Source organism: Daphnia carinata, chromosome 9, assembly GCF_022539665.2.
Source record: "Daphnia carinata strain CSIRO-1 chromosome 9, CSIRO_AGI_Dcar_HiC_V3, whole genome shotgun sequence".
NCBI lineage: Eukaryota > Metazoa > Arthropoda > Branchiopoda > Diplostraca > Daphniidae > Daphnia > Daphnia carinata.
Window position 1 is genome coordinate 709,961 of NC_081339.1, and position 72,089 is coordinate 782,049.

The 72,089-nt window shown below is 40.4% G+C and overlaps 3 protein-coding genes across 5 annotated transcripts in view; all 3 read right to left on the minus strand.

The window, feature by feature from the left end:
* LOC130697287 (uncharacterized) overlaps positions 1-1,837 on the minus strand; it is a 5,412-nt gene extending 3,575 nt beyond the window's left edge. The window contains exon 1 of the mRNA XM_057520216.1: positions 1-1,837. This exon is cut by the window's left edge and continues 2,007 nt beyond it. Within this exon, the coding sequence (XP_057376199.1) occupies positions 1-1,837 (1,837 nt within the window).
* Positions 1,838-41,270: 39,433 nt separating this feature from the next.
* Positions 41,271-55,942, minus strand: LOC130697306 (phospholipid-transporting ATPase ABCA3-like). 2 transcript variants are annotated; one of them, XM_057520229.1, is made up of 23 exons: positions 55,715-55,942; positions 51,242-51,527; positions 49,882-50,263; positions 49,007-49,366; positions 48,518-48,916; positions 48,328-48,438; positions 48,057-48,189; positions 47,818-47,991; positions 47,571-47,752; positions 47,130-47,457; positions 46,813-47,057; positions 46,547-46,727; positions 45,347-46,462; positions 44,929-45,231; positions 44,641-44,862; positions 44,376-44,582; positions 44,191-44,314; positions 43,795-43,996; positions 43,468-43,655; positions 43,215-43,385; positions 42,650-42,990; positions 42,393-42,544; positions 41,271-42,325 (listed from the first exon to the last, which is right to left on the minus strand). In XM_057520229.1, the coding sequence occupies exons 2-23, from the start codon at positions 51,445-51,447 to the stop codon at positions 42,179-42,181; spliced, it is 5,874 nt and encodes a 1,957-aa protein (XP_057376212.1). In that variant the 5' UTR covers positions 51,448-51,527; positions 55,715-55,942; the 3' UTR covers positions 41,271-42,178. The 2 variants fall into 2 exon arrangements, with proteins under 2 accessions (XP_057376212.1, XP_059352965.1); XM_059496982.1 differs by having other exon boundaries at positions 51,242-51,530.
* A 2,590-nt stretch (positions 55,943-58,532) lies between these two features.
* On the minus strand, positions 58,533-59,806 carry LOC130697305 (DNA excision repair protein ERCC-1-like). 2 transcript variants are annotated; one of them, XM_057520228.1, is made up of 6 exons: positions 59,680-59,806; positions 59,459-59,592; positions 59,266-59,397; positions 59,101-59,163; positions 58,834-59,022; positions 58,533-58,763 (listed from the first exon to the last, which is right to left on the minus strand). In XM_057520228.1, the coding sequence occupies exons 1-6, from the start codon at positions 59,696-59,698 to the stop codon at positions 58,578-58,580; spliced, it is 723 nt and encodes a 240-aa protein (XP_057376211.1). In that variant the 5' UTR covers positions 59,699-59,806; the 3' UTR covers positions 58,533-58,577. The 2 variants fall into 2 exon arrangements, with proteins under 2 accessions (XP_057376211.1, XP_057376210.1); XM_057520227.1 differs by having other exon boundaries at positions 59,083-59,163.
* Between the last annotated feature and the right edge of the window lie 12,283 nt (positions 59,807-72,089).

Genomic DNA, 72,089 nt, shown 5'->3' on the forward strand with positions numbered 1-72,089 from the left:
GATTTTCATTGTTGAAAAGTTGATCTGATACGGCTGGATTCTGGATGTCTGCTGATGCTGTGGAGGCATCGTGCTGGTTGACTAATAGAGTTGTAACTGATAGGACCTCTGTTGGGTTACTTGCAGGAAGGGTTCCATGTAAGGCCCAGCCGAATACAGTGTTAACGGCGGTCAGTCCTATGTTGCTGGTAATTACTTCGTTTAGTACGATAGAGCGATAGTAATCGGTTCCGATTAACACGTCGATCTCATTTGGGATTTTCCTATTTGGGAGAATTCGCTCATCGGCTAGCCATTTTCCAGATTGTTTGATTGTTCTGGCGAATTCGGATGCGTGGTATGGTGGTGTCATGCAGATTGTATCTGTTCCTAATAATGATAGTTGAATTGCTTCAGCGCCAGGCTGTGATGACCGTACATTGAGATTGAATCGATATACACTTTTAGTAGGTTCCACTTGGTTTCCAAAAGACTGGAATTGATGAGTTTCTACTCCATTTGTTGCCAGATTTAATTCAGTTGTGAGTCTGTTACTCACGAATGAGCGTTGAGCTCCACTATCGTAAAGTAATGCAACCTTTTTTGTGCCTCTCGGGCCTTCTACCCAAACAGTGGCAATCATTAAAATTGACCGTTTACCTTCGTGAGTAGGAAGATGTATGAGACTGGTTAGTGTTGTTGGTGCGATGGTATTTTTACTTGGACATAGCGTGATGTGGTGGTTGTTGTTGCAGTGAGGGCATCGGCGGTCGCATTTTGCGTGTGTTTTTGCTAGACAGTGATAACATCTTCTTTCCTTGGTAACAATTTCTCGTTTTTCTTGTAATGTTTTGTTGCAAGGCTCCTTGTCATGAGAAATTTTGCAGTATGCACAAAATGGGATTTTAGATTTTATTCCCCTTCTTGATGATCCATCATTTATAGTAAGCTGAGTTGTTGTTCCTAGATGCTGTTGTTTGTTGGTTGGATTGTTGTTGTTCTGATGGTTGACTGTGGGCTTATTTCTTGTTGGTTGGTAGATGTTTTCTCGGGCAATTAACTCTTGTTGAATAAAATCAATGAACGTTGCTACGTCCGCATCCCGGTGATTTGGTTGTCTATTCCACATGATTTGTAATTCGTTAGGTATTCGTTCTAAGAGAATTGTCTTGATCATTATAGAATACTGGTCTAACGAAATGTCTAGATCTTCCAAAGCACGAATATGTACCAATGCTGAATCGACAAGTGTTGTTAAATTTCGGGTATGCTCGAGTTTTTCGACGTTGGGCAGATTAAACAGACTTTTAATATGTGATTGTGCAATGAGGTGGTTTTGTCCATAGCGTCGTTCAAGCAGTTGAATAGCTCTTGAATAGTTGGTTCCAGTAGTTGGAAGACCTGCGATGATTCTTGCAGCAGTTCCCTCAAGATATTTTTCTAAGTAGGCAAAACGTTCTACATCTTTTAGTGCAGAATTTTCGTGGATAGAAACTCGAAATGCTTCCCACCAGGGTCTCCATTGTTGAATATCGCCGTTGAATTTTTTGAGTTCAAGCGCTGTTAGTTTTCGGGTCTGTAAGGGTATTGATTCTTGGGGTAGCACGGCAGGTAGAGGAGTTGGTCTCATGATTCGATTTGATCGAATTTCTAGCTCTATCATTTCATCATTTACTTCATCGTAGTTTTCTTCGTTGAGGTAATCATCTGATCCGTCTTCAGATTTAAGTTGTCTGTTAACTTCAATGATTTGTTCCCATTTATTTTTTAGTAATGCCCAGTTGACTTCGGTTTGGTCTTGGTCACGGGCTTGGATTGTTTTTTCAAGTTCAAAAGCTATTTTTTTCCAGGCTGTCATTAATGTTGACCGACGTTTCACAAGTTTTATTACTACCCCTGAAGGCTCAATAATATCCTCGGTTGATTTGGATGCTGAGTCAGTTTTATTTTGAGACATAATTTTATTTTTTTTTTACAGGATGGTTTTTAGTAGAATAAACGTTTAATAAGTTGTTGTTTTTTGGTTGAAGCGAAAAGTAATCGTGCTGATGGCAGTGGTTCTTCAGGCTCGGTTGTTAATGTTGGTGGAATTTGTATTGGTGAAGGTGAATCTTCCCCCAGTCTGATATCAGGAGTTGGCGGGAAGTCTAGTTCTTCATTGGTTTTTAATGGCGTCAGTGGTTGGTATCGGATGATTTTCAGTTCTAGTGGATATGGTGATTTTCCCGCTGGAGTCGGTCGAGGATCCCTTGGCTGGTTGGACACCTTTCTGAGTGGTATCGGTTTTGGTGGGATGATGTTCCTCGATGGTAGCCGCTCGTTGGAGATAGTAATCTGGATGGGTTGCCTCGTTGGATGCTGTAGTTGTGACCGTAGTTGGTTCAGCTCTTCCTGGAGGGCTTTATTCTTGGCTCTGATTCTATTTTCCTTCCCCTTTCGGTGGCGTTTAGTAACCTTTTGGCGGTCCTGAGGTGATGGATAAATGGTTAAGACCCGTAGGTAAAATGAAATACCCGGTTCTATTTAACCCGGTAACCCGTACACAAATTTGTGTTGATCGGATTCACCGATGTGCACCGTGGCCGTGTATAACGGTCGGTTCACAGGTACGAACCGTTGGCAATAATTGCCCGGTTCTTGGTTGCTCAAAAAATTGAATTCGCTACCGGCTCCGGCTCGAAGGACCAAAATGTGTAGCTGGATGGCAATGCTTCACTGTGAATTTCGGTACCCGATAGCGTTTCAATTAATTGAGGCTTTGGCGAACCGTGGGTCGATAAAAATCAACTCGGTTCAAAATAAAGAAAGGTACACAAAAGGAAATACAGGAGAAGGTTCTTTATTTACCATAGAAAAATACAGAAGAAACTTAGCTCCGATGATCTTGATAACCTGTAGAATACTGACTTATTTAATCTTAAAGACGGTCGGTTTTTATACTGGCGCGTCCTTGCAGTTGCGTTACAACGTTTCTTAGTTATACAATAAATTCTTAGTATTTGGAGGGGTGAGCGCATGACTCATAGTTGTTTGGAATTGTGTTTTGAGTTCAGCGCCCCCTCCTGGTAATAATTCGAATCTACATTTGCCATTGGTTGTGTGGACATCATGTGCTTTTTTTCTAACTGGGAAAGGGTTCGACTACCTGAAAAGAGGTTCGACTACCTGAAAAAGGTTCAACCTGCCATCGAATCCACTTTTCCCTTTAATTAGTCATTCCAATCCTTCGCATTCCGCAATTTAGAAATCCGTTTCCGCTATCATTGACACATTGACGTCAGACGAAAAACAGCTACCGTGAATTACACAATAAACAACAAACAACACAAAACTTTCTGCTGCGATATCTTAATTGGGATAAGCGATTTAATATAATACACTTATAAAACTCTACATACCTGATTTGCAACCTAAGTTTTACTTTACGATGAACAGGTGATAATTTATTGGACAGTAGTAGTATGGTTTAGTGTCAGCTGGTTAATCTCAGCTCGCTCAAAAAACAGCCATTTGGTGAAATTTCTTTCGCTTACATCTGAGCGACTGAAAGCAATGTCAACTCATTGGTATACAACACTGAATAACTAATGTTTAACATAAAGCTTAGCAAGACGTGTATAACTTTAACCTTTCAATATAACAACTCAATCAGTAATAATACAACAAGTAATATTAAATCAGTATTGCAATTAGGGAGCAGTTTCTCAGCATCTGGGAACACATAATTTTGACTGATATTTCTAATAGAAAGATTGATTGCGTTCCAAGGTTTTGTGCAGCCAGTCTATATTTCAATTTCCCAAGAATGAATTCAATTTTCGTACGAGGAATGCTTCATCCACTCATTGCAAAATAAATTGCATCTGGATAACGTGTATTACAATGAAATGTGTTTTCCAACATTTCAAAGAATTTTCCTTTCTGTTTTTGACTTTGGTAACAGCAAGTTACTGTGTTCCAAAATTTTCAGGGAACGTTCCAAGTCTTACCTTCGCAGCAATGTATTTAGTTTTTCAAAAGTGAATTGTTCAAAAAGATGTTGGAACGCAGACTATTTTTTTGAGGACATGTGTAGCATAAAGATTGACTGCGTATAGTATTTCTTAAAGTGTAATGGTTTGTTTTTAGGCCTGACTGCATTCCAAGTTTTAGAGAAGAGGCAGCAATATTACAACTTTGATTACCACAATTTCTGTATTCTAATTAGTGAGTAGTTTTCCAACATTTGTGAACATTTATTTTGTGATTTGTTTTTCTAATAGAAAGATTGACTGTGTCTCAAGGTTTTTTGTGACCGTTCCATGTTCCACCTTCCAAATAATCAATTAAGGTTTTCTAAAGGGAGTGCTTTATTTAAAAAATGCCCAGTTAACTCTTTTATGGCTAACACTACATAATGTTTTGCATGATTGTGCAATCCAAGATTTTTATTAATTTTCCCATTTCTGACTGATTTTTCTAAGACATTGATTGCGCTCTACGATTTAGAGGGCATTCTACATGTTTCACTATCCAAATAAGAAATTTAGGTTTTTTAATTGGAATTGCCCATTAAAATGGTGGAACACCGACTATTTTTGGGTGAATTTAGTGAGAAAAATGCTGATTGCGTTGAATATGTCTGTAGATGGTGTTGTCTTTCTGAATCTTTGTATTTCTTATTTTATATCAGTTGTATTCTCAAAGGCGAAAATGGCCTTCTTTCCAAGTTTGAAAACTTCACTATAAATAGTTATTGTTTAAACACGGAGCTTATTGTTATTTTACATAATTATATTTTTATTCTTATTTTTTCCTTTGACCAGAAATACGCCGAGTTCATCTAGACTGCAACAACGAAATTCTTCCGTGACGCATACTACCGACCAACTGCAATTACAGCTGCACTTCAATATTCAAGTAAGTAAGCATTCCCGAAACTCATCGTCCTCGTACCAGAGGGTTGTTGAATTAAACCCAGCACAGAAGAAACTAAGTTCCTTTGAGAGTCCCTTCTATGTTACTGTGGAACATAGTTTCTATGCACAGAAGGTTCGTAGTGAGCTACGCTCTGAGGCCAAAGATTAAGTAAAGCAGGGAGAAAGAAGAACTTGTGACTTAACAACAGTCCGTCAGTACCGGAGACATAGCGTTAGATATTTCAAGCAGCAACTTAATAAAGTTTAAGCACTCGGATACGACATTGAGCAACTATCTGGAACAGTGGTGTGTCGTAGAACGGTTGGATTTATTAATGATTGTTTCTATTATTTTGTGCTATTGTTTGTGTGGACCTCTTAAATCCCTCTGTGATCAACTATTAAGAAACCACGAAGTATGTGGTAATAGAGATGCCACCACGCCGTCAACTGAACGACGCCGAAAAGGAGGAGAAAAATAGAAAGCAAAGAGAAAAAAGAGCTCAAGAAGCTGCAGAGCCCAACGGAAAGTGTTTAGAAGACAAAAGAGTCAGGGCTAAATACCTCCGTGATGATAAAAAACGGAATCTGAATCAAGAAGATCTGGACTGCAGAAATGTTGAAGAGGAAAAGAAAAGAGACTAAGAACCAAAAACGAAACAGTTAGGCAAGCACGGCTAAACGTTGAGGCCGAAAGACTTGGAGAGGGGAGATCTAATGAACACGAAAAAGTGAAACAAAATAGGCTACGAGAGCAAGCATTGCGACAGCAAGCTCTGCGTGAAGAAGAAAACGAAGAAGAAAAACCTGCAAGGCTACGTGAGCAAGCCAAACGGCGTGTCTTGATGACACGGCTTCGCAGTGTCAGATACAACAGGGACACAACCATGCAACTTGGCCCCTTGTTTCGGCAGCTCAAGTCGCAAACTTAAATATGGTACATCACATTGGCAACTATGATTCTCGCTCAATTCGATCTGTGCCGTATAGAGTGTCGTCCTTTGAACGACAAATTATTGTAGATAAGCGGAGGAAATGCTTGAAGATGGCAGTATAGAAGAATCGTTTAGTCCGTTGAGCTCGCCTGTAATTCTTATTCGCAAGGCCAAGACAGGAGATTATCGTTTCTGGTGTCGATTTTTGTCGTCTAAACGCTGTTACGAAACACGACGTCTATCCTTTGCCAAAGATTAATGATGTTTTAGGCCGACTAGTGAATGCACATTTCTTCTCTTGTCTATATTTAAAAAGTGGTTACTGGCAAATACCAGTTGCGAAAGAGGACCAAGAGATGATGCGCTTCGTTACTCCCGACGGTCTTTGCCTATTTCCCCCTTATTGTTTGGTCTAAATGAAGCTGCAGAAACGTTCTGCCGTCCTATGGATATAGCATTGGCTGGATTAAAATGGCACATGCGTTTGGTAAAACGTTCTGTGAACACTTCGTACGTTTAGAATTAATTATGATAGCCTTAGAGCGTGCTAATTTGACAGAGAATGCGGAAAAACGTACTTTTGGGACAACCGTACAGTAACAGGAAATATCCAGTCGTTGACTTTGGGACTTGTGACAAATTTAAAATCTTTGCGAGGATTTCTCGGTTTTGCGTCTCACTACCGTAGTTTTATCGGTGTTTTTTCACAGTTGACTCAACCTATAGATGTTCTTCTTTTAACAAACGCAGAATGAAGATGGACAGAGCGTTAAAAAGAAGCAAAGAATTTAATGACTGTGTGCCTTACCTCAGCTTCTGTCCTTGCACACTGCAACGGCACCCTGGACGTCACCATCCAGACAGATGCCAGTCAAACTAGGCTCGGAGTGGTTTTGTCACAAGATTCAGGGAAGTTATTGTAAACCCCTCAATTTAACCTTGTAATTTCCTGTATGTGATAATACGTACGTAAAAGTATAAATAATAAACACTTCATGATTGTAACATGTATTTTAGAGTTGTTTCAGGATTCTGAGAGTTATTCAACTATATACGGGAAAACAAAAACTTTGACAATTGGAGGTCCCAACGAGAATAACACTTGTTACCAACAAAAGCTTCTTACCCGCACTATTTCAGTTTTGTGCTCATCACACACTTAACGAGTTATCAAACTCCACCCGACCAAGGAACACGATCGAATTAAGCAAATGGGCTAGATCGTCCTATACAAGAGACTACTCTCAAAGAGAACACCTTATACCCAAACATTGTCGACGAACAATTACCATGGTGTACTAGGAAGGTGAGACAACTTTCCTTTTTACGGCCTGTCTCGACTGAAGCCTGTTAATAGCCTAACTAAGTTAACAATAAATTTTTTTGTTTAAAAGAAACCCATTATAGTGAGTTAAATTTAATAGCATACCGTAACAATCATACTGAAATTTTATAATAAATAAAAATCGACTTGTAGTATTACTATGTAATTAAATCTTTGAAATTAGCAGTTTTGGCCAGTTTGAAGCTCGCATGTACCTTCGTTTGGTCTTTGGGCAATAATATCTTTTATATTAATCAATAATCAATCTTTTAAACGTTTAGACTCGAAATAATATCTGACTTTTCCATATTCCATTATTAAAGTTCCCATATTAGAATGCCGAGGGGGTTCACAGAACAGAGGCAGGACATTGCTTAGTTTCACCTTCGCGACACACTCTTTGGAGGTATCAACGATAAAAATGTGATTAGGTGAATTAAAGTGTTTCGAGACAACTTTTTCAACAGCGTGCGAAGTTCGGTACAGTGGTAGCCTACTGTGACAAACACTAGTCCTCCTTTAGTTCGAGCACCTGTGTATTCACTTGGTTAATTTTTTTCTTTAGTAACTACGTCGGCCGGCAGGTTGCGCATTCAGAAAAAAATTGTCGCATTTTGATCATATAGCCGAAAACATCATATATGAGAAAGTTACCGACTCTTTCTTTTTTGGGCTAGGGCAACTCTCTTACGTAACGCTTCGCCAGGTGTTCTATTGAATAATCTTTCATTGCTTCCCGTAAGTCGGCAGCATCCTTATTACCCACATTATCTCTGAAATTTTTTAGGAGACAATCCTTGAAGTTGACGCGCATCCGCAGCTCCTCATCCTTTTCCACATTTGCGTTTCTCAATATGATCTTCGCCGGTGTGTAAAGGGACATCATCCGGATTATATGAAGAAATCTTGTCCTGGTAATCACCACAAAATCGTATTTTCGTGAGGAGTGCAATACTAACTGCCGGCGATGGCCTTCCCTCCGTCATCTCGATCACTTTTAACATGTTTGCGCGTTCATTCATTATGTCGAATATGTCGTTCATGAGCTTTATAAGCTTTTCAGTAGCTTCTGAACCTAGTAAAATAATGAAAGATATATCGAAATATTAAAGTTTAAAGAAGGTATATCTTTGAATAGATGCGATGTTTTATTGTCTTCCCGGAGAAGTTTTGAACTGCCATAGGTTAGAATAAAGTTGTGTGGCCAGGCTCACCGTCATCTTCTGCCAGGTTAAGGGCAAAATGTGAGCATATTTTAGCTTGGGAATCAATTTCAAACCAAACAACCTTTGATTCTCGTATATCCTCTGGTAGAACAGATGGTAGACAGTTTGTCCTGGAAACTGAAGGACACAAAAGTAAATTATTAATATCTATTTATTTTTAGTTTAATCGAAGCACACTTACTACCTGAAGAATTTTGTGATTGAGGAAATAATGTATGGTGCATTCGATGAGGTGAGGGACATCTATGAAAGCGTAAATCTTGATGTTGTCGTTAAGCGAGTGTAGGAAATGGTTGATGGCCCCTTTGTCCCCACTCATGTTCATGTTTTTTGGGCTGCCTTATTGCAGGAATGTCCGTCGCAAACGCCATTCTTCAATATCGCACCGCAGCGGTAAAGCACTATAATCGCTTTTAAGATGATTTCGCTGAGGATCTTGTAGTTGGCAGCTCCCTTTGATGCAAACCACGCAAAAGGTTGCACCCAGGAATCGCGAAACGGGCGAAATAATAGCACCAGGACGTGGTCACAAAGTTCTTATTGTGCAACTTCAGCATTTTTTTTACCTGGAGTTGATCATCCCGTTCCACTTGGACATTTTTGCATCCCACGTAAGGTCTTTTCTTATTGACATCTCATCCCACATGAGGGTTCCGTATAAGATAAGGTTTTTTTTCTAATTGGTTTAACACCTTGCCTATGTTTTCCGATGCGAGCTTGTTCAACCCGAAGTAACAATCCAAAGAACTCATCAGCCGGCGAAGTGTAGGCCTACCAGAATCGGAAAGTGGAAGAATCTTGTCCTCTCGAAGGTGATGGTAAGCTTTTTCTGCCTTTCATTCTCAGTAGAAGACATTCAATTAGAAAACTGAATCATACCTTATTCCACACTTGAATGCGTTCTTTCCTGGTTCAGCAGCTCCATGTTTTACGTACGTAATTACTACTTGACGCGCCTTAACGAAATAATAATCAATAGAATTATAAAGCGTCATAGTCATTTCAGACATATATGTATTGTAAGTGACGTTTTTAAATAATATAATTAATAATATTATAATAATCAAAATAATAATACAGAAATGTAAAAAAAGATCATACAAGGAAAAAATATTTGTCTTGTTTATTGCCCGTTTAATTATCTTAATTTTTTATTTGTTAATTTTTGGCAATAGTAGGCAAGGCTAAATATGCTAAAACACAGAGATATGGCGTTAACTAAACGATATCTTTATAGGGAGACTGGGGTGTGTTGGGACGTTTTGTTTTCCGGCCATATCTTCGACATAAGTTACTCGGTCTTCTTTTTGATTGTGTCAGTATATTGCCTGCTTCTTCCTTTACCTCCATGATTTGTTCCAGATTTTTAAAAGAAATTATGTACCGTCTACAGATTTTTAAAGTTTTGAAAAATTTGTGGGAGGAGCCTGTGGTGTTGGGTGATTGGGACACCAGGGTGAGTGATGTGGGACAGCCTCAGCTTATTATTGTAAAATACATTTTAAAAATTGTAATAAATCAGCAAGTTACTGCTAAATAAACTTTTTATTTTAGAAAAATTTTATTTGCTATTCAGACGCCAATGAATAATTTTCCTTATATCATAAGAAATTCCTTATAAACTGATAGGGAAAAAATGAAGGGGCCGGGCTTAGGAAATCGATTACTAAAATCGATTATTGGTTGCTAATATTCTGTGAAAAAAAATCTTAGGTGACGTGGGTAACGTTAAAAACTTTACGCAAATGTTGTTTAAAACAATAAATTTAATAACAGGTAATTTTTTTGCTAATTAGTGTAGGACTATTTTTGTAGCTCCGCCTTCAACCCCGCCTACTACTGTCCCATTTCAAGCACATCTGCTGGTCCAACCAACCCCAAAAAAGTCTTTTGGTAAAAATACCATTTCGCTCACAAATAATGGTCCTAAATAATTTTTTTTCTGCAAACGTTAAAGAAATCGATAAACAACACGTTTTTATGTGTAAAATATTAACTACTTGTAGTATTGTGAAGAAAAACGCTAAATGGCGGCGAAAAATTTAAGGAAAAATTTAGTTCTTTTTATTTTCTAAATAACTTTTGTATTATTTTAAATATTCGCTTAAAACTTTTGCTTTAAACAGGAAACATATATAGCAATAATATATAATTTTTTTGGAATTTTAAATCAATATTTACTACTTTTCCTCCAGCTGCTTCACTTCACCCACTGTCCCGGCTCACCCCAGTCTCCCCTATAACATTTAGCAAAGCAGGCATCCATATTCCCCTTATCCAGGATAGAGAGAAAATCCTGATCTTACTGAGCCCAATTATAGAAATCTAAAATCCTTCACCAGGTTATGCCTAACAAGAAATTCTAACGGACTAAGGAAACACCGAAGAACAAGTGATTAACTTCCCAGAAGAGATACTGGTGAAAACAGATATACTAAACAAAACACGAAAACCAATTTGCAGTGAAAGAATCAGACTTAGGTCTGGCAACTGATGTAAAACATTAATATAGGATGTCACGCCGAAATTAAGCAAAAAGATTATATAGCACACCAAAAGCGTTAAAATTTATTGTTAAAACCAACATAGAGGTGATGTTAAGTAATAAAACCAAACCAGAAAGTCACAGCCATTTTGAAGCAGCAACTGTAATGGTGTCCAAAAAGATGGAGAAAGGCGTCTGTGTTTGATTATAGGGTTTTTAAAAAATTACTGTCAAAGATAACTACCAGTTACCTAGAATAGATGATATAATTAACACATTTTGAGGGTCAGTTTACTTTTCAACATTGGACTTACTAAGTGGTTACTGGCAAACCGAGAAAGAGAAAAAGCGACAAACACAAAACAGACTTCATTTGCGAATTTGGCCAATACGAGTTTAATCGAATGCCGTTTGATTTAATAAATGTATCAAGCACTTGTCAACGTGCAATTATTAACATCTTAAAATCGGTATTGTACAAATTCGCATTTGTCTATGTAGAGGATATCATAGTGTTCGGCACGGAGTTACAGAACACTATGATAGTGTTTCAGGAACTCCGTTACAGAACACTATGATAGTGTTTCAGTAACTCCGTTACAGAACATTTAAGCAGTGTTTAGGCTTCTAAAAAACGCAGGGCTAAATTTGAAGAGAAAGAAACGTGAATCTTTTAAAGAGTAATTAGATTATTTAGCTCATATTGTATAAAAAAAAACCTAAACACCGAGTATGAAAAAGCTAGAAGCAATTATCAAATACCCCGCTTTCAAAAATGTGAAGGAATTAAGCTCTTTTTTAGGTCTAGTTAGCTACAGAAGAAAATTTATACGGGCTTTTGCTCATAAAGCCCACCAACTAACGAGCGGTCAGTCAATCGTCAGCTAACGAGAAAATCAGCCGAGCGGAAATGGTAGGAGGAACAAACTGACGCCTTTGACTGTATCAAGCACTGTCTCAGAGCTAGGCCTGATCTAAGTTATCCAGATTTCGCGCGTGAATTTATATCTACACCGATGCTTCAGGATATGGCATAGGATCTGTCTTGGCCCAGATACAGACTTTGCAACAATCGGCGGATTCAGCGGAGTCCGGCGAACAGGAACCTCGTGAATCAGACGAAGTAGAAGTCATCATAGCGCATAGCTCTAAACATCTGAACGACAACGAGGCCAAGTGGTCAACCACAGAGAAAGAAGCTTACACAATCCCCACCGCGATGAACGTGTTTAGGACACATTTATATGGAAGTATGCTTATGTTATTCACTGACAATAGACGTTTAAAATGGCTAATGAGTAAGACAGAGCCAGCAGGAAGATTGGCTATATAGGCACTCAAAATACAAGGATTTGAAATCGTTATTGGAGATCAACCTGGAAAGTCACGCAAAAATGGTGAAACTCTAAGTCGTATCCCCATAGTGCCAATAGCCAGAGTGGAAACCCGAGCAAGAGAAGGAAAAGAGAAAGCAAGAGAAAATGAAAACAAAAAGTGAGGGGTCTATAGAAAAAATCGAATGGGTGGAATTGAAGCATGCAGATAATTATTTTCAAGGACTAATCAAGAAAGTAATCGAGGATAGACAAACGGGTAAAAAGAGTAAAATTACAAGCGAATTCAGAATTAATGGAACAGGCCTATTGACAGATTTACAATAAAGATTAGTGTTATCATGAGAAAAAATAAGGGAAATTAGAAAAAAATCAGAATTACATGTTAGCAAGACATTTGGGAATAGAAAGAACAATAGCCTTAGGAAGTAAAGCATTATTACAACCTTTGCCACCAGCCGAAGGGTCCGGGAAAGACTTGTTGGCAAAATTCGTGAAAGCGTAAGGCATACAGGTATATCTATTAGTTCTGTCACAGTATGCCAGTAGTGTTGTTTTTGCAGTAGCAATGAAAGATCAAACTGCGCAAGCAATAGCTAGAATTTTTGTAAATAAGATTACTAAATACGGATCCCCCAAAGTAGTTATAACAAACCAAGGAACTAACTTCCTATCAAGTTTAATCGAAATTTTCGAACTATTCAAAATTATACAAATAGGAACCACAGTAGGGGAGACTGGGGTTAGCCGGGGCAGTGGGTGAAGCGGGACGGCTGGAGGAAAAATAGTAAACATTGATTAAAAATTTTTAAAAAATTATATAGTATTGGTATAGATGTTTCCTATTTAGGGTAAAAGTTTTAAACGAATAAGTAAATAAATACAAAAGTTATTAAGAAAATAAAAATAACGGTATTTTTTTCCTTAAATTTTTCGCCACCATTTAGCGTTTTTCTTCGCAATACTACAAATAGTTAATATTTTATACAAACAGACATGTTGTTTATCCATTTCTCTATCGTTTGCAAAAAAAAAATTATTTTAGGACCATTATTTTGGGGCGAAATTGTATTTTTACCAAAAGACCTTTTTGGGGGTTGGTTGGGACAGCAGATGTGCCTGAAATGGGACAGTAGTGGGTGGGGTTAAGGGCGGAGCTACAAAAATAGTACTGTACTAATTAGTAAAAAATTACCTATTATTAAATTTATTGTTTTAAACAAAATTTCCTTAATGTTTTTAACGTCACCTAAGAGGTTTCTGCACTGAATATTAGCAACCAAATATCGATTTTAGTAATCGATTTCCTAAGCCCGGCCCCTTCATTTTTTCCCCTATCATTTTATCAGGAATTTCTTATGCTATAAGGAAAATTATTCATTTACATCTTAATAGCAAATAAAACCTTTCTAAAATAGAGAGTTCATCTAGTAGTATCCTGCTGATTTATTACAATTTTTAAAATGTATTTTATAAGTATAAATTGAGGCTGTCCCACATTACCCACCCTGGTGTCCCATTTCACCCAACACCACAGGCTCCTCCCTCAAATTTTTCAGAACTTTAAAATTCTGTAGATGGTACATAATTTCTTCTAAAATTCTGAAAAAATTCATGGAGGTTAGGGAAGAGGAGGGCAATATATTGAGCCAATCAAAAAGAAAATTGAGTAATTTGTGTCGAAGATATGAACGAAAAACAAAACGTGTCCAAACACACCCCAGTCTCCCCTATATCATTCCCAAACAGGCGGATAAGTAGCTTAATACTAATAGCATAAATTCATAAGCCGTTGGAAAAACCATTTATAATCACCCAAAGTTTCTCAGCCATTACTAACTTGATCCAGCACAGTACCAATAAGAAAATAAAATACGTAGTGCACGCCAATCGCTTAAGCTTTATACTCATAGAAACATAAAAAAAGAAGGAAGATGCAACAAAGTAACCCGAAAATGAAACAGTATGCAGAGGACCAGGAAGGCCAAGAAAACAATTTGATGCCAACCAGAGAAAATTTACCGCCGGAATCCGTGATATAAAAACAGACGAGGAAGAGACAGCAGTAGAATTCTCAGCAGAATCACTCTTCACATATCCGACAAGAGAATCTCCAGATAATAGAATGACGAACCACCGATAAAACTTACGGCAACGCCACGCTGTAGCGTAAAAAGTAGAGAAATCCTAGACATAGAATCACCCTGCTACTGCAAGAATGACAAAACAGAAAACCACACTTTCCCATAATTCCCACCTAATATACCTGAATGACGAAGCAGAAACTAGCAACCTCTTGGAAAGGTTGGACATGTAGACAACGGACAACAACCAAGAAAATAAGGGATCGTTCTGGATTGGATCATTCGACACGGTGTATTTTCAAGAAACTAAACTAATTACCCCATTAAACTGCTGGAAGATGATAAGCGAATAAAAATGCAGTGATACCAACATACAGACCGGACCCTCAGGAATCCGTTTCATAGCTACTCCGACGGACGAAAGGAAATGGTACGTGTAGTGGAACTAATTACAATACCACAAGAGAGACGACCAACTTGAAAGCCTTTTCGAACAGTTGAATGGCACGCAACAAGAAGGACAATTCAACCAGAACGAGAACGCAATAGTGTGGGGAAACGGATACCTAGAAAATTCGAAGAATGCTAGAACGAAACAACACCAACTGTCTCTACGACATCAAAAGCCGAATTAAGATAGCATTCCTCAACAAACCAGATAAAGACATCACACCACCAGGTTACAAAGTAGTGGGAATTCCACTCACTTTCTTCACTTTTCCACCAGAACCCACCAAAATATTGTACGAGATGTTCAAAAATATCGTGCAGCATGCCTACATAATACCAACCTGGTTACATCAGTGTGCGACTACAGAGAACTAGGCAATCCAAGCCACAAAGACCGATTCTACAAAAAGTCCAGTAGACCTTTTGAAGACTTGGACTCCGGTAAACGGCTATACATAACCTCATATACCTGGGGACCAATAAAACTTGGATACCGACAACCAATAACAATCGAAGAACAATTGTAAAAAAGACCCAGGCAACACGCTTGTTTCTCTCGGATAAAAACCGTCCTCGCAAAAACATCATATACGACCAGAAAAAAAACAGCTCTTATCAGGCCCAAGTAAGATCTTCTTTACCAAAACGGCCCGAAGCGAAATAAAAGAAACCGTTTTTATCGGGCCCAAACTAGGCATATTTCACGGCCTTGTGCTCACAACACAGAAATCCACAACAACAAAGGCAAACACTACAACGAGTACGAAATTAACAATAAAAACGACATTGGGAACAACGTCAAAAACAACGGCAAAAACTACGACAACAATTAGACCAACTACAAATACAGCTGTTACTAAACCTACGACGACCACTAAAGCCACTACTCAGCCCACTATAGCGTCAACAACTATTAGAGCCCCTGCAACTACAAAACCAGCAGCAGCATCAACAAGCAGTAAACCACTACAAATACTAAAACATTAGCGACATCAGCAACCACCAAAACCAATAAACCAACAACAGCATCCGCAACCAATAAGACTACGTCAACGACGACGATATCCAACACGACAAGAAGAAAACAGCATCCAGAACAAAAACAACAACAAAAAGCCAACCAGCTTCAATGACGCAGAGTACTACGACAGAGAAAAAAGATCCAAAAACCAAATATGCCACATCATCGTCAACACAGACAACCCAAACCACCACATGAGCTACAACGGAAACAACGTCAACAACAAAGACAAGTCCGAAAAAGAAATTTAAGCAAAACGCAGCATCATTCTGTTCCAGTAAATCCAACCATAGAGAATCCAAATGTTACGGAACTCCAAAATAACGACATCATCAACACCAAAAGTCAAACTTACCCATAGGCGGAACCATGAAACGAATACTAGATTAAAGCCATGAAGAATCCATGAATGATGAAAATTTGGACATCGGGCTACCCAAAAATATTGAAGAATTCAACGAGAAAATTCAATTCGGAATACCAAATTGCGCGAGCAATACAACATAAGCATTGAAACGGAACACAAAAACAAACTCGCAGAAGAAACCAAGACGTGTATTGCCAACTGTTCACCATGAAAAGGACACAATCAGTTATCTTAGCCCAAACCACCGCAATTTTAGTCACCGCGGTCGTCGGACAATCGATGACGCTTCAGCACGGTGAGCCGAAAAGGATTTGCATTTCGGCCAAGAAAACCAAGTATGGATTCCAACTATTCTTCACCTACGGAAGAAAGAACTGTACAATAGGAATAGATGGTTGGTCAATTAATCCGTATTCCGATTGCTTTTGGAAAACTCCCTAAGTAAATTTACTAGGGAATCCACAGGCACAGGAACACAACTCAACAGCAGGGGATTGGATGAAACAAAATTCCCACATCCATATGCCAACCCAAACCTCACAGGAAGTTGAGAAGCTGCATCTCAACGAATGCGACTTTTCGCGTGCCTACGTATCTTCATTGCGTGTTATCCTTCCCCAAGGATTCTAGAACGTTTTAACAAAAGACAAAATGCGGGATGATACGCACACAACTTGAAGAAGAACACGAATTTACTTTGATTACCAGAGTCATAGAAGCAGTATATCACCCGCACATGGCAATCGAACAGCCATTCACAAAAAGATCGGCATCAATTCCATTGACGGCGGAAAGACATGGGCAAATGCGCCGGTGGCGCCCAAGTGCATCAAGAGCTCAAGATGTCTATCTTACCGTGGAAAGCAGTTGGGAAGTTAAAACAAATACCAAAATCAAAAACAAAAACCTAAGTTGGTAAAGGAAAGTAGTAAAGAGATAGGAATAAACAAAATAACAATACAAAAAACAATTGGGGTCATTAAAAAAAAGACATCAGGAGAAAGCTCCATACTTAACAGTATGAAAACCGATCGTAACACCGATACTTTTCCCACTGCTTGAAACGCCTAACTATCACAAAGTGTTGAAAAAGAAATTCGAAAACGGAAAAAGCTACTTCATACCAGCGTCAAGAAAAATCGGTAGAACATAACAGACATGCTGTTATCCTTCTGGGAACGAACACGCCGGATATAAAACAAAGGGAAGAACGATCGCTCATATCGCAGCAGCTGAAAACGACATGCTGCTGGTAAAAAATTTAAAGCACCATAATTGTGAATTTACGGAGTTAAACAACTTCGATGAAACGTCATTAATGTTGGACACCGCACAACAACACGAAGATTGTCCGAACGCAATATGAACACCAATGAATGTAAACGTCTCAGCTAGAAATGGTGAAACCATCCTACACTATGTCACGTGGTATGGAATAGACGATCTCGCTTACAGAGTCTGGGTACGGCATACTCGAATAAATATCAGCAATCAGAACCGGAAGGCTACACCGCTCTGGACTTCTGGATTCTGGACTCTCTGGAGCAGCATTCTATGAAAATACGGCAATTTTAGACTTGCTTCTGAGGCACGGAGCTGATGAAAACCTACGAGATTCCAGAGGTAACTTGGCTAAGGAAAACGCCATCGACAGCCAAACACAAGCTGTATTCAAAGAATGGGAACAAAGATGTAGCAGAAAAATGAGATACCCTAGCAGTGACGCCTGGTACCCCAACAATTTCATCGTCGAGACAAAAAAAAATGTCGAAGGAAAATGCAAAGAACTGAGGCAGAACAAAACGAGAATAACGCCACAGGGACAACGTGAAGAAAATAACGGGACGAAAGGTAAAACATCCTACATTTCTTTTATTTTTACTCCCCTAAAAAATGTTAATCCCCTATAAAATGCTTTCGTTAAACATACCTGTTTTTAACCATTTCGCCATTAGCAAAAACAGTAGCCGATGATGGAAATTAGTGGAAAAGTCACGTGTAAATTAGAGGACCAATTCTACTTGCAGAAGGGGGGGAAGGAATGTAACGAGCCAGAAGTTCAACCATAGAAAGTCGGACCTTTAACATCCCTTTGAGCGGTTCAACACTCAACAAGGTGAAAGTTATTGTAAGCCCTTCTATTTAACGCTTTAACTTCCCCGATGGTGATAATTATAAGTACACCATGATTGTAGAATGTATTTTAGATTTGTTTCAGTAAGCTGAAAGTTAGCCAACTCATTGTAATACACGGACATGGAAACTTTTACAGTTAGGAAGAAGGAATGAAAAGAAAAATTTCAAAAATGCATCTTAGAGTTGCAGGAATATGAAAAACGCGTTTGCATTGTCTCGTAATCCAGCTGTTACAATTGCAAATGCTGACGATTTATACACATGGGACTGTGCCTACCATATTAAAAACGTTCCAGAATGGTCCGATAGGCGACCAGTTCTGGTTTTTATGACCGCCAAACCAGGGATAAAAGAGGGCTTTTGTAGGTTCAAAAGTAATTAAACCAATTATGCTAAATTTTTTTAAAGTTCCAAACTTAGTATGATATGTACATTTTTTAGGGACATGAATTATTTAATATTTAAGTCCTATCATAACTAATGCTTGTTTTGAGCATTTCCTATGCTAAATTAATATATATTTTTTCCTGGCTCCCTTTTTTCTCTCTTACACTTAAAAAGAGGAGTCGACTTCGAGCTCGCAAAAAACGAGAAAAAAAACACTTAACAATAATTTTAGACTATGTGTATTTTGGTTCAAAATAGTAATTTCGGCCCAATAAAGGCCGTCTTTTTCACAGGGTATCAAACCCCGTAAAGTCGTGAAATATGCCTAGTTTGGGACCGATAAAAGATGTCTTTTTTCCGGTCCTATATAATGTTTTTAGGACGGTTTTTATCCTGGAAAAAACCAGGCGTGTTGTCTGGTTTTCAGACCATGTGTATTTCGGTTAAAAAGCCTGATTTACGGCCCAATAAAAGCTGTTTTTTTCCACGGCGCTTCGAACCGCGTAAGGTCGTGAAATGTGCCTTGTTTGGGCCCGATAAAAACCGTTTCTTTTTCGGACCGCACGTTTTGGCAAAGAAGAATCAGTCTGGGCCTGATAAAAGCCGTCTTTTTCCGGTCCTACATTCTGTTTTCGAAAAGACGGTTTTTATCCCGGAAAAAAAAAACCAGGCGTGTTGTCTGGGAAAGAATTCTATGCTGTGGTAACTTCACTCGTAAAAGGCTATGCAACACACGAGCTCACCCTCTTGCAACAACAGTACGGCAAGCTCCGACCAATCTTCTTATTTTTAAGCTCCCCAGTCCCAAGTAAGATATTTCAAAGATTTGTAATACGTAGTAAAGTCCTAATTTTAAAAAATTCTGGTAAAAAGTTCCTTTTTTGTGTTTCCCTCTATCCTTCGAGGTAAAATTCTTCGGTATTGCCACGATTTTCCTTCAGCGGGATATTAAGGAGTAGAAAATCTTTTTCTAGAATAGAGAGTAGATTTTGGTAAACAGGGCAGAGTAGAAATGTAAAAATGTAATGTCTGGTAAAAAAAAAAAAAACATCGGTCAAGTAGTCAGCAATCTTCACCCTATCGAGCCATAGGTCGATCCTTTCCAACAGATTGGCATTGATCACCTAGGCCCTTTTAAAGAAACTAGTTTCAGACATCGCTACATCATAGTCGCAATAGACTATTTGAAGAATCGGATCGAAATAGCAGCCGTTGCAGACACGTCACGTGACATCCTTTTTTTGAAAACTAGATGATCTTCTGTCATGGAATATCACAACGTCTTATTAGTATTCAGGGAACTGTGTTTGATTGACAGTTGTTCTCCGAATGGAATGCAAAGTGAAATATCCATCACACCTGTGCCACTACTAAACATCCTGAGGCGAATGGGCTTGTCGACCGTGTAAATCGAAGCTAACATTGGCGTTTTTGCTTTTATTAACGTGATATACAATGATTAGGAGATTACCGGAGAAATAGGACCTGGTGAAATAGGACCCCCAAAATAGGACCTGGAGAAATAGGACCCCATTTTTAAGCATTTTTTAGAGGGTCCTATTTCACCATCATAGGGGTCCTATTTCTCCTTGGTAATGGTCCTATTTTTCTTTCATAAATATCCTAGATGTCCGATGTTGGAGAAGAAGAACCGGACGGCTTATGTAGTTTTCCGCACTCCAAACAGCGTTAATCAATCAATCATAACTTTTTTGTTTGAATTCATATTTGTAATGCTTTTGCATGATTACATGGTCTATCTATTTCTTTATACAGCTCAAGAAATTCTTTTTTTTTTTTACAGTGTTTGGTTCTTAACCCTTGACATTTTGTTAGTGGCGTTTCCAGTCCTAGTATCGCCTCCCCCTGACTGATGTCCTTATTCCATGGGAGTTCCCCGGGGCGGGGGGGGGCGCTTTCGCTAATACCTTAATACACTGATAAATAAAAAAAAATTATGTATAGATAATTTACGATACGTACCTTTTGTAGTAAAGAAATACTATTTGCCACAAAACCATAGAGGAAGACCTACATGGTGAGAACGAAAATAATGAGTTCCGCAGGGCTTTTGGTGGGTGCTGGGAACGAATATGTTAATACGAAGACTAGTTTATTATTATTAGCATTTGATAAAAAATGTTTATAGGAACAATATTATAATCTTTAACTAAATATTGTCTTAAGCACGCACAAAAAAAGGATTACTATAATTCACTCTTGATTCAAATACCATTTACTTCTTTATCACATTTTCAATTCTTTTCAGTTACAAGGATTCCAATAATTATATTACAATCATACCCTACTGCTATAACTATGCCAGGCGGTGAAAGCTGTGTATTTTGTAGGGTAGGAGCGCTTTTCACCAAAGCAATAAATGTTTTAAGCAGAACTGAAATGTAGTCTACAACTTGCGTAGGAACATCTATGAGTAAAGTTTCAATAGTTATGGCGTGGCTTTTGTTAAAGAGGAAGAGGAACTATTAACCTCATCTTTATTACGAAAGGACCACCTACATCTCTGGCAAGAAGTCGCATTTTTTCCGCATTTACAAATGATTTTTGACGTCCATCGTGTCTTGTTTTCCACCTAATGAACGTTTCTAAGGAGCTTTTGGTTACCCAATTACACATCACATCCAACACTGAAATTTAAGGAAGCTTTGCACTTGACGTTAATAAAGCTACTAATAATAACAAATCCATTTTAATTATTTTCGACCAGGAAAGACCTTTTTTGTGAGTCAGTGATTAATGAAGTCACTAAACCTTTTAGAATGAATTCAGATTTTTTTTTTATTTTCAACGATCATGGAAGGCATGCTAGTGTATTTTTATACATAACTATCATGACACGGCTTGTAAATAATAAGACACAAGTCAGCTCATCCATGAGTCAATGTCGGCTATTCATCCGATAAATTTGCTTTTTTCCGCTAGTTTATTCAGTTTATGCTTTCTTTTCATTTTTCCTTTTATTAATGTTGATTTTTCCCTTTTTCTGTTCGTCTTCCTTTCTCTATTCCTGTTCTTCGATGCATTAAACACACTTCTTTCTCCTTTGTAATTTTGATATTATCCTGTTTCTTCATTTGTTTGGCAAGCAATTCTACATTGCCATTTGCACCTATTGCTCTCAGTATCTTGTAATATTACCTATTGTAATATAGAAAAGTAGAAGATCTAAAAAAATTTTTTTTGTCAAACTAAAAGTTTACCTTAACACCTTCAGTTCTTTGCCGAGCACCTTCCCATGGCTGTTTCTCTTCAATGCTTGTTGTCTTCTGAACTTCACCTTTGCCTTACAAGAGTTTCAATTTTTCTTTGACTTTTTTTTATTTTAATCATTGCCGCCTTTGCATCTAAAGTGGAGTTTTTTTTCAGAATGGGTGAGAGAGAAGACAGTTCTCCTAAATTAAATTTGCTGATAACCATGCGGCCTTAACTGTTAAAAATTGGCTTTGGCAGCGTACTGGTGGCTCAGAAATTTCTGTTTTAACAGACTCTGTAAGTCAGAGGTAAATGACACAGATGCTGCCGTGGTGGCTTGCGTAAGTTTTCCAATTTTGGACTTCATCTTGTTATTTTTCCTGTTTAGTTTCTTCTTTTTCAACTTATCCAACTTCCTTTTATGTTGGGTTTTCAATGAGTCAGAAAAATTCAGCTTTTCCCCTGAAATTAGATGTCATAAGCTGGTTGGCCTTCCTTTAATAAAAAGATTAACACCTGTGAATTGTGAGTATACTGGCAGTACTTTCACTCTCCCTTATTTTAGGAAAAAAAGTAAATTAAATCGTGAAAGCTTAGCTGTTAGACGTTTTTCAGATCTTCAGGACTTGAAGTACGAGTGACGAGTGTGAAAAGTATGAACTCCACTAGGAACTCTTTCGAGTTGTAGTTGTACGCGATGAATTTCTAGCAACGTATGGTATTTTTTAAACATACAAAACAAAAAAATTAATGGAAGAACGAAAAACCTTTATACCATGAAAATAAAATTAATTTAGATTCAATTGCACATACCATACCATTCATAACTGGGTGTTTAGTTGCTTTCGCCTCAACAATAGAATTGGATGTCATGTTTCTGTAAATGGAATTCTGTTAAAGCTGCGTACTTGCATCTTGAGATGAATGTCTTGGCGTAACTCTAAGGAATAATGATTACATAAATTTCACGAACTGATGCTGGAGTTTCATGATTCTCCTTGAAAGTAAGCACCTAAGGAATATTTAGGATTAGTATTCTATGTCAAATTTCCAGCAACTGCATTTAATAAAATTTTGTCTACACTCTAAATACCTTTCCTTCCAAGTAAATTTTTTTCTTCTGAGGTGGTAATTCCAACATGACGGTACTAAAACGGTACTAAACTGCCAAACCTAGGAAATAGAAAACTTTAAATTTTACTGAAACTAGCCACTTACCTGTCAAAAAAACACCGCTTACAATAAACAACTTTAACGATTCATAGAATAGTAGGATGTTGACACTTTGAGCTTGCAACACTCGTCTGCTTGCGGTACAAAGTTCCCATATACATCGTAACAAACAATATTTTGCGCAAGGGCAAACACTGTTTTTATATTATTAAACTAGTAACTTTGGGCCCGTCCAGGGCCAGGGAATAGGTGGCGCCAGCGCATATTTTTGCAGTTGCTTGTCAAAAAGAGGGGTTACTGGCGCGACATATGTGAAATGTGTTTCTTATAATTCAGCTTTGCACCAATACATTTCGGTTCAGAGCCTTGTCTAAAGGGATAATCAGACTCGAGAGCTAATGCTATGAATGGTTATTTTATATTCATGGTCGGTTTACGTAATAATAAAATGGATTTTCACGGTTGAGCGCCGTCGGGAACTGCCTCCTAGGCCCTGCCCGTGCTCCTTTTTAGTTCGTAGATTGAGACGGAAGTTTTCTCCTCGTTTTATATCATGACGTTAAATATTGTCTGATGATAACTTAAAGAAAGAGCTTCTTTGAACGTGATGTTTTGTGTAGAAACTCTTTCGTCTTTCAGCATTTTCCCTTGCTTTGGTCCTACCGTCCATAGTACCTATACTCCTGGGCGAGAAGTAGCGCGGGAAAATGCAACATATAATTGTCCGTGACTGAAGACTGGTACAGGAAGATGGATACCAACCTTATCGAACGTATGTCCTTGTGATTTGTTGATGGTAATTGCGAAAGCCAAAAGCACAGGAAATTGGTTCCTGATTAGCTTGAAGGGAAGCTCACAGTCACTCAGTGATAGTGTTGGCGACAATCTAAACCTCAAAACGATATATCGATATTTTTAGATAGTTTTTAGATAGTCGACTTTTTTAGATAATCACTGTATCGATACATTCCAAATAGATCTCCCATCTAACAATAGATGGCGTCTAATGCAAATGAGACAAAAACTATATTAATATAATATATTTTCACCTCTACCTAGGTTTGAACTACAGTGCTTCGTGTTACGAGCGCCGTCTTTATCCACAGCGCTAGACCAGTAAGTTAAATCGACACGCTACAAATATGGTTTTCGTTGGCGAGTATCGATACAAATATCGTAATGAAATACAATATTTTTATCGTCTGCTTTACTTTACTAGTCTTAACAGATGATTTTTAGTTATAAATATCACTGTTGCCTTACGTAATAAAATAGATATATATAGAAATTTTATTATATGAATATAAAATGCAGAGAAATTAATAATTTACCATTGCGCAAATATATTATCGGTAGCATCTAAAAATATATATTTCATATTTTAAGAAAATTCTCGAAGGCGGATTCGAACTCCTGAACTTCGTGTTATGAACGCCGAATTGATCCACAACGCCAACTCGTCACAATTCTTGTGTCATGCAATGAGTCCAACGTTTGGTGCCGAGTATCGATACAAATTTCAGAAGAAACTGTTATTTACCGTCATCTGCTTCATCCACTATGCTAAACAGAATACTATTTAGCTATGCAAATCTGTTTTATTTATTAATTAAAACTGTTATTTTATTAGTACCGTAAACGCCTCAGTTAATAACAGTGCGTAAGCATTCCTAAATTTTTGTTACGCAAATACGTTTAAAATGTAAAGTGTAGCAGATTGTTGAAAAAAAATGCCCGAAAACAGTTTTGAACTCGAGTAATCTAATTCCCAAGCACAGTACTTATCCACAGCGCTACTCCCTCATAAGACATGTTTGCAATGCAAAGCATAATAATATTGTTACCGAGTATCGATAGAAATTGCAGACGAAAACCTAACATTGCCGTCGTCTGCAACGATTTAGATTTAATATTTGTTTACTATTGATATTAGGGTTGCCACCGCAATTAATAGTGTTCTTAAACAGCAAATTAACTATTATAAACGTCATAATATTATATATAGGACTCTTATGCAAAATATTTTGGAATTCCCCTTAAAAACCATCGAAAACACATTTTTTTCAACAATTAAAAACAGTGGAAAAATATGTCTTCGTTGAGGGTTCAACTAAGAACCTTTATGTCCTGATTCACGTCTTCTTCCACTTAGCCATGAATCTCTTGAAAAACGCGTAACGGCAAGGTGGTATTTGTTGTGGGATTGTATTGATACAAATTCCAGACGAATATCTCATTTTTGGCATCGTCTGCTCAATTTTACGAAGCTGCGTAGTGAACTTCTTCATTATTCATGTACACGCTGTTGCCATCAAATTTATCAGTTCTTTAATATTTCAAATATTTTGTTATAAAAATTTAAAAAAGGTCAAATTCTACCGCTTGTAAAACACTCTTTTGTAAAAACATTTCAGCAATTTCTCACACAACCCAAAATTTTTGAAAAATACATCGATTGGGCTTGAACACAAATATTTCGTGTCATAAAGCGCGCATTATAGCTCTGCGCCATCACACTTTACAAAATTAGAATCAAAAGCCAAATGCATTGTAGTTGAATTGTATCGATACAAATCGAAAACGGAAATCTAATATTTCAGTCGTCTGCTTGATTTTCAAAGCGTAAAACACATTTTTTTTTCAACACAAAAAAGTCGAGAAAAACCTGCATCCGTACCCAGCTTTGAACTCGGAACTATTTGAGCATAAGCGATGCCTATAACCAGAGCGCTATGACGTATGATATTATTGACGATGGTTGCCGCATGAGGTTATTGTTTATAATTATCGATACAAACCCGACAAACTAGCTCCTATCATTTGTGCAGTGCTATTTTGGCCGGTAGATGGGGGTTATTAGATATTCTATCGATAATCGTATCGTTATCTAAAAGTGGGCGTAGATAATTTGTATCTAGCAGAACTAGATAATCGCCAACACTACTCAGTGATATATTCATTCGTGGGATGAAGACATTGTGGCCTTTATTTTTCCCAGCTGTTATTGTTGCATGAATGAGGTTGTCCCTAAGACTTTTGATGATCAAGCGTGTTCGATTGCAGAGCTCTTGACACGAGTCGATGTTCTTAAGAAAGATGATGATGGCACTCACTTTCAGTTCCAAGACGTGCGGTGGTATCTCTGACAACTTTAGGGTATCAAGAAACTCCGCCGGGAAGTTTGCAATTTCCTCTGGATCTTCCGATTCAATCGAGTTCATGCTCGCATATCTCTATCGCATATCTCCATCGCCTGGCATCTGTCTGATGATGTAATTGTTGATCTTCAAGTAGTCATCATTTTTTGGACAAAAAAAAAACTGCGAGTGGTAATTTTCTCTTCTACTTCCGGAAGTAATAGATTTTCGGGATCACCAAAAACATGATTAACCAGTGACTCTTCTGAATCGAAACGAAGCTTTAAAATGTCACTCCAAGTCCTGCTGCTTTTAATGGTCGATTCAACAATTTTCAACCTGTTACCGTGTTTAATGACAGGAAGGCACTGACGAAAATCTCTTCCCAACAACAGCCCCTTACCACCAAAAACCACTGGATTTTTCGTAACCCTTCAGAAAAGTTTATCAATGGCGTCCAACATGCACGGTCGTCATAGTGACCTCATCAATGATGACGAGACTGGTTTCCTGATGTTGTTTGCTTCAACATGGTGCTCTTCTATTTTCGACGTTGTTGTTACCGTTGTGGTAAATAGTTGTTCCCTTAATCACTTTATTTGTCAGATTAGAACACAATTTGATTAATACACTGAGAATCTGAATTAGATCGGCGCTTTGGCAAATGCAGTAGGAGCGAGGTCTTGATGGCTCGAGAGTTGGAAAGAGACTGAATAGCGTGGAGCAAAGCGTGGGTGAGAAAGGACGCTACTCGCCCACGCCATCTAGGCTGGCTGGAGCGTATTTCTACTACGAGGGCTAGATGACGTGGTGGCAGCCACAATACTCCCCCCCTTTTTGAAAAAGAAAAGAAAAAGACAAAAGCAAAAGAAAACAACGAATACAGAATATCACATTTGCAAGGTGAAAATACACAGACAGTTCTGATTTAACAATACTTTTTTGGGAATCTGACGATGCGGCCGGTTCGGGTGCGGTTTACTGGTGGAGTTTCCGACGTTGGTATGTTCTCCGTTTGCGGTGGTACAGGTGCAATTTTTTCCATTTCCAATAAGAAGGCAGGTTTCAGGCGATCAATCGTTACTGTCTGATCCCCGTGAGGTGTTGTAATGACGAAATATTTCGGTGTTCGGGATTTGACTGGAAATGCTCCATCGTAAACTGGCTGCAAAGGTTTTCGGACGGCGTCGTGTCGTAAAAAAACGTGTGAGGAAGTGTTTAGGGCTGGATGCACAAATGGCTTTTCGAGCGAATAATGGGCGACTGGAACAGGGCGTATTTTCGACATCTGGGTGCGAAGTGAGTTTGCGAAGGAATCCAGACTGTCGGCCGTTGGATGTTCCGCGAAGATTGCAGCTGGTAGACAAAGGTTTTGTCCAAATGTGAGTTCCGGTGGTGGTGTTGGCGCCTGGAATAAGGTAAGTTCTTAGACCTAGAAGAACCGCAGGTAAACAACCCACCCAATCATTTGAAAGTTGCGCTTTGAGAGCGGCTTTTAAGCAGCGGTGCCAACGTTCAATCTTGCCATTGGCTTGCGGGTGGTATGCAGTGGTTTTGATGTGGTGCGTTCCGAGGACTTGACGATAGCGGAGAATAATAACGATTCGAATTGGCGTCCTCGATCTGTTGTTATTTTGGCTGGAATATCAAGACGGGAAACCCAATGGAAGAAAAGGGCCTCAGCGACCGTTTCAGCGGAGCATTCTTGGACTGGAATTGCCTCAGGCAACGGGAAAATCTGCCGATGATGGTGATCAGGTACGAATACCCTCGACTTGGCGGCAGCGGTCCAACGATGTCCACGTTGATGTGTTCAAAACGTGTTGACACTGGCTCGAATTCCCCGATCGCACTAGCGGTGTGGCGTGAGATTTTGACTCCCTGGCAGGCTAAGCAAGTGTCGGCCCATCGGCGGCAATCTTTTGCTATATTGAGAGGCGTGCCATATCCACGGTTGCGCGGACCCCAGGATGGGCAAGGTTGTGAAGACTTTTAAAAATTGTTCTTCTAAGTTGTGCCGGGACGAAAGGGCGATTCCGTCCAGTCGAGGTGTCGCAGAAAAGTTTTCCACCAGGCAAAACGATTTCCTGCAAATTCAAAGATGTTTCGTTACTGCTATATAGGTGTTGGAGTTCAGCGTCGCCTTCTTGAAGTTTCATTATTTCTTCTAGCTTGATGACCGCGGAGATGGTGGAGATCCGTGAACAGAGATCGGCCGGGCCGTTTTCGGATCCAGGGACGAAACGGATGTCCGTCGTGAACTGGCCCATGAAATCAAGATGTCTCAGCAGTCTGGGGGAAGAGCGGTCTGGTTTCTGTTGAAAAGCGTAGGTCAATGGGCGGTGATCGGTGTACACCGTAAAGTCCCGGCCTTCCAGAGCGTAGCGGAAGTGTTTGATGGCCAAATATACTGCGAGAAGTTCCCGATCGTACGTGCTATAATTCTTTTGCGCTTTATCTAGGTTGCGCGAGAAAAAGGCTATAGGCTTTAACGTGGAATCTCGTTTCTGATGAAGAGCGCCCCCCACCGCTAGGCTGCTTGCATCGGTCATCAACACTAGGGGCAGATCCTGCAAAGGATGGTCCAGGAGTGCTGCTTCGGACAGATCTTTCTTCAGTTTGTCGAAGGCGCCTCGGGTTTCTTCATTCCATGCCACGGGTCTTGTGTCGCGTTTCTTGTTGCTGTCGATATACTCGGAAAGTAGGGCTAGTTCGTGTCCCGAGGATGGGAGGGCGCGGCGGTAGAAAATAATAAGCCCTAGGAACTTCCTCAGCTCCCAAATTTGGTTAGGAAGAGGAATTTCAGCAATAGATCTTACCCGTTCTGGTTGAAGCAAATTGCCTGCAGTTGTTACCAGGTAGCCGAGGTAGGTAATTTCAGTTACTCCAAAAAGTATTTGGCGAAGTTAACGTTGATGCCAAATTTCTCAAGTTGAGCGAATAGCATCCGAAGGTGTTGAAGGTGCTCCTCCTCTAAGAAACTTGCAAAGAGTAGGTCGTCCATGTAGGCGAAGACAAAGTCGAAATTCTTGAGGACGGAATCAATGAATCGCTGCCAGGATTAGGCGGCATTCTTCAAGCCGAAAGGCATCTTCAAAAATTCAAAAAGTCCGAATGGGGTGATGACTGCAGTCTTCTTAATGTCTTCTTGTTCGACTGGAATGTGATGGAAAGCTCGTATGATGTCCACCTTAGAGAAAATCTTCTTCCCGGCGAGCTGGGTGTTAAAGTCCATAATGTGCGGAATTGGATATTTGTCCGGAATTGTTGCTGCGTTTAGAGCGCGGTTTATCACCGCAAGGTCTCCAGGAAATCCCATCGGCTTTTTTAACCATGTGAGGCGGGCTGGCCCATGGGCTGTCGGAAGGTCTGCAAATGCCCAGCTCCATCATCAGTTGGAATTCCAATTTTGCGGCTTTTAGCTTGTCCGATGGGAGTCGTCGAGCGGCGGCATTCACTGGAGGACCTTTTATCACGATTTGATGAGTGACATCGTGTGCCGGAGTCTTGTAGTCAGGTTTTTCACGGGAAATGAAGGGAAATTCACGTAGCAGCGCGGCGTATCTGTTCGTGGGATCGATTGTAAAAATCTGCGGGGCGTTACAGGAATCGCTTTGTTTCCCTGGACGAGATAAAGAGGTTTCGGAATCTAGAAGTCGTTGATTCCTCAGATCCAGGAGCAATCCAAAATGCTGTAAAAAATCAGCTCCAATGATGGGACAGGTGACATCCGCTATGATGAAGATCCACTTGAAAGAACGTCGTAGCCCTAAATTTAATTCCGCTGATTTCTGCCCGTAAGTGGCAATTTTTGATCCATTCGCTGCAAACAGTACGCGTTCAGCTGGGTTGATGCGTGATCTGGGTGGGAGTACAGAAATGTCCGACCCAGAATCGATTAAATAGCGGGATTTTGTTACGATGTCGGTGATAAAAGGCGACTACAATTAGGGCCTCCAACGCTTGCCGCTTCCAGCGCTGGCTCTATTCGTTTTTTTTGAGTCTTGAAATTGCAAGGTTCATTGCACTTCTGGGCCTTGCTGCCGTACGTGGCGTGGTACCAGCAAAAATCACCGCTTGGGGTGTGCGATCGTGGCCTAGAGTGCCGAGGATTAGAAGAACCGTGGGATCGTGATCTTGGGCGAGACGGGCGCTGCAGTTGTTCAATACAGCGAATTAAGTTTGAACATAAATCTTCAAATTTTTTACCCATCTCGTCTGCCTGTGGTGCAGGAGAAATGCCTGCGACGCCGTAGGACGGCTGAGAGATTGAAGCCTCTAAAATTCTGTCGGCCATGGTGGCTAACGCGTCAAGTTGCTAACAGCCAAAATGTTTCTCACATTTGATGGCATATGTTGCATGAAGAGGGATTTGAGAAAAGGTTCGGCAACTGACTGGCCAGCCAATGCTTTCATTTCTCTGAGCAGAGCGGTAGGTCGGCGATCGCCAAGTTGCATTTCTGTTAGCAGCTTCTGCACTTTCCTGTTTTCCGATTCGGCAAAAATATTGATGAGCCTCTCCTTAATGTTGTCATAAGGCGTCTCTGAGGACTGCTGGACGATGTCTGAGATCTGGCTGATCAACTCGGGATTCAATCCAGTGAGGACGTGGTGAAATCTTGTCCTCTGATCCCGGACGTGAGCTAGAGCGAACTGAGCTTCCAGCTGGATAAACCACGCGTTTACATCATTCTGCCAGAATGGAGGAGCCTTTACCGCAATGTGAGATACTGTGCTAGCTGCATTGCAGCGCCTCTGGTGACCAAGTGTGAAGTACACTTTCCGCCCCAAAACTTAGAAAGGGAGTTAACTTCAAGGGATAGGGAGGGGTATTGAGAAAAACTATTTTTGAAAAAATAACATTACATCTATATTAAGTAAGGAATGCTATATCTTTTGGGAAAAAAGATTTTTTTTAGCTTAACTCTAAGTATTTTATATAAAATTTTAAGAAACCTAGTCTTAGCATTACGCTTATGGGGAAAACCGGGTGTGCATACTTCGTGAACGAGGACCTAGAGCCTTAGTGGTAAGTTCTACAAAAAAACTAAGTATTAGTGAATTGTAGATCACGACCTAATCTAATCAGCAAAAATTTTAAAAAAAATCTACCTGTATCCATTAAATAGCAATGGGAGTTTAAAAAACACCGTAGCGCCATAAGAATACACGTAAATGGAGGAGGTGTGCCTAATAATTTGGTGGGTACTGTATCACCATCCATGAAAGGAGAATTGCGATTAATTTCCTTTCCGCATGGGCCGTGAATCATGTTGCTCATTACAATCTTGTGAAGTTTCGGGTTCGCTTCAGGATCCGGAATTTCAACACATATCGTCTTGTCTATATCTTCTTCAGTCGTTGGAACGTCATTCTCATCTACCCACATGAGTAGATTGACATGTGGAAGACCACGATTCTGGAATTCGATGACATGAATCCTCGCAACAATAATCCCCAAAATTTGACGTTCTTGAATGTCCTTTATTGATTATTTCAGTTTAAGATAATAAACTCTTAAAACAATATCAGGCCTGTTCGATGGAATTTGGTAAGCTTCAATATTTTCTGTGATCTCTGGCCATTTCGGGTTGCAGGTAAAAGTATTAAAAAAGGTGTGCTTTCCAAATTTTTCACAAATAGCCATCGTGTCTTGGTACCGCTGTTTCATGGCCCTTGGACTTCCAACGAAAGATGATGGTAAGATGACCGATGTCCCGACTGTCATTTTCTCTCTTTTCGCTCGAGTATTCAAATAATCCATAAGTCCATTGTACTGCGCGACGTGTAGATCTGCCTGATGTGTCTGAAGATACTTCACTCGGTTAGCTTAAACTTTAACGTACGAATCAACTATCCACTGCTGCATGAGTGGACCGTCGTATAAGGCTGCGTTGAAATATCCACGAATGGACATTCTGCTGCTATAGAATTCGCATTGTGTGATTCTTGACCGATGACCAATTCTTCTCACTACTGGTGCATCAGGGTCTATATCAAGGGCATCTTCCGGTTCCAGTTCCGGTTGTACATGGTCTGGTACAGGATCTTCTGGAGTATCACATACAACTTGAGCTTCACAATCCAGATTCAATTCAGATCATATCATCTTCTTGTGCGCAATTGCTTTCATTATTTTGGTAGGTATCTAAAATAGCTGGATTGGTGTGAACCAAGTTTTGATCCCAGCCATGGTCTCCATTAGGAAAGAGTAATGGATGTGTCATGGGATTGCACATTGGTTTTTGAGTGTCGATTCGAATGAATCGATTTCCCCTTCGTGGAATCAAGAGATGGCCGCTTATATCTCTATTTTCGGGTGGAGCCCCATCAATGCTTTTAAAACCACTGCTATTTCTTCTCCGACGCGAACGTTGGCAGGCTTACTGGCCCGAAATTCGTTTGCTTGAGAAGAATCAATGAAATACAGTTGGGCGTATTTTGGAGCATTGTCTTCGTGTTGGTATCCAACAGATGTTGTATCGTGATATACTTGTCCGTGAATTCGAAAGCAATAGGGGCCGCGACCTGGTGGATTGTCGATTTGTGCTCCCATAGATGCGAAGGCAAGAGTATTGATGTAATTTCTTATCATTTTCAAGAAATGCGGAGATTTCGGATGACTGTTGGTGAAGAGATGGTAAAGTAATTCAGGGCATTCTCTAGGTGGAGGAAGAATGACTTTCCCTTTTGAACAACAAATGCTAAATTTTCGATCGGAAGCTTTCTCTTCTTTGAAATGTCTTGCGCCACAGTAAAGACAAATCTCGTCCATTTTTCCACAGTGATGAACGGGGACAAAATATTCGTTGTCTATTGGTTTCTGAGCAGTTTGGTGTGTTCTAGTTGCTCGATTACTTCGATTTTGCGCAAGATATTCCAATTGATGTTTGATCCAGCATTTCTTCCCTATCTTCCACTCTTTCTAAAGAAATCTCAGCCATCCTTGCTCTAGTCTCCTTTTGAAGTTGTTCCATTTCTTCGCCATTTTCAACTCGTCCGTAACTAATAATTTGCTGTTAACTTCTCGTCTTTAATCTGCTTCATCTGTTGTTTCGTTACTGAGAACATTCTGATGTTGCAATCTATCTTTTAAAAAATTGCTTTTTCTGGAGTTCTGATTTCAGGCACTTGAATGGGAACTTAAACTCTAACACGAAAATCACAGTGAAAAAGCGGGAAAAATAGCCTTCAACACTTTCTTATCGACCTGAAAAACACTGCAAAGAATTACGTAACCACTGCTTATTAAACATGAAACCGCAAAAATAACTGAAAACACTCGAATACCCCTGACGAAACAGCAAGAATTACCTAAACTTAATGTAATAAACCTTAAGCAACTAACTTATACTAATAACCATTCAACCGTACGGCACATTACGTCAGTTACCCGTTTGGTTTCACGATGGTGAAAATTTGACACGCACGTCCCTGGGCCAACACCGTTAAATGGTTAAATGGTTTACAAAACTTTTTTTTCTTAGCCTAATTTAAATTGCATGAGACTTTTCCAATTGCACTAATGTTTTACTATTTTATACAACTATCGTTACATTATATACAGCTCTTACATATTCTGATTTTGCTCTAATAGTATTTTATTAAATGAACTATATTAGATTCACCACAATTCATGTTCCCCAGCAATTTAAATTAAAATAGGATAAGAGATAAATGTTTTGTGAACCATTTAAGTAATGATTTAACGCCATCGGTTTTTTAAAAAGGAAAATGGATATAAGACGACGCTTATACGTAATATTATGTCTACCGGGTTGGAGACTCATCGTTCCTACTGGAACAAAATTAATGAAATAGGACTGATGCCGAGGAGAAATAGGACTGTCCTAAAAGTTTTTAAAAGTCAGTCGTATTTCTACGGCAGAAATAGGAATGGAAATTTTCAGTCCTATTTCTCCTATTTCATTTCAGTCCCAGTACCAAATAAATATATTAAAAACTTAATTTGAAGAAAGGAACGGTGAGAGGGAAAATTTAAATAAATTATACCTTGTAAACAGAATGTTTCATGAACAATGATACATTGATACAATGAACTCTATTAGATTCAACATAATTCATGTTCCCCAGCAATTTAAATTAAAATAGGATAAGAGATAAATGTTTTGTGAACCATTTAAGTAATGAGTTAACGCCAACGGCTTTTTAAAAAAGGAAATGGATATAGCCCGACGCTCTTACGCAATAAGTTGCCTACCGGAATGGAGGCTCATCGTTATTACTGGAAAAAAGAAAATGAAAGAGGACTATTTCTAAGGAGAAATGCGATTAATGCCGAGGAGAAATAGGACTGATGCCATGGAGAAATAGGCCTGTCCTAAAAGTTATTAAAAGTCAGTCCTATTTCTCCCAGTCCTATTTCTCCGGTAGAAATAGGACTGGAAATTTTCAGCCCTATTTCTCCTGTCCTATTTCGTTTCAGTCCTATTTCACTGGCTACCGTTTTCTATCCTCACACCTGGTGACCATAAGTTTGCTACATGAGACGAAGAACGCTACAATTGCTACTGTTACTGCTTATTCTTCTATAAGGTTGGCCGAGTTTGATGTGCCAGACTTCTGATCTATGTATAGAAACGTGATCTCGATCCTCACACCTGGTAACCCTAAGTTTGCTAATAAAGAACTTTTACATGCAGTTGGGTTCCAGGAAATTGTACTAATCAATGTAGGAATCTGTCTTACCAGATTGCAAGCTGGATATGTAAAATGCATGCTGCAAGATGATCACCAAGTTTGGCTGAAGGTACAGGCTTCAGTTATCGTAAGTTACTGTTGCTTCCTGCTTCCTCTTTCCAAACTTGTGATTAACTTTTAATGTATTCCTGCTACATCTGTGCAATTTGAACAACGGTTTTCAAGTGCTTCGGAATTAATATCGGTGGGTAGAAACCGTTTGAACCCAAATAATGTCAACATGCCTTTATATTTTAACAAACATACATAGAAATGTAAATTTTTTTGTTTAATTCTTGTGTTCATTATTATTGTTTGCATAAAAATTTATTATGTATTAAAGTAAATACCACTGTTGGCATAAAGTGCTCATTTCTGCAAAATGGGCTATGTAAAATTTAAAATTATCACCGATTTGTACTTTCGGACGACCATTTATCAGAGACTTTATGATAACCAATTAAAAAGCAAAAATAAATCCTGTGACAGCGATCTAACTGTCGCCGTCTGGAACACCGTACCAGGATGGATTTCAGATTTATTTACTACTAATTTCAGGGCTGCCAATCCAATTAATAACTTTTTTATATATCATATTACCAATTATAAACAACAAATAGAGAAAATATTGCACCGTTGAACACCATTTTGTACATCCCGTTCAAAAAACATACAAAAATTGCTCTCCAATATCCAAAATAGTGTAAAATAGATGTTTTTATTCGGATTATACTCGGTAATCGTAATTCCTAAATCTTCGTCCACTTTGCCATGTATATCTGACAAAATTAGTAAGGTAGTAATTATGATGGCTAGTATCGATACAAAATATATACGACGAATATATAATACTTTCGTCGTCTAGTCTATTTTACGATGCTACGCAGTCAAGTTTTTATTATTCACGGGGAAAGGGGGTTGCCATCAAAATTGAACAATCCTTTTATATTTCTAACATACTTCTATGTACATTAGAAAAAATACAGGACCGTTTCGCCACCTCTTCTGAACAAATTTTTGAAACGCTTTTATGCAATTTTTTTCACCTACAGTACCCTCCAAAAGTGTCCGAACACTAGGGGTTTTTGGGGCCATTTTACATGGCGTCTTGTGGCGGAAGGAGCCTAGCGCGAATGGAAAAAAGGGATAGAAAAAATGAAGATAAAAAAATAAAAAAATGTCCCGGTGTTAATTAAATAATCCGCTATCTAGCAAAATTTTCTTCAATTTTTTATCTATAAGATTGATTGACTAGCATGCTAGTCATCTATTAACCGAACACCGCGTTTAGCGTACGGGATACCTAATGACACTACCTCATTTTTTAGAAATTTTTTTTTCATACAAGGAAATGTTTCCTTGACCTCGCAATTAGGTTAATCAATAGGATATTCATTAAACAATATCCCTTTATAGTAATATCACTTAATATTAATTATTTTAGGAAAGAGAATTTTTTTAAAGTGAAGACGGTGGTAAGTTTTTCCCACTAGAAATAGTTTATTTTATTCCCACCTGAGGCGCTGAACTCACTACGTAAAATCAGCCAGAAATGCGTCTGCTTTTACAGCAAACTATTGGCTGTCACAGAAAAAAAAAACATTGTGAGTTTTATTTTTTTAACTTCATATTTTCTGTCCCTTTTTTCCATTTGCGCTAGTCTCCTTCCGCCATAAGACGCCATGTTAAATGGCCCCAAAAACCCCTAGTGTTCGGACACTTTTGGAGGGTACTGTACAATAAAAGATTTGGAAAAAATATTTCGATTGGGACTGAACCAAATGACGTGGTATCACGAACCATGCATTATACCAATACGACAGTACACTGGTTTAAAAACGCATCGAAAGACAAATGTGTTGTGGTGAGTAGTATCGGTACAAATCGAATATGGAAATCTAAAATTTCCCTCGTCTGCCTGCTTTGCTAAATACAGTTTTAAGTCCCAAGAGTCGAGTAAAAACATACCTCCGTGTTTTGCTTTGCGTAGCCGGTGAAATACAACTGAAACGAAATCGGACTTTGAGAAATAGGAGTGAAATTTCCAGTCCTATATCTCCTTAGAAATATGACCTATTGCTCCACGGTATTAGTCCCATTTCTCCTTATAGATAGTCCTACTTCCTTTACTTGTTTCAATAGGAACGATGAGCCTCCAATCCGTAAGAGCGTCGGCGTATTCCATGTTCCTTTTTTAAAATACCTATGGTTTTCACTCATTACTTAAAAGGTTCACAAAACAATTATGTCTTATCTTATTTTAATTTTCATTGCATGAGAACATGAACTATATTGTGTTTAATAGAGTTCATTTAACAAAATACTATTAGAGCAAAATCAGAAATATTTATTACTTTTTTCGCACCTATTTGAGCATCTGGAAACTGCGTGCAACTAGAAAAGTTAGTTATGCCCAAATAAAATGTAAAAAGGTAATAAACATTTCTGATTTTGCTTCAGTAATGAATTAAAACCATCGGTTTTTAAAGAAGGAAAATGGATATAAGCCGATGCCATTACGCAATATATTGCCTACCGGTTTGAAGGCTCATCGTTCCCACTAGAAAAACGGAAAAGGATTAGGACTATCTCTAAGAAGAAACAGGACTAACGCCGAGGAGAAATGGGACTAATGCCATGGAGAAATAGTACTGTTCTTAAATATTTAAAAACCAGCCCTATTTCTCCCAGTCCTATTTTTCCAGTCCTATTTCGTTCCAGTTCTATTTCACCGCCAATCCCTAGCAAAAATTAAAACCCGGATATTGGTATGACTATTGCGTTTGCTTTTATAGTTTTGCCTACGGGAGATACAACAATCTTTGCTACACTCGGAAGTCGCTTATAGCTATTTTGGATCGACGTAAGGACTGCTTAATAAATTCTTTGTAGTTCTGTTGAAATTACAGTGTGTAAAGATCCTGTATCGATGAGTGCCACTGCGGTTTCTTTTGTTCACCTTTCACTTTTTCTGTGACCAGTCTTGTGACGCTAATGTTGAAGATGTATTTTACCGAGTTGTCAGAGTTTCATTTGAAGTATCTGAAACCCCGAACTACCAAATTTATTGGTAAGATCGTGTTGAACTGAACCCTATGACCGTGCCTCTTTACGTATCCCTAAAATTGCTAAGATTTAGAATTTTTCAAAGGGTTTCTTGTGCTAACTCATGATTTCTTGCAGGAGAAGCACTGTGACCTACTACTTACATTGCATCCTGGTTGCTTAAAAAGGACTTCTTGGTTTCACATGTTCGTTTTTTCCTTTGGCATTAATTGCTCACAAGTGTCTTGAACCAATTCATGCATCGACTTCATGAAGTCTGAATGCAGATTTAGATGAAATACAAGCAAATTTTGCAATTATTCTTGAGGATTATGCAACTCAGGTGTCATCTTTCCATCGTCTTATATCTGACCTGAGTGATAATTTCGTTTACAACTAGGTAAAAGCTAGATAATATTCACATGACCGTGGCTTAAGCGAAAAAATTCTGAAAACCACCTCTCGAAGTGATTGTAACAGATCGTAACAGAAGCTCTAGTCTGTGCTTTTCTGGCATATTCAGATCAATCAGCCTGCAAAATACGAAAAGGATTTCGTAAGAGTATCTAATGGTTGGCTCATCCATCCATTATGTTTTACTCCTTAATCTGGTCTCTTGAAAAAAGTAGTTTTCCGGTTGAAACTCTTTTACAACCGTTCAACGTAAACGTAGGTACTGCAAGTGTTGCCTGGTTTCTTCCGGCTCCTGGATGTGTTGTAATGTCTTGCCAATCGTCCGGAAGTCTTGCGCATAGGAACCAACAGCGCGTGGTATCATACAAGTATATGCTGAAATTATTTCTTTTGTACGCGTCGTCTCATCTATTATAGGAAGAAATTTTTTCTTAGCTCTCCAACCATTGACAGGGGTTTTCTGGTGTACTCCTTGGAAAAGTGGATGTGTCTATGAATCTTCTGACACGTACCATAACTGATCCTTGAATTTGTTGCAAACGTCTTGAACGTCCAAAAAGGTGTTGTCCTATCAGAGGAATAACGTTTAGTCTCTCTTGAATACTTTCCAGAACCAGATTCCGAACCTCACTGACTTACAAGGCTCACTAAAACACTTTAACGGACCATCTCCGTTCCTGGCGTGACCGAGATGTCTTTTGGAATAGTGGTTTCACAACCTTGTTTCTTACAATCCGTTGAGAGGTCAGTTTGAAACAACGGATCTGTGGTGGACGCTGATTCCCCTCCCTCGGATGACACGTTACGAAGCGGGTGCATTCGTTTAGTGGATCTCGTGGACACCTAGGTAAACATGAATCAGTCTTCTGCATCGACTATGCTAACGGTAACGCAAATTCGTTAGCGACAAGTAACGAGCTGTATTTCCACAATTGTCACATTTCACTTTTATTAACTATTTTGTTCTTCGATAATACAACACAATGCGATACAGGAAAAAGTTAGAATTAATACTCAACTTTTCAAGGCGGCTAGTAGAGACCTTACTCAGAATTAAGGAGATGGTTTTTCTAGTTTATTTAAATTATAAAATCATTTACGCCCCTTTCCTAGAGCTGCATTACATAAGAATTGTCTTCTTATCTATGGATAGTATTTCATTCTTCGCGGGAACTGAATGTACTGTACGTAATTACAGCGTTGGCTGTGGCGTCCCTAAGCATAGATGACAATATTTGATATTTCCCCCGCGGCAATGTCTGGAGCAACGATATTGCACAAATGGCATGCTGCGACTACAACACTGGGAGTACGGACATCAGTAAAGGGGGGACGATGTAAGGCCTGGAAACACCTGTAACAAAACGTCAAGTGCTAAAAACCAAATAAAGTGAAAAAAATTACTTTTATACTAAATGAGCTGTATAACGCAATAGATGGATCATGTAATCATGCAATAAAATTACAAATATGAATTCAAACAAAATAGTTATAATGCCTTGAAGAGACGTGATATTGATAACGCTGTTTGGGGTGCAGAAACCCACATAGCCCGTTCAGTTCTTTTTAATTGGACTACAAATAAAATTATTAAATTGTAAATACAGGCTCTTCTTAAAGGAGAAATGTGATCCTCATGATTGAGAAATAGGACCCTTTAAAAACTGTCTGGAAATGTGTCCCCAACTTTCCGGGCCTTATTTTTCCAGGTTCTATTTGGAGTCGGCGACTCAGTCGGGTGTTCGCCCCGTCCATAAGGGCGGGGCGGAGAAAAAAGGTGAGATAACCCCGATTGCAATGACTCCATTTTACAACATGGCGACTGATATGGTTTCACAGTGAAAATCGAGGCAGATGATAGAATGACATATAATCGAGGTTTTAATAGGGATAATCGGATAAAAAAAACTCAAAGGATTATATTTTCGCACAAATGGATTGATAGCAACCAGGGTTGCAGTCCCGATTACGCACCTCAATTGAACCCCAGATGGCTTTCAGGGCGCAGAAATTTCACTACGAGCCGAAACAGGGTGAAAGCCCCGTTTCGATTACCCAAAATTCGATCCCCGATTGCCAAAAAAAATGCCCCCATTGACTGGTCCGATCGCTACTCTCGACCACTTCGACACCGTCCCGTAGAGAAAAAATCTTACGAAAATGCACACGAAAAAAACATTTGCTGTCAAAAAGAGTTCGGCTGCAACAGTTGTGAATTACTTGCATGTTACTACAAATTCTTAAGAAAAAAATTTGTGATCCATCGATTTTTCTGTGATCGCTGATCCCATTAAGATAAATCCCAAATGATTGAACCACCGATCAATTTTTTTATTGCGATCTTGATCGCGATCAATTTTCGGTCACTTTCGCGGCAAGTCAGCGTTCCTGGTAAAGCAAATTTCCCTTCCTGTTGACCTCATATAGCTGGCGTTGCAATATAATGAAGGTTGTGGTTTCGATTGCACCGAAAACTTAAGAATATTCTGTAGAGCTGTCCGTAAAGTATTATCAGGGGTTTTTAACCCTTCCCTAGTCACATTTTACCACAAAAGCGTTTTCACCCATACTCCCAAATTTGAAACAACCCCCATTTCTCAAGCGTGACATACTTACGGACAATCCTATCATGTTCATTACTGGTTAGCCAGCAAAGATGTGATAATCTAGTATTAGTACAAGAACAAAACGAAAAGGAAAGTTGCACGGTTAATCGATGCCAACTGCATTGGAATTCAATCGAATTTTTAAACTGGAAAAATTCCTTTGTCGGAAACGGGAGTTATGTTGACTGCCTCTTCGTTCCGGTTGTGTCTGTTTCGGGACGCCACCTGGTAGCTGTCGATTTGACTAAGTAAATTTCTTCTCTCTGCTGCCTCCAGCTAACATTGCGTATTTTTAGCAAGATTTAGTAAAATACCGTGGTCCTTCCAGAAATTCAATAAATTTTTTATTTCGCGTCTTTGAGCAAACAGATTGTCACAACGTACATTGTATTACACGTTCGTCAATTCCCCTTAAATAATAATTGTAAAAAATATTCCATGGTGTCACACTCATTTGTTTAGACATCAAATGCGCTAAGAATACATTGGAAGTCAACTTAGAAAAATAGGTAAAGGAAAGCATAAAACAAATACATATGCCAGATATAAACGACCTTTTTAGAGTGATGATGTACAGTTAGGAGTGAGCTGGTTAATTTACTTCCTGCAGCTAACGTCCCGTCTTACTTTCAAATAAGTTAAAAAATAATTTAGGTATAAATAACTTGCAAACGAATGCAGGTTAAAGTTTGTGAGCAGTCGGGCACATCATCTGTTATTTTTTACTTCTCTCACAAACACTATTTCACTAAATTAAGACGGAAATTGCTTTAGGACTGCTTCCCAGATGTGTGTGACGCATACCAAACACATGCACACACGTAGAATCAATTATGTACGCTGAAGAGTGGTTCGATTTCCTCGGAGAAATCCACGAGGAGGCAAAAACTTGCATACCGCACAAGAAATAAATTGAACTGCACCGTCCTGAACTAATCCATACACGGCTATGCGAAGGTAAACAAAGCCTTAACAACCTTTCTTGATTGTCGTAGTACAGAAGTGATGCGCTCGACTTGCCTCCGACTGTCAAGGACATTAGATGAAAGCAAGGTCCATATTGCGCAAAATATTTCTTGGCACAAAAACTCAGACAGCTACATTCGCGCTTTAGTAAACACACGTACAGTTCGGTCATACCCAGATTCAAATCCTTGCACTTAGGTGGAAAAAGAGACGACGCACACTTTCTCGATCTACATCAGCATCGCATAGAACAGCAGTAGCACAGTGGACGAGTACATCGAAGCGCCTGATTCACCATTCAGTCAAAATCAACAGCACACTCCCACGAACACATCTTCGAGCAGGAGCAAAAGCTATGTATAAGGTTGTTAATGACGTTCATATGGGTTCGACCGCGACCATTCACGTCCTCCCCCACTTGACTTTTAGCAAAATTTAAAAAGACCTAGAAAATTAAAGAAGAAAAAATATATTTAATTAGGGTATCTCGAAAACTATCGTCAGAAATTTACTTGTTCAAGAGTGGTTTGGCCGACAGAGTAATCCTCAATTTGATATTTATTTTTGGCGCTCTCCATCAGACCGAAAATACGAGCCCAAGACTGGCCTGCTTCGGGTAAATGATAATGTACCAGCCCTTGGTGATAATCTTTAAGTTGGGCACCTAAAACGGAAGACATTAGCACAATTTCGAAATGGTAATCCACATTCTAACGGACTTTCGTTGGAAAAACGGCATAAAACGTCGACTATTGTTTAAACAGCTTACCAGGAAAACTAGTCTGAATGAAATCCATGATGGGTCCCATATCAGGTATAGCCCGTAAAGGATTTTGGGCAGAAACGATATTACTGTTGATCGTCTTTGCGCTCCCAGATCGAAAACGAATAGATCCTCCTCCTCCTCGACTGGAATCTTCTTGGTCTATCGATGAATGTGTTGAAGAGGCACCGTTGGGAAGCGTGGTTTCAGGTGACGCGCGCACCTTTGCAATGAGCGTATAGCCCTGGCCAAATTTGCTCTTCAAATGTTGAGAAGAACCGAGACACTTGAACTGGCCATTCACCATAATAGCGATCCTAGTGCACAAGGCTTCACATTCTTCCATACTGCAATTGCAAAATAAAAATCATAAAGTCAATGTTGTAAGCACTGTGTCTCTCGATCTCGTTTGTTTCCGACGTAAAAAATGTGCTATCAAGTCTTTATTCTAACAGCATAACTACATAATAACTGGATCGTTATTAAATAATTTCACTAGTGTAAATGTGTTCAACAGGCGAGCAAACATTTGATTTCTTAGGTGTCTTGACTGTAATAATTTCGATTTTACCTGTGTGACGTCAAAACGATGGCTTGTCCGCTGTCTCGGACCCGGGCAATCGTGTCCCACAGCTGTCTTCTCGCTACTGGATCCATGCCAGTGGTAGGCTCGTCTAAGAAAACAATTGGCGGGTCGCCAATGAGAGCAACGGCAGTACTCAATTTGCGTTTGTTGCCACCGCTAAATAGTTTAGTTGAGGCGAGAAAGTAAACCACTGTTAGATCAAATTGAAAATTAACGTTAAAAGAGTCTATTAGCGAACCTCAATTCTTTGACTTGTTTATCAATATGTTCACGAAGAAGAAGTTTGTCAGTTAGATCTTCAATTACAGCGTCAATACTGCGCTCGGGGACACCTCTTAGGTTGGCAAACATCCGTAGCGTTTCTCTGCCAGTCATTTCGTCAATAGTGGCATCGAATTGAGGACAGTAACCTAAACGGCGCTGAACCTAAATAACAAAGCAAATCATGAAAACACAAGTTGGTTTAAAAGCGATGGAAGAAGGGTGCACATTAACTATGACGAAACGTGGATCATTAAAACTTCAAGTGGACGACCTTTGCTGAAAACAAAAAAAAAATACATACCGCTTTCATGTTCTTGCAAACGCTGAATCCATCAAGATAGGCATCACCGTTCGATACACCTATGTCACCCGTCAACATTTTGAAGGTAGTTGTTTTTCCGGCGCCGTTAATGCCAAGCAATCCAAAGCATTCGCCTCGTCGAACACCCAAGCATAAACGATCCACTGCTCGAAATCCTTGGTCATAAAATTTGACCAAATCCCTAGAAAAACAATGAATAGATAATGATAATTTCTCTTAAATACAGCCTGTGCATAATGCAACAATTGGTTCAGGCTACTTTAATTCGAAATACGAAGTATAAAGCAACGTGTTCTACATTTGCGGTAAACTCATTAGAGTTGAGACCAGAAAAGTAGGAAACAAGGGGCTCAATCTTAGTCGATATTGAATTACTTGATAACAAGATTGTTTTCCTTCTGCAAAACGGTAACAGGTTTGCTTTGAATCAGCTCACGCTCTCGTGCCACATCATCGTCTTCGGCAGGAACAACTACTCCATGCTCGGGATTGGCTAAGCCTGGGAACATTCGATATTAGCAACGCGTCTGTCAAGAAAAAATTTCCCAACCAATCCTTACCAAGTTCATCGCTAGGAGCCGGATAGAGCGTGCAACAGAAATCGCAAAATCTCTGCCACAAGCGGAGTTCGATCAGTATTAGGACAACTACAAATAGGAGACCATCCACTGCAAGGAAAGTTATCATGCGTCCTATTCCCAGGCCTTCCCAGCCTAGAGGATCCTCGTTGTATTGTATGCAAGCCGACGAGCCGCAATTTCCAGTATCTAGTGGTAAAGCAGCGTTAAGGAATCTGTATACTATCTTACTTAGAGTGATCTATACTTTTGCAGCAAGGATTAGGTCGGAGACCGGTTTTGCAAGCGAAGACAACGATTGGCCGTGTGCAGTATTCAACAGCCCGCGAATTAGTGTATAGATTGTTGAATGCCATGCCAAGGCTGTAGTTAGGTAGTGTCATGAAAATCCAATCTAAGACACCGGCAACTTCAACCAGTTGCAACTCCGGGATTTGCAAGATCACTACCGTGATTAGCGTGGCCATACCTGCAAAAAGGAACGTTATATTGCGATTAAATGACATGGACGTTACAATTATTAAATGACTAATACCAGTAAAGATGTTGAACATGGTGGTGCGGGTGAATCCGGTGGCCGGGATTGAGAACAGAAAAGAGAGGAGGTACATCAACGGAAGCATGGCCCATCCATAGAGGACGAAAACCAATACGAAGCGACCTTGCTGTTCGAACGAGATGAAACCATCTTCGTTGAAGCATAAAAAGGTGATGAGGATGCCGGCGCAAGGCACCAAGAAGTTGATGAAATCCCAAGTCATGTTGGCCAGCCAAAAAGTCACAAAATGAACGCCGGACACGAATTGGAGGTGTTTTGCTTTCGTTACACGTTCCTTCACTACGGATACAAAATGATACCGATAAAATAATAAAATAATTTAAAATTCAGTTCTTTTTGCCAAGTAAACAGTTTTTTGACGTATGGACAGCAATAATGAAATATGACGTGTTACCTAGAAAAATGACGAAGCTGGCGGCGAGGAATGCCATTCCAAAGGAAATGTTGAATCCAACCTGGAAACCAAGTGAACTGCTGGAAGCGTCGTTGTTAAGTTTGCTGAAGTCGTCGAACGGAAGCGGATGATTAGTAACAGTCAAACGGTACTCGGAATCGCCGGTGCGATGAACTAGTAAGGCATTGTGTATGAGATTGAGAGTAAGTGGCGGCACGTGGTACGGCTGATTATTAAACCAGGCGGTGGCCAACACTTTCTCCGTTTGTCTCCTGCGTGTCGGGAGTGTGCGGAAGGTCACGCCCGTCAACAAATGGAGATTGACGCCCGGTAGGTCATTGCTTGCTCGCTCCGTATAATACTCTAGCATGCTCTGGTTAAGCAGATCAACACGCTCGTATTTATTGTGGCCCGAGGTATCAAACTGGTCGGCGTAAATTTCCGTCAAGTTACGAGCGAGGATATTATCAGGCGTGGCCAACTCTACCAGGGTATTGGTCGACAAGTAGTTCTCTAAGCGGATGGACAGGGACTTGGAGTTGGTGACGCCTGGAACTGTTTGTACCACAACCAAACTAATGGCAAGGAAGGCCACGGGTATCAAAAGCTGCGCCGTGAAAAGTAGCCAATTTCGAACGGTGTACAGCAATTTCTTATTTAGCATGGCTCTAAATTGCTGCAAGAACAAATTGAAGCCCTTGTTACGAAGATCGCCGTTGGCACCCTCTTGCAGTAGACTTTGTGTCGACGAGGCCGAGTTGAGGTTGACTAACGTATCTTCGCGATTGGTATTTTGTCTTTCGATTTCATGGTGTCCAGCGTTGATTTCACCCACACGGATGAATACCTCTTCCATGGTGGTGACAGAAGCGCCATAGCTGGAGATGCCTAAAGCTCGCCGGTTTTGTTCTAACTCTTCGAATATTTGCTGGAATAGATGTGACTTGTCGCTGGGTAGTAGGTAGGTCAATTCCGCGCCGACGTTCTGATTGATGGAGACTTCGGGAATAGATTTACGGATAAGTTCCGTGATGCGTTGGACTTCGCAGCAGCTTTCTTTGACAATCACCAAATGGTAACCGGCACCATATTTCTTCTTGAGAAACAAGGATGAACCTGTTTAAAGGTCAACGTTATCCGATGAAAAATAAAACCCGGATTGCACACAATACAAATACTAAGTTGCGCCAGTTGACGTACCACAACATTGGATCTGTCCGCTAGCCATGATAGCTATCCGATCTCCCAACAGGTCAGCTTCTTCCATAAAATGAGTAGTAAGCAGGATGGTCCTGCCTACCTTTTCCGATTGTAATAGATCCCACGTTGACCGACGTGCGGATGGGTCCATACCGGAAGTCGGCTCATCTAACATGACAACCTAATAACAAATAAACAAAGAGCGACCGTTGCTGTAGGCGACTGACGACGTGACTGATTGATCAGCATGATTTGCGTACACGTACCTTGGATTCGCCGCAAAGGGCAATGCCAACGGAAAGCTTCCGTTTCATGCCACCAGAAAGGGTAGAGGACATGGCCCGGCGTTTGTTTTCTAATTGCAAAGCTTTCACCATGCGATCAGTCTCGGCCCTGACTAGGTGAGACGGATAGCCTTTCAGTTTACAGAAAAAGTCCAAATGTTCTTCGACCGTCAGTTCGTCAAAGAGGATGTCATGTTGCGGACACAAGCCAAGGCTGCCTCGAACGCCTTAAAAGCAGATGAAACAAGAAGCAAAGATTTATACCAATGGAAGAAACAATGAAAGAAAAATGCACGCACTTTGAATGTCTTTGCGAATGTCAAAGCCGTTGACGAGAGCCGTTCCTGTGGTGGGCGGGAAAAGGCCCGTCAGCATCGACATTGTCGTAGATTTGCCGGCGCCATTGTGACCGAGAAGAGCAGTGATTTGGCTTTCATACATATTTAGGTGAATGTTATTGACAGCCAATTTTCCTTTATGATATTCTTTTGCGAGTCCTTTGATTTGGATGCCAGCACGAAGTCCGATCGGTTCCTCTTCAATGTACTCGGCGTTACGGGCCGTTCGCTCAGCACCGGTAAGTGTAATATCCTGAGCGGCTACGGAACTACCGCACCAATAATCCCGCTATAATTTTCACAACGAAAAAAAAAAACCAACAAACAAACCATCCATTGTTAAAAACATGACTTGATTGATGATATCTAATAAAATAGAAAAAAAATGGCCAATCCAATTACCGTGAATGGGAAGTACCAAGGTTGAGGGACACCAAATTCACCGGGAAACACGGCTTCTATGTATAGCGCCAAAAGAAGATAGATAACCGCGTCGATGGCGAGCATGACGAGGACATCACCGAACGTGAAGTCGTCGTCAGGCGAAACGCCTCTGTTTATATTCTGCCATTGGATGCCTTCGCCTTTTGGAAATTTGACAGATCAAATGAGTTAATATGAAATTGCCCCAAGGTCTGCGTAAACTTACTAGAGCCTTCGAACATGGACATGAGTTGTGAGGCGAAGGCCATTGCCGTGTTCGAAAACAGACAGGAAATCAATTTGTCGGTACGAGTCAGTGTGGCGTAGCGCAATTGCAGGAAGAAGAAGGGAGAGTATGTGACGAACCAGATGATACCGGCTCCAGTTGCGGCCGAATTTGCTATTGGTGCGCAAAAACAAGAACGTTAGAGCAGACTTCTTATAATTTGTCGAAACGGAAAACACCTTTAGAGAAGAAGACGGTCATAAGGAAGCAAAACGAAATGCTTGTGATGGCGAAGACGAGCAGGAAAAAGAAGAACAGGGTTCCGTCCGATTTCTCCAGGACTGCGAGTGTTGACCCTCCATACCAGCGAGCCTTTAGGGATGAAACCGTACGATACCAGAAAAACAAAGAAAAATCAGAAAATTAATCAAAATTAACATTGCAAATACATTTTAATCCTTCATGTAACAAAAAAATATAATAATTATTCCGTGGGGATTCCAGACATACCTTTAACAGGGCAGTAATCAGAATGATGGTAATGAGGATAAAGGCTAAAGATTTGACAAACCAGGCTGTCCAATGCAACCAGTTGGGAAGCCCCATCATTTTCATCGATTCCTGAGAAACAATAATGATCGTTAATAACTTGCAAATTGCTGTAAACGTAATCGGTAAGTTCAGTTTCTATAAATAATACCTTGAGCCGTCTTTCCTTTTCATGGACAATACTCTTGACAATATTAAGTGCCGGATAAATGAAGCTGAGCATAATGATTAGTGGAAGCCATCCTTGAAGGGCCACCAGAAACTTGTCATCGGCGTAAGTTGGATAAGGGAATCGCCTCATTTCAATGTCAATGTCATTGGTACTTTTACCGGAAAGCATTTCAATGAGGACACGACTGACACCATCTTGCAACGTCAGGAAGCCCTCTTTGTAGTAACCGGGATTGCCTCCTTCAGTACGATTTTTGAATCTAGGTCCAGGTAATTGAAAAATCGGGAACTGGTAGTCGGTCATCCAAGTTTCAACTGGTGACCACGGGCTGCGGTCGTTGTTCATTACTCGTGGAGAGCCTTTCATTCGAATTTTGAACTAGAAAATAAATGACGTAGGCTACTTAGTTTTTTTTTCTGCTTGTATCACTGCTGATGACGTGTCAATAGCCCCTCACGCAAGCATCACCTGGATGTCTTTAGGGAAAGTATCATCCTTGGGGAAAGAATTGGTGAACACTATTCCTCCAAGGAAATCAACAGAAGATTTGACTCCCAAACCAGCATTATAGTTTTTCATGATAAAGGCTTCCATTTCTTCTTCTGTAGCGAATCCGTAATTACTGACGCGCAGATTGGATCGCCTGGCCAGTCTTTCCATAACGTTGCGAACGACTGTGTTGTTGGGCGCCCAAGCGACGGGCCATTTGCGTGGTGGTAGCAAGCCAAACGGATCAAAGTTCAATGACGGATCGAAGCTGAAAGTCGACATCATGATTGACGAAGGGGAACTCAGTGTTTCCAAAGCAGATATGTTGTCCAAGTTTATCTGACGAAATAAGCAATGGAACAAGGAGGTTGCCATTAATGATGGACGAAGTAGTAACTACTTGGATAAATGAACGTGAAACGGAAAAAGAAAGTTGGGCGAAAAGGAAATCACATCCTGGGAAAGAAGTTCTAACTTGTTTGCTATAGCTCGTTCGTTTCAAAGCTTTCATTCATTCTTCTGCAGAACGGATAGGGCGGTCATTGAACCCAACATCTTTACACTTTCACTTCCGGGTATCATGCTGAAAGACTTCCCTTGCCCAAGGAGTTGTTGGAATGCAGATGCCGTCAGTGACCCTACACCTACGCAACATGCACTTCTGAACTGTAAGATATTACTGCACGTAGAAAGCGTGCACGTGAGTTATCCTGGGTAACGGACACAAACCAAAAATGGTACGTGCTTAATCGTATGGCTTATTCTAGGATGCGTTCTTTCCTTCGTAAAATGTGCTTTTAGGTCAAGAAAGAATTAGGACAGAAAAAGAAATGACAACGAAATTCAAAAGCTACCTTCGATCCAACAGTCGGCAACGGCATGTTGGCAATCGAGCCTGATGGTATATCTGGTAGATTCTGACTCAGACGGTAGGCCGGGTAGACGGTAGCATTTTGGAAGACATCGGCCGGAGCCAAATCACGAATGATGACCAGCAATGAGGCGAAGAAAACGGGTAAGGCAATCTCAACTAGTGTTTGGATCTTGTGTCGCTTCTGGACCACCCAGTTCTTCCACAAAAGTAGCTTAAACCGACTCCAACCGCTGGTCTCTTCAACGCCGGCATAATGGCCGCTGTTTCCACTGACTGTCGATGACCCGTGAGGTGGTAGTGGAGAGGCGTTCGGCAAAATCCCCGTGTCCATGAAGTCGCAAGACAGTCTCGATTTCAAGGGCCTGGATAACAAATGTTTGAAGTTTGTTAAATACAGACGGCAGGATGGTTGGCACGTGATCTTGCAAGAAATGGTGTTAAACTAGACAGTTGGGAATACAGACATAACGTGCAACACATTTAACCATGTCCTCAATAATCAAATGGCGAACGGCTGTTATAATGGTGACGTGTGATGGACAGTGGCCGCACAACTCTTGGGGGACCAGCTGCCTTCACGCATAAACACCCACCAATACTAGTTAAATTTCGCCGTCTGCTGATAGTCAAATGTAAAAAAAAAAAAAAGAAAAGTGGGGTACCGTCATTGAGGAACTAGACTGCGCAGGGCACGCATAGTTTTCAACCACGAATGTGATAAACTAGCACAACCGAAAAAGTGAAAGAAGATGGAAAACAATGGGACAGCTGTTTGTTCATTGTCGTTCATGCGGCGTCTCCATAAAGCAGGACCTCGTAACTAGATTAAGCCATTTATTTCACTCATGCGTTTGCGTCGCTGGTCTTAAATTACTATCTGGATCCAAAGTTTAGGTAGGCAACAATTTGTACCAGATTTCTGACATCGAACAGCTCTTATTTACGTAGAGGAGCGTCTGGAATCGAGTACTGTAGCCAAAATCTTTCAACTTTCTAGCGAAGATATTGCTTTTACACAAGCATCACATACTCAACTAAAAAATAAAAAAAAAAAACAAAAAAAACAATAACCACGTCGGACAATGGCGTCTACAAGTGGATCAAATTCATCTCGAGTCTCAGAAATAACATTTCCAGGACTAAATAAAAACTCGCTGCGGGGTTTTATGGTTCTAAAAACGGATAGGGTTTACTAGCCCAATTTTTTCAGAAAAGAAACTTGATCTTGGGTAATGATTATTAAATACGGTGATGTTTTAGTGGTTGCAGGCACACACGGAAAACAGGGACAATTTGATTGCGAACTAGAACGCTGTAGCCAAAAATAGTAAACCGCTTACCCCTTAGACGGTGGTATGTGAGGATGAGGGCTAATTTTGGTGGTAGTCTTGCCATTTTCTCCTATCACGTAGATAGGCGGCGTGCGTCCGTTAGGTACAATGTTGACGGGAATACTTTCTTGGAGGATCGGCACAAAATCCTCTTTCTTGTTGGAGTCCAGCAAGTCGCATGGAATGGACGGAAAGTTCAGGAGGGCTCGTTTCATGTTTTCACAGTCTCGTTGGAAGTGCCTTGGCTACGGCGGCGGTGTGCGACTGTTTCATGTAGAAAACTATCGCATCATTTCTGCTGGACGAAACGAAATGAAATAAGCAAATCAGATTTCAGTTAGTAAACGGCGAACACGTGAAAATCACTCGTGCAGCAGTCACTGGTGGAACTTGACATCCTAGACTGGTTTGACTTAGTCATTACGACTGAATACATCAACATTTCGAGAGTTACAAAGGCGTATGTTTAAAACCCTTTTCTTTCACACATATTAGCATTTTAAAAAAAACCTAAAGGACGACTCGGTTTAATAGAAAAATTACCAAATGACGAAAAAAAAAAAGAAGACAAACAGAAAAAAGACGTCGATTCTCAGGGCCAAGATATAGCGGGCAGGCCAATTTTCCTGTTTCTAGTAATTCCAGTTCCTTATAGCCAGGCAGTTATACTTGTGCTATATGAATACAGAATAGTAAGTCATTCACGTGGTTTAAGCTAACATAACGGCGCACGGTTTCGTATTTCCAGAGTCCTTATTTGGTCGAAAGTGGGCCACAGCACCAAATAAAAAAAAAAATTTAAGACGAAAAAAAAAAAGAAAAAAAAAACTGTTACGTGTCAATGGTAAAAACTGGTGGAGCGTTCCGCCTGTCCACATCTACCGGTTTGGGAGTGAGAAAAGCTACTGCAACGATTCAAAAACTCGTTCTATTTGCACAGACAGGCTATGTGACTGTATAACAGTCACTTGCTGCACTCATATCGGTACCACTAGGTTTCATCTGTACACCTGCTGCTGCTCTTCTATTTTTTGTTCTCCTTTTTATGTCCAAAAATTTCTGACGGATCAGACGTCGACGCAGACGACACCTTGCAGCCGTTTCGAATTCACGCTAAAGTGGTCGAGCAGCAATTGAAAGCTGTGGATTGTATAGTTGAATGAAAAGCACGCCACACGTACCACCATACGAGAAAATGTGTTTAAAGACGCGAAAGAAGAAAAAAAGAAAGACGAAAGTAGGACATGAACAAGAGGAGGACTAGAAATGGTCCGAAACATTCGTTGGTTACGTCAGGTTGGAGGTCAACGACCAGGCGTTTGTGGTGTATGAGCGCCACCGGACGGTTGCCCAAGGAAGGTATATAGGAAGGAGGGGAGAGGGATTCGCGGTGACGGTTCTTGTTAGTGGGTCAACCAACGGAATGTTCCAGGATGTCTTGGTCGCTGCCTCGCTGGAGGGCCACGAAACCCAGTTAGGGCGCACTCTCTCATGCTACATCTTTCCTAAGGCGCATAACTCTTACAGACAGTTCCTTGTCTGCCTTCCCCCACTTTTTTCTTTTTTCTCTTTTTTTCTTAGTTTTGCCTCTTTTCTTTTGACAGCATAAATTTAGATTTGGAACTATTTTAATGCTGAAATTAGGTGAGGGTATGGAAAGTGTATTGGTCCTACCGAAGTCATACGAATCAATGACGACCAAGAAAATCGTGTTCAACGTTTGCACTCAAAGACTCGACTAGTTTGATTACCTTGTCTGTTAGCATCCCATGTGGTTCTACCTTTTCAAACTATAACAAAAACCGCATGGCATGCCGATCTCACTTCCTGATTGCGACTTATTCAGGCGACAGTCGAATCACCTAGAAATGGCTGACCGACTCTTATATTTGGAACGCCATCTTGTCTCGCAAGATAGCTTGCAGCTGGCCCGTAAATTTTCCCTAATCCTACAGTCTCACATATTGAAACTATTCAACCGTGGTTTTAAAATTCTCTAATTAGTTGCAAATAAGGATTCTGCTGAAAAGAAAAGAAAAAAAACTAGCGATGATTAGGTCTATGGGGAGTCTAAGCATACATAGGTGCGGAAAAGGGCCGAGGCGAAATGCATTTCAAATCGAAAGAAGCAGGTCAGAGTCAAGGTCACGTGACAGGTAAGAACCGTTAAACGGAAACCGGTGCCTGCCGTGCTAGAGGAGTCGCAGGGCTAGTATGAAGATCATCTCTTTCAATGGAGTTTGTTCCGCATCCAAGCGCCCAATACCTGGCCAAGCTACGGAGGTCAAGGTCGTACCACTAACACAAATCCGATGGAAAAACAACAAAACAAGAACGGCACATAAAACTTGTAATGCTCCTTGTAAAGGAATACCCCCATAGGAGAGAGACAAACTGACACGAGGAGGAATACACCCAGCTTGAGCACCTTTGCAATGCGGAAGCGAAGCGACAGATATATTGCGCCGCAAAACCCAATTTTGGTAAAGATGCTGAGAGATGATAGTATTTTTACTCCAGACGTATTCTCCTTTATTTTTATCGTTTACAACGGTAGCATGAAAATCGTAGAATCAGATAGGACATAACCCTTTTTTCTTGCGTTATACAGCCATTCTTTCCTCTCTTTCCTTACTTAATTCTTGAGCAGAAAAAAAAAAAATACAACAGCAATACTGTTTCCGTCACGCCACTGCGAAAAAACAGCTCAATCGAAAGTTTTGCGAGCAGGATATCACGCAAAATAATGAAGTATTTCCAAAAGTACCTCAATACATAGTGGAATAAGTTTTTCTTTAACTTCTTTTTCTTCCTTGATTAGTTTTTCTTCGTATCGCATCATTTAACAGCGATAATCGCCGCCGTTTGGAAGCGTACTAAACACTTTGTTTTAATTTGGCCAAATGGTCCGGAAAACCCAATTTTTTTTTTTTTTTAAACAGACACGAGGGATTTAGTACTAGTTTCAATTAAATCTGAATGAGTTAATCGATGTTATCGTTTTTTCCCCCCTAGCCGTGAGCAGTAAGACCCCGGTGAACGCGCTGCGGTTATCACAGTTATAGACTTACGGAAAGGTATGGGTAGCATACAGCTCAGTATGAAAAGAGATAAGAAAATAAAAATTAGGAGGGGGGTGGGGAGAGAAAGAAGGAGAGAAAAGTAGGGATGGGAAGAGAAAGAGAGAGAGAGAGAGAGAGAGAGAGAGAAGAACTTTTTTGTGAGCCGTGCCACTGGAAAACCTGGTGTTGGCTATTTCTAACGGGACTCCGTCTTTCCTTTATCCGCAGGCAAAATTCTAACCATTGCACACACGTTCCTGCACCAACCTGTTTTCCGAGCTTTTATTTAACGTTCGTATAAAATTCAGGTAAAACTCGATTTGTTTTAGATTTTGCACAAATTAAACTTCGCCGACTTGACGAAACAACTACCGGTTGATAGAGCCGCGTTAAGCAAATCCGATTTGGAAGCCAAGCCATATACTAGTCTGAACGAACTTTGAATGACAGATTTTCTTGGAAGCAGCGATTCCGCAAGCTAAAAACAGCACAGTAAACATGGCGGATCCGTCAAAGGGTTCTTGACCTTAATAAAAATGCGTTGGGATATAAGGTATCTAATCTACGAAAACCCTATTGGCTCTAGAAAAGCAGAATTGTAAATCTCAATCGATCCGCTTAACCATGTAGCAAACAAATACTTTGCCAATCTCTCTCTCCTCCCACCCACATCCTTCGCCCCTAAAATTAAAAACAAAAAAAAAAACAGAAGTTCTATGAACACTGTATCGTGAAAGGATAAGAATGTAAATTTTACAGGGAAAAAAAAATCCTAATATAGCTGCAAATAGATCGTGCCCATCGTTTACATTCACAGATCGTAAGCTTACAGATAAATCTAGAATAGGCTAAACTGCAAACTTCAGATTTAATTATTATTGTTTTTACAATTAACCTGATGACGTTCGATCTTTCGTAGCCAACACGTTTAACTTGAAATATTGAAAAAGCAAAAGAAATCTGTTTTTTTTCCCTAAACGGTGAAACGCACTTGATCAACGGTACTGCGGTTGGTATGTTCGACGAGTCAAGTTTTTAAAAAGGGAGTACGCCTCGCAGCATTGACGACTACCAATTTATTTACAGGTAGCCAGCATATGAAATCCCATTCCCGTTGGAAAACCAAAAGCAATCAAAGAATCGTACAGCCAAGTGCGATGCAGCGCCAATGCTTTGGATTTGAGCTTAAGAATATTAGGGGACTACACACACTTCCGTGCTGTGGGACTGCCATGCTAGCTCACCGTCGGTCCGTGGCCAGCAATGTACTAACGGTACTTCAGTTCTTTACAAAAACCGGGCTGATGTCCATATGACGCCAACCGACTGCCGTGCTAGCCATTTTTTCTTTTTTCTTTCGCTTTATCACGCAAACAAGCAAAATTTAACTCAATTGAATAAGAATGCGTTGCGCACTTACCATACGTGTGCTACAGTAACTGATCCGTGAATAATTCTCAATATCTTCAAAAAAGCGTTGGTGAGTTGGACAATACGGTGAGCTTAAAGTGCCACTAAGCCAAGGAAACCGATGGAAATAAATATGATTGACTGGGTCGCTTAACAGCGATCTGTTTGCATACGCGAAGAAAATCAGCTGTTCCCTAAGAATGGTAAGCTCACACACCAACAAGCGCACAAGGTGAGGTGGACAAGATGACTGAAGTAGTTTGTAGGTCAGCACATCCATGTCGTTGACGGTAAACCTGCCGATTGCCGCCCCCAGTTGAGAAAGAGGGAGGAGTCCTGAATCAAAACGGTCCATCAGCCGCTCCAGGCGAAGAACCGGCACCAGTTCTTCCTGCAAGTTTGACTTCGTTTTTTTGTGTGTATGTTTTTCTTCTGTATTATTCCTTTTTTCTTTTTTTTTTCAGTTCACCATTTTGACAATAGACAAAAATAAAAACTAAGACACTAAGCAAGAAGAGAAAACGCATGGGTCTTGTGCGAGAAAGCGATTCCCAACATACGTAAGAATCCATAAGATCTGGAAATTGGGAACGGGTATCTAACAGAAAATATGCCTTCACCGAGACTATGTAGTATGTGCACCACAAGTCGACAACTAACCCGGAAATGAAGACGATACTCTTGCGGCTGCTTCACTGAACAAAGCAGTTGCTCTTCTTAATACATACTGCCCTCTGCATCAAATGTTGCTTCTTAAGCGCTACATCTGGTCGTCTTTTGTGCAACTTAATTCAAGTTATGTGCCAAAGCGATTGCGAAGCTTGCCGACGCCTAGTTTTCGAGTGCAAAGATATTCGCGATATTATTGATACGATTCCTGTTTAGGCGTCTAGGGTTTCTGGTCGCTAATGTGTCATAAATCGCATTACAACGTTGGATCTTGCACAATTGCTATTTCTTAGGCATGTTTTCCGTTTTATTTTTTAATCTCTCAATTCACAAATTTCTATAGTGATTAGTTGGGGATAGCGCGAATTTCGACAGCAACTTGCTTAATGTGGTTTTGTTTGCTGTTACTGTGTTATTATGTTCAAGGAATCATTCAATTTTTTCTTCTGCTGTTCCCTTTTCGAAGTAAGCCATATTTTTTGTTGTTGTCTTGTAAGTTCTAACCCTGTTTGGTTGAGTGACTGGAACAAGCAATATGGTGAAAAGCTTCTGCATCGGCGATTGTTCGTATACAGGACGATTTTAAGAAGACACGAATTATTACCTCCTGTAATATACAGAGAGGCGTAATGCCTTGAAAATACACTGTGCTCTTTATGGAAGTGAAACGGAATTAACAAATCCTAAAACGTGGAACAGCAAGAATAGCCGGCTGTTCATAAATATGAATGCCTCGGGCAAGTCTTACTTCCTGGTTGGCTGTACTTACTTTGCGCATTTCCCCCCCTTTTGAGATATTTCCTTAATGATAATTCTGCCACTACATTTGTAGAGTATATATACATCATATGTTTCTTAGATAGGCTTCTGTGATAAATTACTCGAAAACGTTGCTTAAAGAATCTAACCCTAAACAATGCAAATGAAAACGAGACGAAAACCTGAATATTTTTTAATAGCATAAATAACGTGCTGAAAAACACAAAAGAAGTCACCGGGCTAATGACACTCAAGTCTCTATATAGTTGAGCACAAAAAATCAACTCGGTGATTATAAAATATGGTAAAATTTTTGTTTAACACTGACAACTAAGTTGGGTGTATGAATGAACTGATTGTAAATAGCTCTAGTTAGAAAACAAATTTGTGTAGCCAAGTAATTCCTGACATTGGATTTACATATTCCTAACAATTATGTATCTATTTGCTCCAAAGTCCCAAATTTATTGGGGTAACACTACAAAAAAGTAGTTATTTACTAATTTTTCATTTTGTAAACTGGAATCGATTATGAACCGCAAAAAAACAATTTACAGAAGTTTCTCTCAAATGCATTTTATCGTAAATTTCAAATGTAAGGGTTTGAATCAGCGACTAGTAAAATTACGTGTGCAGCACACCTGAAGACGGTGTTCGCACGCTGGTCGTTTTCGGAGCTCAGTGACATGGGCTGTTCCGGCAAAGGATGTTTCGCGCGAAATCGAGATAGAAAAAGTAGGTGGGGAGTGGCACCGTAAAATTTTCGACTCTCGCCAACGAAATAATGATGCGTTTAAGTACACGTTTTTTAAATGTTTCATTATCGGTGGTTGTGGATCAGCACGATGACGAAAACATGCTTCACTGTTGGCTTTCAATTTCGGTACAGTACAATAAAGCATAATGAGCAAAACAGATCCTCCAAGCAATCATGATACCTAGTCTCTGCAACCGTTAATGCAATATCTGTGGCGCCAACAAGTAATTGTCTTCTGCTTACGGTAACTGTAACCCATAGCGTCGGAAACACAATTTATGTAGGTAAAAACAAATTAACTTACATCCATCGAAGAGCTAATAACGTATGTTAATCCTGAACTTGCATTTACAGGGATTTTAAATAGTTATGAAAAAGTTTTCTATTTGGAATTCAATTTATTACAGTAACATCCGCTAGGATAACTTATACCTTCACACTTTATTATGGAACTGCAAGTTTCTTCTGAACTATTCTTTACGTTTTTTTTCCTCTACAATGAAACGCCCAATCGAAATTGGCCACACTTCTCCACTTAGATTTCTGACTAGGAATAAACATTTACATAATTCACATTAACGAGTATTTATTGAGGCATCTGTGACGAATAACCGTCCGAAATCATCCTAGTTGAAACACCATGAAGGCCAGCTACTTATTACTTACATACGAGACGAATAACGCTTGACTATCTAACAAATTTATCATGAAGCACTCGAAACAAGCGTCTGGCTTTCTGAGGTCCAAAGCCAGGATTCAAACTTAGGTCTTCTTCACTTGCTTCATAAATATTCCGAAGAGTTTGAAAATTAGATATCAGCGTCATTGCATCGGTGCGATTAACCGACTTGATCGAAGTTAATGCATCTGCAATCTGGCAAATAATAACAGTTGTACAACTGTAGAGCTCCTACATGAGGGCAAGCAGACAATACTATTCATACCCCGGCTAGCACATTATTATTCTCTTGTTTCCCCATAATCAAATCAGGAGGCTTGTGCTCAAACACTTTGTAGGTCTCAATTATTTTTCCAGCTTCTTGCGCATCCCACGCAAGAAGTAAGGTTAAATCTGCCAACAAACAAATTTTTGTCAATTCTTTTATAGGAATATATGGATCCTTGATATCAACCTATAAAATTGACAAACACATGAAGGAAATTGATGAAACATAATTTAAAACAGCTTGTACTAGAAGTAAGTGACACACTTGTACTAGAAGTATTCGTAGTTCATACTGCTTTCCAAGGTCTTTGAGGCGCTCATGGATATACTGTAATAAATGATGAATTCAACCACAATGATTACAAGAACTTAGTATGCTGATGACACATTTAAAAAACCAATTAAATAAATAAATATATGTATATTTTACCTGAGGGTTTAAATTGTGATATTGCAAACTTAAGAATAATGCACAACAAGTATGGCCCATGACAAAATCTGGGACAAGTTCACCGTATTCCCATGGAACATTTCTAATGGATTTCAATACAGGATTTCCTCTCTAAAATAATATTTTTAAAGTTTTGGACTTAAAACACAGAAAATGTTATTATAGCAAATACCTGTCTTTGGTTTACTACAACTGAACCTGCTTTATAAGAAACGACCTGTTTGTTGATAATTTTTTCATTGACTTCGGTCGAAATTGAAGGTTCAGATTCATAAAATTCGGACTTTTTTAGCCTCTCAAATGCTCCTTTAGAAAAAAAAAATAGGAACAGAATTATAGTAACATCTGATATTTAATTGAAACTAATTTCTACCATTAATGAATATTTTATACCAGCAAAACCTGGCTCCATTTGAACTTCCACTACTCTACTCTGGACTACTCTGATGTCGATTTCCAATGGCTGCCCTACGGAGTAGCGTTAGGGCAAGTCAGAAAACTAGCCATGACGTCATGCACTAACCGGGGCATTGCCAGGTTTTGGCCCATTGGAACACATTTTTGTCTTGGTGCAAGCAGACGCTCTTGTAACGCACATTTGTAAACAAAAAATGGCAAGTGTTGAAAGTTTAGGTTGTAGTTTTTGTGTGTAGTGTGTGTAGTGGTTGTAGATTTGTTTATGCCATTAATTGTGGAAAGTTCAAAGCCTTCCGACGAATCAGATCAGATACCTGAAATCCTCCTACCACCTTCCTATGTCCCATTTCCATCCACCCTGTTTTATTTTTATTTCGAAATATTATTAATAAAATTTTCAACCGTAACTATGTATGATTGCAATCCTTAATTTAGAAAAAAACAATACAAAACAAACATTGAAATATTATCTTTATTTGTATTAAAGCACATGAGAGACCATCATAATCATTGCATTTTAATTCTTAGAGGTAGAGTTTCCGTGGCTATGGCTACAAATGGTTTTCTGTAATATTATAAGTAACTGGAGTTAATCGGTGCTGTGGTATGTTAACATGTAAATAATAGCCTACCTGGTGATTTCAAACCATTTTTTACTGTTACAATGTCGATATGGCTTAATTTAGAGCTTTATGATTAACTATAGGCATATGGGGAGCGAAAACCAGCCAAGATCGTTCCAGAATCGCTGCTGCAACTTACATACTTACCAAATTTTTTAAAAATTCTATTCAATGAGAAATACTTTACCTGACGTAGGACACTTAATCCATCCTCATTTTTTGAATCGGGACACTCCTTGTAGTAAAAGTTTCCTCACTATAAAACAAGTTATGTAAAAAATAATACAGCACAAACAAGAAACAACAAAGAATTCGTCTGCAAGAAATAAAGAATTCGTCTGCTAGGAAGTGCCCCGTTCAGGGTTTGAAAAACTGAAAAAAAAGTCAGTTTTTGTGAGCGCTCGAAAGGACAGTTTTAGGGCAACTCTAAAAATTTGGGGTAGCCATTGGAACACGAAAAACCAGAGTTGCTCTAAAAAAAAGTTGCCCCGTCAGTCCATTAGAACATACTTAGGGCAATTTTTTGCCCTAGGTCAACTCTAGAGCACCTATTGGAAATCGCCATGAGTCTCTGACTAAAGCTTAAGGATATCAATTATCGATATATGGTATCGGAAAATATGATTGACACCCATTTGATATATCATATTGGACAAACCGATATGTGCGTATGATACCGATATTAGCCATCTACCAGTAAAAATAACAAAAAAATGCGGGTTTCCAAGTTAATGTAATAAAAGATTTTAAAACCTTCATGATATTAGCCAATGGCTTCATTGCCAGAATTGGGGCAATGGTATTTTTTGGAATTTTTCGACTTCTTGTTGCATCCCAACTGCTTAACCCGTTTACATTACTATCTTCCTCGATGTCTTCATTTGCTATCCTTTGAAAATTCCTCTTTATTACTTTTTTTAAGTAATAAAAACTTCTGAAAGATCCATTTGCTGGGTTAAACCTCTGCCTTACGTGCATGTTTTTAGTCGTTCTGAGCACTGCCCATAGATCAATATTTTCCCCATAAATCAATGTTTTATGCAAACCGATATATCGGATGGATTTTGGGATACACCACTCGACACATCTATATCGTTGTATTTTGCAACCATGATATGTACCTTAGATAATAGCTAACGACCTGACATTTTTTGGTTGACATGTCTGGTCAAATCTGGCGTCTGGTCAATTCCAAATTGCTAGTGCGCTCCGGTAATTGGCACGGTTAAAACGTCAATCTATTGCAACGTAGTCTCGGTTTCCAGTTTGCATCGATAATCGTTAACCCGAACCTTATGGTGGCAAACGTAATTCAAACTGAAACATGTCATAGCACAGAGGTTAAAGACAAAGCTTACGATAAAACAATCCCTAGTTCAAGTCTAATTACGGATGATATTAATCATATATTTTTATGTCTTGAAAAAAAAATGTGTTTTATGCTTGGCCAAGCAAGCAGACGACGAAAATATTAAATTCCCGTTTTCAATTTGTATCAATACTACCCAAAAACAATCCGTTTGCCTTTTGATGCATTATTATGGCAGTGTGCTAGCGCAGTGGCATAATACAAGTTACATGACCAAGTCATTGCGTCCAGTCCCAATGGAACTTTTTCTTCAATTTTTGGTTTTAGTAGAAGAATTGCATAAATGTTTTTTCAAAAAGGGTGTTTCAGAAAAGGTGGCCCTGTATTTTTTTATGTTCATCATAATAGTATATAAGAAATATAAAACGATTGATTATTTTTTGGCAACTCCCCATATATGAATAATAAAGAAATTTACTGCGCAGGGTCGTAAAATAGAGCAGACGACGAAAATATTAGAAATTAGTCTGTATTTTGTATACTACCACATCACAAATACAATCCTTCAATAGCAATCCTTCTTTTTTCGACCTTTCGATTTTCGTCTGCAATTTGTTTCGATAATACACGATAACAATTATTCTTGAAGTTGGACAACATGTAATATGTTGCTGACTCTCGTGCAAGAGTTTGCAACAGAGAGAATGAGGGTGATGATGTGGATGAATAAATGAAGACGATGTGGAAAAGAAAACAAACTTTATTACTGGATTGGGGAGGAACAAAACGAACGCTTGATTTTGAAAGGAGAAGGATAAAAATGATACAACTTGATGAGGATAAACGAGACGACTGTCTGGGACAAGACTCAAAAACAAGACAATAGATTTAGACGACTGTCTGGGTCGGATACTTAAATGATACTACCCCATCTCAAAAAAAAGCGGGCAAAAGAAGACGAACGAAAAGGGTCACTATATTTGCGGGCCCGTGCCCCCTACAGCCCTGCTCGCTATGGCAGCACCGTAGGTGACAGCGGGACCCACCGTGACAACAGATGCAACAAACAAACAAAAAAAGGACAAACTTCAAACGTACAACAATAAATACCGACTAAATTCAATGGCTGGGGAGATCCTTGTAGGTCTTCTTTGTGCCACAGAGGATCTGGTGGTGGTCGCGAGTGTGGCACAACCCACACTGACGAGGGTGGGGACAATCCAGGAGCCTCACGTGTCCAGCTACGGCCATCGGCACAAAGCAGCCAAAGCACCGGCGTTGTTGGAAAAGAGCTCCAGCCGGTCTTGGTTTGTGAGGAGCATGAAGTCCTCACAGCTTGAAATCATCTTCTTGCATGGAGTTGACCCAGTAACGTGCGACTTCAAGGAGCACGGGATGTTAGGGGTGTGCAAGGGAATGATGTACGTCGGACGATCTGGAGTGGCGACCGGTATGGGTACCGGGGCCTCGGCCGCCTTTTCACGATCCCTGCGTAAGAGAGACCCGATGACCCACTCATCAGGGTCTCTCTCTCGCTCTTGAGGTGAACGTGCACGTTCACTAGGTTTTGCTGCCTCTTCTCCAACTCCTCGTCGAGACGTAGGACCGCAAGTTGGGCCTTGTAAACGTGGTCGACGGCTTCTTTTTTCCCCTTCAAAATCCCTTTCACTTTAAGTTTCTCTTTAACGGATGCTGCGGATGGTAATGGATTTTCAGCCATGTTTAACGTTGTACGTAGGAGTTCACAGGGAGCACGTTCACTATGACGAAGTTAGGTTGGCTGAATGCTGTCTGCTAGCATAGTAGGCTAAACAGTTTCCAGTTTTTTTTTTACTAAACAGCAAGCGACCTGACTTTTGCCCTTTGCCCTATATTTGAACTTGAATATAGGTGGCGTTGAGCTTAGTGACTTCTCCACCAGATTTTGAGTTGCGATTTTCCTACGTTGTTTACATTTGCTTGTTAACATTACATGGTTTTACTTATTACATTTACAATTTGAGTTTTACAAGGGGAGCTACTGATTGTAGCTCCATTACAAGTAATATTTACCAGTGTTGGAAGCGGTACTTTTAAATAGTACCGCTACCGCGGTAGCTTTACTTCAATTTTTTCAAAAGTAAAGCGGTAGCGGTACTACCGCGGTAATTTTTTTCCAAGTAACGCACGGTAACGGTAGCGGTAAAAATTTTTTTTTTGCATAATACGATCAAACTTCATGAAAACCACTTCTGTATTGATGAGTTTCTTTTAATGTTGCTACAGTTCCTTGTGTTTTCAGGAAAGAACTACTTCGTTTCACTTTGAAATTCGTTTCACTTGGTAATGTCAGTTTCTTTGCATAGAAAATTGAAATTTTCAAAATTTTCTTTGTTATGTTTAATTGAAAGGTGTTTTGTGATGTTGCCTCTTAAATTGTCTACTGCTGATAGTGCCTTTGGCTTTACTTTGCACTGTCCAATAAGGCATTCATCATGCGAAGTTCCCTTTCTCTTGCCTGGTCCAGCTTATTTGATAAGCGTTTCAGGATATAGAATGATACGTTTTTCGCCATCTAAAATTGAACTTTGATTTATAATGTGAATTAATTTGGTTGGTTTAAAGTTTGTTTCATGTTTCATTTTCTCACCCTTTTTCCCTTTTGTTTTTGATCGTGTAGAACTAGTTTTCGCCTCATCAATGTTGATGGATATGTCAAGAGATTGTTCAGAGACAATATCCATACTTGAATCAACTTCGGATATGTAATTATCATTAGTAGGAAATTCAAAATAACCAATTTTGAATAGAAAAAAATTCATTAAACGTAAGGCTAAAATAAACTAGACTATCATAACCTCTATCTCTCTTTAATAACTTGAAGTACACATAAATAATAGCAACATTTTTTACAATATTCTATGGATGGCTGCAATACTTAAAATTTTTAAATACTGCTGCAATAGCAGCCATAAAACATTCCTAGTACTAGCCTAGATAAACCTGCAAAAGTGAGAATGCAACTTGTTAAGGGTACCATAGTAGCATTTGTCCGAAATTTAGACGTATTTAATTGATCGAGGTCCCTCAAACCCTGTGAACAACTTTGGAAATAGGAATAAAAAACGTTTTGAAATATTTACTAGAAATGCAGTCTGCTAAAAACAGGAAAAAATTAATAGTCGCATCGCTAGATGGCGTAAAAGTACCGTTAACTTTTTTTGGTATTTTTACAAGCGGAAACGGTAGCGGTAACCATTGGAAAAAATACCGCGGTACTATCGCGGTATTTTTTTTTACGCGGTAATCCAACCCTGATATTTACATTCTTACAATACTAAAACTGAAAGTTTACGCTGTTGAAGACTCCGTTTTTTCTTCTTTAGCGTAAACTTGTTGTTCTTTTGCCGCAACCATGGTACTTAATTTGGCCACCGGTCGAATACATTGTCTTGTATGATTGCTGAGCTCCACCTTTACTACTCGAACAACATTATCCGTAGTACTGGGAATAACTTCGAGCACTTTTCCCATCGGCCACTGCCCACGCAAGGTATTCGATTCAATTACAAGTACTAGATCTCCCACGGTGACGTTAGGCCTGTTTTCTTGCCATTTTCTTCCTTCTGTCAAGTGTGGAACGTATTCACGTAGCCATCTGTTCCAAAAGTGTTGGAGGATGGCTTGGCTTTGCAGAAACTGCTTGTTAGTAACGTTAATATCTTCCACATCGGCCAGCTGGAGGGGCAAGTACGGCCGAGCTCCACCATATAGGAAGTGGTTGGGAGTTAAAAGATCCGGATCTTCTGGATCCATGCTTAAGTGAGTTAATGGCTGGGCATTTAACAGAGCTGCTACTTCAATAATGACGGTCCGTAATACTTGGTCCGTGATTAGGCAATTACCTATGCTGATTTTCATTGCCCGTTTGCAGGACTGTACGATCCTTTCCCAAACATCACCGAAGTGCGGTCCATGGGGTTGAGAAAAATGCCACTCTATTTGTTGGCAAGCCCTCACTTTCTGAAGATCTTCGTGTTTAACAACGAGCTCTTCCAAAGCCTTTCGCAACTCCTGCTCGGCGGTGACAAAATTTGTCCCATTGTCGCTGTAAACGACCTTCGGTTTTCCGCGTAGGCTTACAAAACGAGAGAAACAGAGTAAGAATTCCTCCATACTAAGTCCGTTGGCTACCTCCAGGTGAACTGCTCGGGTCGTCAAGCACGTGAATAAGCTGACCCAACATTTTTCATGTCTTCTTCCCCTTCCACCAACTCGTACAGTTAAGGGTCCAAAGTAGTCGATCCCGGTGTACGTGAACGCGGGCAAATGAGGCGTCAAACGATGTACTGGTAGTGAGGCCATCAGCGGAGGGCTAGACGTCGACGACGTGCTTTTGCAGGGCCAGCAATTGTTGATTACGGATTTAACCACCTTGCGTCCAGAAAGTATCCAAAAGCGTGAACGTAGGTCCGTCAGCAATCTTTCGATCTTGACATGAATATGTCTAACGTGATGATCCCAGATTATCCTTTTTGTTAAAAGTTGAGACGCTGGTAGGAGTATGGGGTGCTTAGCTGCATAGTCTATTGGCGCGTGAAAGATACGTCCGCCAATTCACAGCTGTCCGACTTCATCCAAGAAGGGCTTGAAAGTGCGAAGCTTTTATCTGAGTGGCAATTCCAGATTCTTGCGAAGGGCGTAGAATTCTTCAGCAAAGGCCAATTCCTGCGCGCGTATGATGCATATTGTCAGCGATGTTACCATTTCTTCTAGCGTTAACTCTCCGACTGTGGATTTTTCTCCACGTAGTTTTGCTCTGGCGTTGTTGGCAAATCTTTTACTCCAGGCCAGCACTCGTTTAAGTTTCAAAAGACTGGAAAAACGTGCGACACATCGATCAGTGATATTATTTTCCTCTTCCGTTTTGACTGCCAAGACACGAATCACGTTCACATCCCGTTCTTCTGGCTCCGTAATTTCGTCCCAAATGTACCATTGTGAAGGGTCTAGGTTCAGGAACGGAGGTTCTCTGTGAAAGTTGACCAACTCGTTGACATCCTTTGGGTTAATACCCCTACTGCAGAGGTCCGCTGGGTTTGAGTCTCCAGCAACATGACGCCACTGTTGACGACCCGTGTTTCGGAATATTTTTCCGATGCGATTGTTGACAAAGACTTCAAATCGACAGGTTTTGGAATGGATCCACCGCAACACCGTTTGTGAGTCCGAGTGGAACGTCACTTGGCGTAAGTCGATTTCTAGTTCACGACAAATTGTGAGGGCGATGTTGAGACCTTCTACTGCGGCTTGTAGCTCTAGACGTGGAATCGTGAGACCTTTCACCGGCGTGACGTGTGTTTTCGACATAACGAAAGACACTTTGATGGACTGATCTTCGAATACAGTGCGGAAATAGGCTACTGCTCCGTACCCTTTGGAGCTTGCATCCGTGAAGACGTGGAGGTGCTGTTGAGTCCAACGTTCTCGTTTGAAACGGAAGCATCTAGGAACTGACAGAGATTTCTAATTTTCCAGATGGTCGCACCAGCAATAGAAACGTAGACTCAATGTGTTTCAGGTAAGACATCGTCCCAGCCAATCGTTCGTCGTTGGTCCAGATGTCTTGGAGCAAAGACTTCATTTTGAAGACAACAGGAGCGACAAATCCCAGCGGGTCGTAGACACTAGAGATGACGCCGAGGAAGGCTCGCTTGGTGAGGGTCTCGTTGTTCGACGGCTTCCGAATCTTGAACGTCAGCATATCTCGTTCGCTATCCCACATTACTCCAAGCGTTCTTTCGACGGGGAGTTTCTCCAAGTCCAGATCCAGGGTTGGTGATGCGAGGCCAAATTCTCGTAACGCTGCTATCACCGTTCTTGACGACGACGTCCATTTTGTCAAGTTGAACCCGCCTAACTGAAGAAGGGACTTCATTTGGCAGAACCGTTTGATGGCCTCGTCTTCAGAGTCGAAGGAGTCGAGTTAATTGTCGACGTAAAAATTCCGTCGAACACTGTCAGCTACGTTTGGAAACTGGTTGCGGTGGTCATCGGCCGCCCTGTTGAGGGCGAAAGTACAGCTCGTAGGAGATGATACTCCAAATACGTGGACAGTCATCTGGTACATTAACGGGGCTGCAATACTGCCAGACGTCCGGTAGGGAAATCGGAATGCTGCCTGGTCTTCTCCGGGGACTTTCACTTGGTGAAACATTTTCTCGATGTCTGCTCCGACAGGTACAAGGTTACGGCGGAAGCGGATGAGTACACCGAGCAAGCTAACGAGTAGGTTAGGACCCCGAAGCAGGTTTTGGTTTATCGATGTGCCACCAAACTCAGCAGCTCCATCGAATACAACACGAACTTTGGTTGATGAGCTAGATGGGCTCACGACCCCGTGGTGTGGTAGATACCACGTCTTGTTAATCTCCGTCCGGGCTTCTTGAGTCGTAAGGAGTCGGACATGTTTCAAACCGATGTACTTTTTTACCACTGCATCGTACCTTTGGGCAAACTCCGCGTCTCGATGAAAACGTCGTTCGAGAGCGTAGAGCCTCTTCAATGCAGTCGCCCGATTGTTCGGGAGATTTACGTCGTCGGCTTTCCACATTAAGCCGACTTGATACTGGTTACCAATACGTCTTACGGAAGATTCTAGGATGCGTTTTCCACGTAGATCACCCTCAGATAGAACGGGTGGTTCTATTTCTACTTCGTTGGCTTCAAGTTGCCAAAACTTCTTCACCAGTTCATTTAGGTCTTCGGGACATTCCTCGGTGGCCAGATAAGCGATGAACGGGCGTCTATCTTGTGGCGGGCCCGTTTGTCCACCCAAACACCAACCAAACGGTCTTGAAGGCGATGGGCCCAGTTGTTCCAGCCGGCGGCTTGATGGAAGCTACATGATCATGGGCCTCTGCGACGTCGAATCCTATCAGCACGGTCACGTCCTCTTTTTGAACGGTCGGGACGGCAATACAACGTAGGTGCGTCCAGGACTCCAACTGTCGAGGGTCGATCGGCGTATTCGGCGTCACCTTCAAATTGTCGACGGCGTAAGCGTGCTTGACTTCAAACTGGGTTTTACCATCACGAGATGTTAAGGCGAAGTTTACTACGGAAGCCGTAACGTTAGACGTGGCTCCGTCATACGAGACAACGTTGATGCGTTTAGACGGCCCAATGTGTCCCAACTTCTTTACTAAGTCGCTCCTAATCAGCGTGGTGTCGCTCCCGGTACCCAGGAAACCGAAAGTGTCGACCCATGTTTCACCAGCTCCAACACGAACCAGTACGATCTTGAAACGTACACGTCGTTTTAAGGTTTCCAAATGGGTCAAGGTCCCAAGGAATGCTGTCGATGGTCATCTCAATGGGATGAATTCGGATCCATGAAGCAAGGTGTGGTGTCGGGTTCCGGTACACCCAGCAATAGTACAGCTGATGTCCCTGGGACACTCCTTGCGTTCGTGTTTTCCCGTAAGGCATAACAAACATCTTCCGGACTTAAATACCTTCTCAGCCCTTTTCGTGGGCGTGAGAGACATGAAAGCGGTACAGATTAAGAGATTGTGGGCCTTGCCGTTACATACAAGACACCTCCACCGTTCCACCTTCTCGGCTTGTATCTTCCCCGATGTTGATCGGCTCCTTGGAGGCATTGTTGCTGAAGATGATGATGCCGATGATCTCGAACCTTCCATCATCGATACGTGTCCAATGGTCGACGTGTGTGGGAAGCTGGGTCTCTTGAAGTGCTTCCTTTCGTCGAACTTAACACCTTTGGACGTCGACGTGGGTAAAGACTCGAATACATTTTTTCCATGTTGTTTGCTCATGGATTTCAACGTTACCCAGTCGTCTAGGTCTAGAAAATTCAGTTCTACGCCTTTTTTCCGTTTTTCGTTTCACTTATCCTTGAGGTACGGCGTCAATTTTGCCTCAAGAGTCATCAACGTGGTACGGCTGTACAGCTCATGGGTGTACTTTGATTTTGAGAGCGTGGCTACAGCTCCGTGAAGGTGGTTTGCGAAAGTCTTGAGGCTGGCAGCATCTAAGCTCTTCAGTGGCGGGACCTGTTAAAGGTCGTCGAGGTACGTCTGATCCATGATCTCAGTACGACCGTAGACCGCGTCTAAACGTTCCCACACCACGGAGTACATTGTTCCGTCGGTAAGACATTCGTCGATTTCGTTTCGTACCTCTTCGGCTAGCAGCTCCTCCAACATAAAAAGAAGTACCGGAGAATCTTCGTACTCTTCATACAAGGCCTGGAATTTGGCCTTGAATCGCGCGTAATTCTTTGGGTTACCGTCAAACGGCTGGATCTTGAAATTTGGAGGTTGTAGACGACTGCAGCAGCTGCTATGAGAACGATTAACTTGACTGTGGGTGTGTGAACGTTCAGAGCGCTCATGTTCGTCGTGATCAGTAGGGTCGCAACTGGACGTCATCGTGGCCATCGCACCTCGCCGCAGGTCTCGTGGAGATTCATCGGCAACGACCAATCTTCTGCAATGTCGGACTGCATCTTCCATCGTTCGGAGGGGTGACAGGGTGGAAACGTCTTGACGAGTTGGTAAGACTTGTGATCGCTCGGAAGGTCGTTGATCTTGAATCGTTCGGGGTTGAACTTTCATCACATCTACTTCCGTTCGAAGTCTTAGATTTTGGCGCTTAACTCCACCTTAACTGCGTAAATTTTCTGTTCCAAACCGTCCAACGTTTGATGTGCTTCCCGGACTAACGTGTTGTTGGCCGCGATATCTTTGGACGTGACTCTTGAGCTGTCAATGAGTTTACTCAGCTGTTCGCTCATTATCCTTAACGCCTTATTGAGGGTTTCTGTGATGGAAGTTGTGTTTGCTTCCATCTGAGCCCTTTACGTTTCCATCTTCAATTCCAGCTTCAGCATCTGTGCTTCAGTCTCCAACTCCCCTTGGGTTGATTGTTGGAGAAGGCTGGCTGGTTTAACGTTGGTGCGCCTCTTTTCGGATAACGTGGTACTGCATGTGATGTCCGAGGCTGATGTCCCGATCGAGCTGAAGGATTGATTCGAGGGCGTAGCGGCTCGCGAATTTGATAATTTCGTCGTGATCCGTTTCTTGATCGTGATCCGTGGCATAATACATAACTGACATAAGACACCCACTCGAAAAATATAATCCGGTTAGATCCCAGTCACGGGATTTTGTTTTGTGTTTTAGTTTGTCACGATAAGCTCCATAGAACTGGGTGATTGGCAATACAAATCGTTGATAATTTTTAGATTTTTCGTTGCCATTAAACATAAAACACAGGAATTAGAAATTTAGGAAACAGTGGTAAGAGAGACCGGAACTAACTTGGGCGGGGTCGGTTTTACCCTGTAGTATACCATGCCACTTACGCGAAATTCCGTTTATTTGAAAATAAATGTGTTGAAATATTAAATACTTGCTTGTCTTCAATCTCATTTTTTGTGTGTTTATGGTTGGTACACTCCTGTTGGACCAGTGTGGTACCACTGTTCAATGTTGTCGTCTGCTACTCTTTTTTTTAACTTCAGTCACAAAACGTGTGTGCTCTTTCAGTGAACTAGTTCCGAGCAAGTTTATTACAAAGAAGAAAGCCAAATCGACAATATCGTCTCAGCTTTGTATTCATTTCAACAGGTTATGGGCCCAGATAAAGTTCACTAAAAAGTAATCATGTCTTTTCTATCATCTAAGGATTTTGTCTCAATACCACGCTTCGACGGAAGCAATTTCAGTGTGTGGCATTTCCGTCTCAACATCCTTCTCGAACATCATAAGCTTCTTGACGTTGTAAAAGGTGCATCCAAATGTCCAACATCACCTCCTGCAACTGTTGCAGAAATTTCAACTTGGAAAGAGCAGGATGTAGCAGCACGCCACATCCTTGTGTCAACCGTTGATGAAAGTGTTCAGCACACCCTTATCAACTGCACAACTGCCGCTGACATGTGGACAAGAATCACCACACAACATCAGAAGTCTTCAGCCGAAAGCATTTTTTTCTTGCAACAAGAATTTTTCCAGTACGAATATGTTGAGGGACATAACATTATGTCCCATGTTTCTGCCATCGAACATATAGCTATACAGCTCAAGGACGCGGGAGTGACTATGGATGACACTGCCATCATGGCTAAGATCATGCTGACACTTCCAGCCTCATACGATCATTTTCATTCAGCCTGGCACAATGTTCCTGCAGGGGAGAAAACTCTGGCCTCACTTACGAGCCGCTTGATCCAGGAAGAAACACTCAAAAAAGGTCGTGGAGCCTGTGTCGATACAAACAATTCGGCCCCCAATTCGGCCCACGAAACTCACGTCAGTCTGGCGGAACAAACACGTCATCGACGACCAGCCAAAAGGGAAAATGGGCCAATCATGTTTGTGAGCACTGTAAGAACAAAGGCCACTCAATTGCAGTTTGCAGAACCAAGAAAATGGATGATGCCATCG

Bases quoted from the DNA above. Each gene is read 5' to 3' on its own strand.
- LOC130697306 (XM_057520229.1), bottom strand. From the start codon at position 51,447: ATGAAACGAGCCCTCCTGAACTTTCCGTCCATTCCATGCGACTTGCTG. The intron at 48,190-48,327 runs GTATGTCTGGAA...TCATCCCTAAAG, and splicing joins TGATTACTGCCCTGTTAAAG to GCTCGCTGGTATGGAGGGTC. The intron at 44,315-44,375 runs GTAAGGATTGGT...GAATGTTCCCAG, and splicing joins GGCTCCTAGCGATGAACTTG to GCTTAGCCAATCCCGAGCAT.
- LOC130697305 (XM_057520227.1), bottom strand. The intron at 59,398-59,458 runs GTATTTGCTATA...ATATTATTTTAG, and splicing joins TTGTAGTAAACCAAAGACAG to AGAGGAAATCCTGTATTGAA. The intron at 59,164-59,265 runs GTAAAATATACA...CATTTATTACAG, and splicing joins ATCACAATTTAAACCCTCAG to TATATCCATGAGCGCCTCAA.